At 40.2% G+C, this 72,089-nt stretch overlaps 1 protein-coding gene across 3 annotated transcripts; it reads right to left on the minus strand.

The window, feature by feature from the left end:
- Window positions 1-7,307: 7,307 nt before the first annotated feature.
- LOC148036013 (kinesin-like protein KIN-14I) lies at window positions 7,308-60,443 on the minus strand. Of its 3 annotated transcripts, XM_087678014.1 has the most exons (24): window positions 60,007-60,443; window positions 59,629-59,918; window positions 59,459-59,531; window positions 54,103-54,234; window positions 53,732-53,967; window positions 50,295-50,622; window positions 39,165-39,264; window positions 38,879-39,060; window positions 38,603-38,718; window positions 38,358-38,460; window positions 37,835-37,987; window positions 37,605-37,751; window positions 37,275-37,484; window positions 36,806-36,970; window positions 18,218-18,358; window positions 17,478-17,615; window positions 17,199-17,393; window positions 16,970-17,096; window positions 16,640-16,842; window positions 16,364-16,546; window positions 16,190-16,285; window positions 8,624-8,821; window positions 8,272-8,543; window positions 7,308-8,162 (listed from the first exon to the last, which is right to left on the minus strand). In XM_087678014.1, exons 2-24 carry the CDS (start codon window positions 59,763-59,765, stop codon window positions 7,988-7,990), a joined length of 3,810 nt encoding a protein of 1,269 aa, XP_087534140.1. In that variant the 5' UTR covers window positions 59,766-59,918; window positions 60,007-60,443; the 3' UTR covers window positions 7,308-7,987. The 3 variants fall into 3 exon arrangements, with proteins under 3 accessions (XP_087534140.1, XP_087534139.1, XP_087534142.1); XM_087678013.1 differs by having other exon boundaries at window positions 59,629-60,443; XM_087678016.1 differs by having other exon boundaries at window positions 18,236-18,358; window positions 59,629-60,442.
- Window positions 60,444-72,089: the final 11,646 nt, after the last annotated feature.

The following is a 72,089-nucleotide window of genomic DNA, read 5'->3' on the forward strand; positions in this document are numbered from 1 at the left end:
CCCTATGGCACCTCTCATATAATGGAGTTTAATTTGAAAGTAACATAATCAAAGGAATAATAATAATTAAGTAACAAGGATAACTATTGTCTATCCCCTAGATTTAGAGTTGTAAACCATAGAAGATCTTTAAATATATAAACAAAAAAACTCTTAAGACGTTTAAACAATGTTGCTTAATTAATACTTTAAAATACATGTTTGAATTATTATACTTTGTCTTAATTGGATTTTAGTAATCCTTAATTGTCTCACTAACATAAGGTAGTTAAGTGTAAGAATTGCTAGGATCATAGAACTGTATTTGAGGAATGACTTTAAGCTGGAATGAAATGAAGCATCTATAGACTTTGCGCAAACCAAGCACTCTTGTAGAGTGGTCATACTAGTGCATATATGAGATTGGAATATTGTTAAGGAAGCCACATCCATAATGCACGATGATATAGCTACAATTGCCTGTAGCACCATAAACTCCAATTTTTCTTTCTCTCAATGTAATTAATGTCTCTTTTAAGAAAATCATTTGAGCATGATAGATGCAACAATTATAATGATCCCATAGGTTGCAAACAAAGTAGGGATTTAATCCCTCAAATCACCAAAAAGAAATGCTAACTTCCCAATTCTCTTTACGAAACCTCTTGTACTACCTACAAATAAGTTGGACAATATTTTTCCATATGAGTAACTAATATTCTAAACAAAATAATTAGGTATAAATTTCAAGAATTTTTCAAACTACCTTATTTAAGTATCTACATTTCCCTAAAGCAAATAAGGTGGCTTTCAAAGAACCTTGGGCACAAAAAAGTACAAAGGGTATCTTTTTCTTAGAACTACCTATAAAGCTCAAATGTATCTTAAAGAATAAGTGCCTCAACAAAAGTAACTTTCTTTCTATAAAGTACCTAAACTAGCTTATAAAGTAACATATAGATACTTCAAAAAATCCTAACAAATATAGGTGCCTAACAAAAAAGCCTAGCAATTGATAGGTTCTTTTTAAGGTACTTGACCAATTAAATATTGTGATAGATATATGGAAAGCACCTATGATAGATCTTTGTGAACATAGATGCATTTGTAAATATGACAAGTTCCTTGTAAGCTATTTGAATAGTGAAATATTGTGATATATACATGAAAAGCACCTTTAACAAAAACTTTGTGAATGTAGGCACTTCTACAAATATGATTGGTTCTCTTTTAGCTATTTCACTAATTAAATATTGTGATGGATGCATGAAAATCACATTTTATGAGCATAGATACTTTCGTAAATATAATAGCTGCATATGACTAGCTGAATACTCGAGCCTATAGATGCCAAAAAAATGTAACAAAACATGGTGCTAAAACTTCCCCAAGAGTATGTTTGTTGCTCATTAAGAAGGTGAATGGGGTGCTTTGGGTAAATTTTTCTTGCCCAAGCATTTTGACACATATTTCTTATTTGGAGAGACCCTAATCTCATTTCACTAAAACTTAAAAGACCAAATCTTTAATCTCTACTATAATAATGCCACTTTGAGGTTGTTGATAATGGCATAATTACAAGGCTAATGCTCCATTCTTACCCTATCATAGAGTAAATTTGTAGCTTCAAAATTTTGGTGATTGCAAGCCAAATTTGGGCTTCCAAAGCTTTGTGCACACCCCTACATATTTTATAATGGGATAAGGACTAATTTTTGGCAATTCTCATTCTACTTTGATATTCTCATTATATATTGTCTTGTGTGAAGCTACATTCTTTCTTGCAATTTTCTTGCGAGAGAGATGGATGGATGAATAGATAAAAATATATACATTGAAACCCAAAAATCAAATGGTAGTGTGCCCTAATAGTATATATTAAACTTGCAATTGGCATAAAGAAAAATTGTACTTTTCACATTGGCACCTTAAAACTTTTGTGCATACATATTACTTGTGTTATAACATGCATTGATGCCCTAAATTTGGTGGTGTATACTAACATGTAGCAAACTTGCAAGGACGTTGCATGTTACATTTTACATCACAAGCAATTATCATAAAAGTAAAGTTACAATTACCATGAAGTAAAGTTGCAATTAGCTTAAAGTAAACTTGTAAATTTGTGGTTGGCACCCCATAATTTAGCAACAAACAATAAACTTGCTATTAGCATCATGCATTTTACATCTAACATCATATGCAATTAGCATAAAGTAAACTTGCTACTGGCACAATGTACGCTCTAGCCTCCACCCAAAACAAATAAAAAATAAACAATAATGGTAATATAAGTGCATTTATTTTCCTTTGTAAAAGCAAGGTAGGTCAGTGTCTACATCTACATATAAATTCCATCAAAAGGTTAAAACTCACAAAATGAACCGGAAAGACATTGTTAAAATTTTGAACTTCTAGCATCCCATCAAAGAAAACAACACTTAATATCTCGAGATAATTCAAATAATGACAATGCTTTACTAATAAAACAAGGAAACATGAAGCATAAAAAATGAGATCTATGATTATCATTTGCAACATCCTCAAGAATCAAGAATAATGCGAGAACCAATAGCCAAGAGCAAACCTTAAAATAGCAATTTTTGTGAAAAAATTCCCCATGTTACTAATGTAAATTTTCCATGCAAATTCATGATTGTTTTATACATTGCTCATGATCATCTTAGTAATTATATGATTTTGGCAATGTGTATAGTAACCAAATGGAAGATGACACCAAAGTGGTAGCCAAGGGAGGAAATCCAACTCTCTGAGCAAGGCCTAATAGAGTTTCTGATAAAGATCAAGATCTTGTCAAAGCTTTAGCATCATCATCTTGCCTCTTTGATAGGGTTTTGTGAGTAGCATTTAGAAATGATCCTTGTGTATGAGTACATGACCTATGGTCCATTGAGATGGCATTTATATAGTGTAAGCCTCCATTCTCTTGGAAGCAAATGCTTGACATATGCATCTGTATAATGTAGGTCTCCATTCTCTCTCTTGGAAGCAGAGGCTTGACATATGCATTGGTACTGCTGTGGGGCTTCACTATTTACACATAGGTGCTACTCATAGTGTCATCCATAGGTTATGTTGTAGAATGTAGAATGGTTGGTCTTATTGCTCGGCATGCAATTAGTGGTCATTTTTTAGATGTGTTTAGGCATCAATTTTGAGATGGTTGAGATTGGGCTTCATTTGAATCTTTGTACCCACTCAATCCAAGGTAATTATTGCATTCACATATAAAACTTATAATTGAAGGCTCGTATATTTAGAATGGTTATCATTACTTTTACATGTAGGGCTTATCATTGAATGCTTTTACATGTAGAGATGAAAGCTTTCCTTATTATACTCCTTATTATCTCAAATTTTTTCACTATAATTTCTACTTTTCCTTCCCCCACATCTTACTTTTTACTTATTATATTTGAAGGGCCATAATCCTTGTTTACGTTATATTTATGTATTTCTATAGCCAATCCTTGGCTCTTACTCTATTTTGGTACATGGTTCACATTTTCTCCTTTATTGAGAAGTTTTCTGTTTGCAACATGGAATGTGGTGACATGCATATGTGATATGCTAAGTCACTTTATGTAAGCCCAAGTTTGATAGCAACGATGAGATCAAGTTGATACCTAAAAGTGTTCAAAGGAGGAATGTTGGTCATGGAGACCACTTCCATTGTTAGATGTTCAGTACAAAGCCATAAATAAAGCATTAACTTGCACATAAAATTCATCTTACAAAAAATTCATCGTGTTAGGCAATAAGGGTTTGTACAGGGTTGAAGAATTAATCATATTGAGCTTAATAATATACATGGATTGTGAATGCATGACAAGGAAGCATACTTGCTTATTGGTATGGTTCTTGATAAAGCTTATGATAAGTTAAGGTAGGAATTTATATTGTGTATAGTTCATAATTAGATTTTCAGCACACATGTTTTGTAGTATGGTCGGTGCCCTCTTCTCAAATGCAAATGGTATACACTATAGTATATATCTATTGCCATTTTTTTAAAGGATTTGAAACCATGAGATCTATATTGTGAAGCTGTCCATTAGCTCCACTAATCTTTGCAATTGTCATCAAACCACTCCCAAAGCTTATCAAGATTGAGTGAGGGAGCTATTGCAAGTGCATGAAGACTTTGTTAAGGTTTTTAGTCCTTGGATTAGTAAAGATAGGATCAAGCTCCTTGTGTTAAATTGGTATTATTTTCCTCCATGATGAGTAAATTGAAGGCATAATCAAGAAGGGTGAAGTATTTACGTAGATTGGATGATTGCTAGGAATTGGAATAACCATAAGACAACATTTTGGGGGAATGGAGAATAACATTAAGACAAGATTTAGGAATTGATGTTGGTTCCTCTTGGTTTTATAGCAAGAAAAACTCTTACTAAATCTGTATTAAGATCTTTCACTATGCTTGTGGGCTTCATTTTATGTTTCAATATTTATTGGTGGGCTAGATTGGAAAGCTTTATTAAGAATTTTCTTAGGTCTTATGTTAGCAAGAGAATCAGTTAAGAAATATTTTTGGTCTTACATTGGCAAGTGAATTGAAGAATATTATTCTTTCCACATTCAAAGATGAATTTTGGAAAGTTGTGACTATGTTTTGGGCCAAATCTTCTTGGAGAAAAGTGGAATATGATTAACTAGGAGGATGCCTATTAAGTGTTCTAATGTAGCTCCTAAATTGGTTGATGCTTGGAAGAGTGTCGTTTGAAATGTCTAATAAGAGATGCTTCTTTACTACAAGTAATCTAGCTACAAGGTAGGACTTTGAAGTTCGAGGTAACACCTACGTTCGATAAGATCCAAAGGTTGGAGGAAATTTAAGATGGTATTTCTTTGAGAACACATTTTGTTGCGGATCTTAAAGATACTTATGGTTTGGAAAAGGAGATAGATTGGTTGCAATATGTTCTTTGTATGAAGGAATACTACCAACTACCTTTGAAAAGTGTAGTTCACAATAGTTGAAGCATTGGGTTAGATTGCATGGAGACATGGAAGGACTTTGCCAAGCCTCATAAAGTACGAGTGTGGAAAACGAATGAGTATTGAAAAATGGAGGATCCTTGAGCTTCTGGGTCTAGTTTGTCTAAGAGGATCAAAAATATGGAAGGTAACACTATCTATAGAGATGGTCTTCAATCATAGAGAAGTGTTTGGCTATGAAACACAATCTATATCAATTTATGTATCCATTATGAAAAAGGCATAAAGAAAGTTCGGACATGTATTTTAGAATTTAGAAAGCTCCATTCTATCGGAACAAAATAAAGAAAGAACCTACATGAGTTGAAACTACCATCTAAAATCACCTCGAAGCAAGTTATTCTAGTAGATAAAGGTAGGTTAAATTATGAATCAAGGTAGCTTTGGAACATAATGAGACATTCTAGGATATAAAGGTCGGCTAAATGATGAATCAAGGAAGCTTTTGAACATAATGAGACATTTCACTAAAGAGCTATTTGGACCTTCAAGAATGAAGTCTTTCAAGTGTATTCTGGATGAATACCCTAAAGGTTTTGGTAATATTATGTTGCTTTGGAAAGCACTTCCGTACAATGCACTCTTGTTCCGATTTCCAACAAATCAAGGAGAGGTATTGTTTCAATTGTTGAAACTTACCACGCTCTATTTTTTAGCCTACTTTCTTTTTCCAATTTGGCTAGTGGTTATCTATAAGTTAGTTGAATAAATCATTTTGAAATCATTTACTATATTCTGATAGCTAGGTACTTAGGTTGCTAAAGTCATTACATCTCTTTCTTTCTTTGAACTTTTTATTCCTAAAGCTTTCATTTTGAAACTCATAATAATATGGAAAACTACCTATCAAAGCTTGTGATGAATACAATATATTACCTCAAACACAACCAAAATTTAATGATTGTAGCTCTCCTCTAAGGTCAATAAAGTTGGCTATGTATAGTTCTACATATTGATAACACGAATAGAAATGTTCACAACAATTGTCCACCAAACATTTAACCATAAGATAATAAATTTGAACTATGTTGATTTAGTATTCAATTACAAGTCCCTCTAATTCAACTTTGACTTTTTGGATTCACTTAATATTGGGAAAAAAGCCATTGTCCTTAAAAGGTCATGTTATAAGGATCTTTAAGAAAATCTATGCACTTAAACTGTCTAGGTGGGCAATTTTTCATTTGAATGTTGAGACACATTTGCAATTTGGCTCCATAAAAAATTTTTGATTCATGCAACCCTCTACAATGTGATAACATTAGCTCCTCTGCCCTAGACATCTATATTACTAGTTTGACAAGGCCAACATATGGCTTTCATCTATTGTGCCCCCATAAAATATTGCATACTAAAAAGTTTTTTTAAATAATGCACATATCGCACCTAAGAGGTCAATCAAAAGTAATGAATCAAGGTAAAAGTTGCAACAACAAAATTGTATGCTACAAATTGCAACAATGGCTTCATGAGATGTGTGTTACGAACGTGTATTCATGCTCTTATCTTGCCTTCAATTGGCTTTATAAAAGAGTACAATGGTAATAGAATGAACCTTGAGAAAATTCCTTGCCCTGTAAATTGTAAGGTGTTCATTCCTTTGTTGCTTTCCCCAAATCTATGAGCTTCCATATGTACCATATATCTCAATGTTTTGTAAAAACCCTTCTTGATCATTTGATCATCCTTACACCTTATGGTTGTTGATTAATGAGTAGCTTAACACCTAATATTGTTTCCACATGGATAAGCTATCCACTGATTAAACAACTTAGAGCCTCTGAATTGATTTAAAATTAAAAATTGGAGAGAATGTAAATTGCATTGTCTTCAGCATGGCATCTTACCTTAAGAGTTCTTAGTAACCTAATCACACTATCTGCCAACCGATGCTATTTGTGTTAAGTTACTATTTCTATAGGCTACATTTTCCTCATCTTATTTAAATGTTAACATAGGAAAGCACATGGTCGGTTTTAAAATTCAATCTCACCCATTTTGTAACTTTTCAAGGTGCTCGTCCAGTCCTGTGCTTTAGGGACTCGTATTGACTTTGAAGCTTAAAGCTTAGATCTAAGGGCTATCTGGTATGGAGGTGAGCTTACGTACTGTGTTTTTGGTAGGCTAATGGGAAGAGGGAGTAGGCTGAAGAAGCTAACTTCCAAACTACTCCTTCAGGTAGCAAGGGTTGCTTCATCACAATAGCCTCGCCTCCTAACTCGAGAAACCCTTAAGTCTATTTTGAATAACGATCCATCGTGCCACCGCGCCATTGTAAAAGCATATGCTCTAACAGACAATGCTAATAAAGAAAGTGTTACACTATCTTCATGGTCATAAGCTTACAAAGGTGATGTAACGAGTGCAAAATCAAGATTATTGTCAGCAATGACATACATGCAAGAATTGGAATCCGATCTCACAAACATGGAACGGTGACACTTGCTGAGGCTTGCTGCAACACTAGGTGAACCATTACATGATGGGGTGTTGACACCCTTTAGGCCCCAATTGACCTCAGGGAAATGTCAGTGTTGGGCTCCTCTTGGCGTCTCAATTAACAACCCATTAGGCCCCGATTGACCTCAGGACAATAATCAATGTTGGGATCTCCTTTTAGCAACCCATTAGGCCCCAATTGACCTCAAGGCAACAAAAAATGTTGGGTCCGAATTGAGCTCAGGATGATATTCAATGGTGGGATCTCCTTTTAGCAACCCGTTAGGCTCCAATTGACCCAAGACAACAAGCAAAGTTGGGCTGTTGTTTGCATCTGCCTCCCAGATCTGCCCCAAAGATTACAAAGTTACAAAAACTGAACTGGCTCCTCCACCTAAGCACACAGGAGATCACCCATTAAAGGAATCATCGATCTCATCCCCATCAATGATAGGGCCAGTCCTTTGTTGACATCTCTCAAAGATTCCTTGTGATACAAGGAATCATCTTTATATCATTCTATAATTCCTGTGATTGCAGCCACTCATTTTTGCTCTTTTGTCTGTCTTTGCTCAGTGATATCCTCCAAATCCTCGTCCTCTGCTCTTTTCCCAGCTTGCTCCTTCCAGTAACTAACCAACTTTTTCAAGCGGACCACCTCCTTTGAAGATGTGTTCTTTGTAGCCTCATTCACAATTGAACGGACTCTTGTTGCATAGCTACATTTTTCAAAGGACAACAAGCCAAGTTCAATGACTATATGCATCTGACATGTATACATATCTACATGAGAGAACGTACACACAACATGCCAGTATAAAGTATTACCAGAGTGAGTTGTGGGTCTCATCAAGGTTCAAATCTGCTGGAGATATGTTGACAAACATGAGTGTCTTTGCATTACCGCCAAGAGAGTCACTCATAAGCATCGTCAACTTATGATTCCGATATGGAATATGCTGTGTTTCAGTGGACAAAGCACTTATCACGTCTCCAAGAGCAGATAGGGACTTGTTAATGCTCTGTGCTTCTTTGAGTTGCTCACCAGCAGAACCAGACTTCTTTATCCTCTCAGATCCAGCCAAATCAACAAAGCTTAGCTGCAATCAGAAACAGATATCAGACTTATGAAAGCGGACTTCAAGTGAAAACGTAACTTATAGCCAGGTAACATACGTACCTTCCCTTTTACTTGGATTTGTGTTTGAAGATTGGTGCTCTCCACCACCACTGAAAGAATCAGGTGCGAACGTGAACTCTCTGCATTCATTTGAGTCCCAGACGTATGGCGCTGCTCCAAACCCTTGGCCACAACAGCTTCCAGTTCTTCTTTTGAGGAGATAGTTAAAATGGTGGCATTTTCCACAACCACGAGGCCCTGGAAGATTCGGCATACTAGTTAGCTTCTTGATCAAGTTTGTATGAGCAAGAAAACTAATAGCATGTTTGCAGTTTTATCTGCTCCTAGCATCAAGTAGGCAATGGAACCTACAAACACCAATCAAGGTCGGCTATGATCATGCAGTCGTCTTTTCTAGGTATGAATCTTGGATGGGACAACCAGAAAAGAAAACGCAGGACAATGCAGGTATTGTGGAGTGTGTGCACGTGCAGGTGCACACACATGCAGGTGTGTGTGTGGGGTGGTGTGCAGGTATGTGCATGCACATGCATGTGTGTGTGCACACGTGTATGTGTGCGTATTGTGGAGCATGTGCCTGCATGCATGTGCACACGCTGGTGCATGGCTGTACAGGGGTCTCCATGCACAGACGTGCACACATGCATGTGTGTGTGCACACGTGTATGTGTGCGTATTGTGGAGCATGTGCCTGCATGCATGTGCACACGCTGGTGCATGGCTGTACAGGGGTCTCCATGCACAGACGTGCACACATGCATGTCTGTGCATGCGCACATGTGTATGTGCCCACGCATACACACAAACCAAGTACGGTCCTGTTGACTGTCAAGTGCCAAGTTAGCACAACTCGTCTCAAGTCTGGAACTCATAAACGTGAAAATTTATGCAGTTTCATCCACTTCTTCAGGACTACTCCATGAGCAAAACATCAATCATGTCGAGACTATCTGTATCTAATCTTTCATGTTGACAGCTGCTCTCGTGTGCTGCACAATTAACTGATGATCACCAATAAATGGCCATTATACCTTTGTGAAGTCTGCTAGGTACTTAAACAGCATTAAACATTTTATTGATCAAGTAGTGTAACTATCTGATCCCTAAGGTTGACAGGGATGGTTGGATGTTGGAATTTATTACAGAGCTGTCCAATTGTTGTTCAGACATTTAATGTAAATGGTTTGCCCTGCTTCACTAGCACAGACTTACAGCGTACATGTTTTGGTGAATATTAGAGAGAGAGAGAGAGAGAGAGAGAGAGAGAGAGAGAGAGAGAGAGAGAGATCATGCCATTCCTAATCATAACGCATCATGCCATTTCTGGTATCGATTGCAGCAGTTTAAAATTTGAACATTCTAAAGTTAAGATGCCAACCTGCAGCCAATGCAAATGTTTCCAATGCTCTCGTAACTTCTTCATTTTTAGGCCAAGAAAAGAGTTATCAGTATAAACTTGGGCCAGAAGGGTGGATCCATCTGAAAGCTGAAGATCATGCGATTCCCTAGAGGTTGTAAGATAGTCAAAATAACATAGCATAGGATACGTCTGCAGAGAGTCATGAGCTGTGAGGGCATCCTTGCTTTACATGTTTGCCTAGCCTCAAAGATTCTGAAAAGTCAATGCCTAAAATGCACGGTGCTTTCCTGTCCTTATAAAACCAGTAAATGCCATGTGCAATTTTGCACTGAATGCCAACTTTGCCATTATGAGCAATGAGTCGAAGGCCTTAACATCAATTTGCAGCAAGAGCACACATCTTGACATGTATGCTTCTCATATTCTATGGCTAAATTTGCATTGGCTTAGTTGTTAGTATTATCTGTTCTAGGCATGAATCCGTATTGCACTCGTGAGTTATACTGATTGAATTGGTGTACTTATGCCAAAGAGAGCATGGACTCTCCAGAGCTTTCATGGTTTCTGGAAAGAGGTTGGAACCCCTATGCAGAAAGCTTTTGAGCAAACTTAAGATATGGGATGCTAAAGAAGCTCACAATTGGGTTGATTCACCTGTAGTAGACAGTTGCTTGGTCATCTTGATAACACAACCTATAGGTCCTCACGGATTATGTTGGGAATAAAGGCTCACCGTGCCTTTTACGGTGTTCGGGTGTGCACGAACCCTTACACTTGTACTTTATATATATTATCAAAACCTAAAGTGGTACATCTCGTTATTGTACCAAAAACTTTGAGTATCGTGCTCTCTCTCTCTCTACTCGCTCTATACTCTGAACTCTGCACTCAATCTGGTCTGCACTCTGTCTTGATCCTTGCACATCTGCCATCAAACTGGTATCAGAGCAAGCAAGAGGCAGCTCAGGAGTGCACGTGTCTCAAGACATTGACAGGTATCCGCAGGCTCAGCAGGTGCAGGTCAGAGTCAACAATCAACTGCCTGACAGAAGCAATCAGACCAGCAGGCACGGATTCTGCTGTTGACAGGTGCAGCGAGCAGGGGCCAGGCAGTATGTGACAAGGTAGAAAACCAGAAGGTGGTGCAGTCAGGCACGACAGGACCGCCCAGGTGACAGGCTGCAACAACCAAGCTGCAATGGGCTGCAACTGACACAACAGGTCAACCGTGACCAGCAGACAGGCCATGGGTCACGAATCTACAGTCATTTCTCTCCCATTTTTATTATTATTTCAAATTTGTTCCTCTCCCCCTATCGGGTGTTCGCGTGCACAAGCATAGTGTGCAATCTTGGGCCGAAAATTTGGGGCTTTTCCCGGATTTGGGGACTGTGATGCAAAACTCGACAATCTGACTCAAAAATTGCAAAATCGCTGCACATTTGCCCAATAAATTTTGAGCCTTCTCACATTTAGTGAAATTTTTTCAATTTCACTGAAATTAGTGCACACAAAACCCAAGAAAATTGGGGGTTTTGCATAATTTCATTAATTTGTGCAACAATGGCCTGGTATAGACACTTGGGTACATGTGTTGATGCAATCTGGATGGATTTCCTTTTGAAAATTTCAGCCTTTTGACCGAAATTGTCAAATTTGTGTCCATGAATGTTTTTGGAGCAGAAATTGCAGTCAAATTTCAGGGATTTCACATGTAATTGGTGCCTTGGCCTCTAAATGTGGCTGTAATTGCTTGTGGAGTGCAGTAGCAGACACTCTAATTCTGAAAATCAATTTGCAGATCTGAAATTTCTACAATTTTTTTTATTTTCACTGTTGGTTGATACTTACAGTGTACTGTGGTCACTTGTGTGACATTTGGGCTTGCATTTGGTGACTTTTAAGTCAATTTAGTGCTGCAAATCATGGCTGGAAACAATGACAGCAGCAATCTTTTGCACATTAAGAAGTTTGAAGGTCCACATAATTTTGCAATATGGCAAAAATAGTGCTACAATGTCTTGGTGCAAAAGAAACAGGTGAAGCCCATCAAAGCGAAGGGAATAAAACCAACAGGTATGGAACAAGAAGAGTGGGATGATTTGAATGAGCTTGCATGCTCTACCATTGAGCTCTCACTATCAGACAACTTGCTCTTTAACATTGAAAAGTTGCATCCAACATATGCAATGTGGCAAAGACTTGAAGAATTATATGCTAAAAAAAGTGCAGCCAGCAACATTTATTGGCTGAAAAAGTTAATGGACTTCGCATGAAGGAAGGTACAATAATGTCTGTACATTTGAACGAGTTCAACTCAATTTTCAGCCAGCTGATTGCTTTGGATTTCCATATTGATTATGAGTTCAAGGCTACCTTCTTGCTATACACTTTGCCTGAAAATTGGGATACTTTTAGGACAGCCTTGAGTAACTCAAATGCTCAACTGTTATATTTTGATGTGAAGAGTTCTTTGCTAATGGAAGAACTCAATAGGCAAAACTATTCAGCAAACAAGTCTTCTAATGCATGGCACACTAGGGGCAGATTTCAGCAAAAGGGCAATTCCGAAAACAGAGCACGTAGCAAGTCTCATGGCAAAAATGTGGAGTGTCATCATTGTGGCAAGAAAGGGCACTACAAACAGGACTGTTTTCAATTGAAGAAAGAGAGAGACAAAAACAAAAACACTGAAGACAATAAGGCTAAGAAAAAGGACAACCAACCTGCAAAGAAGAGTTGTGTGAAGATAGAAGAGGTAAATGTAGTCACTCATAAGAATGAAAATAACAGTGATGTACTTTGAGTGCACATGTATTAAATGCAGATTCTAAGGATAACATGCACACTTGGATACCTAATTCAGGTGTATCTTTTCATGTTACACCACATCATGAGTGGTTTTCTGACTACAATGGCGGTCCACGTGGTGTTGTCCACTTAGGGGATAACTATGCATGTAAAATTGCAAGCATTGGTAGTGTGAAATTGAAATTTCAGGATGGCTCCATATTTGTTTTGCATAATGTGAGGCATGTATCTCGGCTTAAGAAGAGCTTGATAAGCACAGGACAGCTAGATGACGAAGACTATCATACCACCTTTGGGAACATCAAATGGAAAATTTATAAGGGCTCTCACATTGTTGCCAAGGGCTCCATAAGTGATACTTTATATCCTTTGCATATATCTAGCGTGCATAACCATGTAGTCACCATAACCAAGCAGTCAAGTGTTTCTTTGTGACATAGCCGATTGGGGATGAGTCAAAAACTCGAATGAAAGTGCTTTCTTGCTTGGGGTTTTTGCCATCTTTGAGGTATGCTGATTTTGAACAATGTGATCATTGTATTTATGGTAAGCATACTCAAACGTCACATAAAAAATCTCTTTTTCTAAAGTCTTCACCCTTAGAGTTGGTACATTCAGATATATATCAGATGCCAAGATTATCTCTAGATGGAAAGAAATATTTCATTACTTTTGTTAATGATGCCACACACAAAGTATGGGTTTATCCAATTTGTCGTAAAAACAAGGCCTTGGATAAATTTAAAAATTTTCTGACACTTGCTAAGAATCAGACTAGCAAAACATTAAAGTGTCTTTGCTCTGACAATAGTGGAAAGTACGTATCCAAAGCCTTTCAAGACTTTTATGACAGCAAAGGGATTAAAAGGGAGCTTACTACCCCTCACAATCCACCCCAAAATGTTGTTGCAAAGTGTATGAACATGACCATTCAAGACACATGCAATGCTATCACATGCTGCTTTACCTCATGGATTTTGAGCAAACGTTGTTATGACATCCGTACACTTAATTAATTGATCGCCAAACATATCTTTTTTTTTTTTTTTAAAGGAGAGGAAAGAGAATCTCTCAAGAAGTGCAGTCAAGCAAGCCACCTTCATAAGCTCACTTGAGAGTGTTTGGCTATGAGACATTTGTGCACATTCGCAAGGAAAAACGCAGCAAACTTGAGCCAAAGTCCCGTAAATGTATTTTCCTAGAATATGGTGATGAAGGTGAAATGGGACATCGATTATGGAATCCCAAGAAAATAAAAGTAATACGTAGCAATGATGTTATCTTCCGAGAAGATCACATGCACAAACAACCCCAAAAAGACAGAGGTCAAAAGGGTTGTATTTCAAGAGGATGTATTGATAGGACAGCAAAGAATGCTTGTTAGACAGCAACAAATACCTGCTGTAAATGTCCCTAAAAATGCAGGGAATAATACTGAAAATAATCAACAAGATATTGCCCATGATGTACCACAAATTTAGTAAGATTAGATACCTTTGGAACAACTAGAACCAACTGTACAGCATGATGAACCTGCAGAACATCAAGCTGTTATTGCAGATTTGCAGACTGAACAACTAGCAAATCTTGATCATTGGGTCCATAGGTCAACTAGAGTCCAAAGACAACCAAATGGGTTTGTTCCTGGTGTTAATTATGTGGCTGATTATGTCATATTGACAAATTCTAATGAGCCATCATGCTTCCAAGAAGCAATATACAGAAAAGACAACAAGAAATAGCATAAGGCTATGCTGTCAAAGATGGAATTTCTCATGAAAAATGGCACTTGGGATTTGGTGCATTTGTCTAAAGGGCAAAAAGTGCTATCATGCAAATGGGTTTACAAAATGAAAGTCACTTCTGGTTCTTTGCCAAAGTACAAGGTAAAGGATACATGCAAGAACATGGAATTGATTTTAATGAAACCTTTTCTCCTGTAGTCAAAATGACTACTTTGCGAATCACCTTGGGCTTAGTTGCATCTGAAGATATAGAACCCATACAGTTGGATGTTAAGACAACCTTCTTACATGGTGATCTACATGAGATCTATATGCAGTAGCCTGAGCATTCTGTTGCAAAGGGGAAAGAGCACGTGGTATGTAAACTTAACAAGAGTTTGTATGGGTTGAAACAAGCACCATGAGAATGGCATCATAAATTTGATACATTTATGCAATCTCAGGGATTTCATCACTCTCAAGTTGATCATTGCTTATACACCAAGAGAGCAACAAATGGCAGCCTTATTCTCTTGGTTTTATCTGTGGATGACGTGTTGATTGCAAGCAAGGATGTTCATGTCTTGGACTCCTTGAAGCAGAGCTTATACAACAGCTTTGATATGAAGGATCTTGGTGAGGCCAATCACATTCTTGGCATGTGTATCCTCAAGGACAAATCGAAGGGTCTTCTCTATCTGTCATAGTAAGAATATGTTTCTAAGGTTTTGCAGTGTTTCAATATGGAGAGGGGAAAGCCATTGATGTACCATTGTCTCCATATGTGAAACTTAGTGCAGATGACAGCCCTACATCTCATGATGGAAAGGCTGAAATGGCCAAGATTCCTTATGCTTCAGCTGTTGGTAGCTTGATGTATGCTATAGTTGCTACACGTCCTGACATTGCATTTGCGGTGGGAGTGATTAGCAATTACATGGCATATCCTAGCAAAAAGCATTGGGAAGCAGTGAAGGGTATCATGAGATACCTTAAGAACACAAAGGATTTGTGTATCTACTTTGGAAAGATGAAGTCATATGTTGTTGGCTTCACGGATGCAGACTATGTTGGTCATCCTAATTGCAGGAAGTCTACTTCAGGATATGTATTCACGTTCATAGGGGGAGCAATCTCTTGGATATCCAGGCTGCAAAAGTGTATTGCGTTGTCTACTACAGAGGCAGAGTATGTGGCTGCCATTGAGGCATGCAAAGAGGCTTTATGGCTTTCACGTCTGGTGAGAGAGCTTGGCATTACAGAGGTTCCTATCCTCCACTATGATAGTCAGAGAGCTATCATGCTTTGCAACAACTTGCACAAATCAGTTTGCATCCTGCACAGATCGAGACTCTTTTAAAGTGGGACATATATCTTGGCTTTAAATGAATCCATAGGGACCAGACTCTCAGTATTTAGACAGAGTGCTTTTCAGGCATTGAAGGATCCACGACCCAAAGAGCCTAGAATAACGAGTGGAAAGAGCATGAAACATAGAAACTGCTTTGCTCTCTCCACACACAAGCATGTGCAAAGTTATCTTCGACCTAAAAAACAAACTTGACACGTGAAAAAGACAGTGCAGTGAAAGACATAACCAGGGATAACAATCTGGCTTGAACAGCAGTATTTCAAATTCTCTCTTTCAACAAAGATTGTGACAGTGTGTCAAGCACTAGCATAGAAATTTTCATTCATGATGGCACATACCTTTGAGTCTTTCTTTATTTCTAGCTTTTGCCTCTTTCCATGTTTGGGCAATAACAAATCGACAAGAGTATCCTGGTAGAGTTCCACCATGTATGCCTGTGTCACGTCAAGGTCCATTAATCAGAATTCAATGTTCCCCAGAAGAAATTGATTTTCTTAAAGTTCCAGACAAACCTTCAGTGAAAATGAGAATTTCTTTCTGTCTCTGTGTAATATTTTGAAAAGTTCCTCGGCTGCTCTAGGTGTAAGACCAGGGTTATCCCCTGAACCATATATCGTAAATGTTTTGCCAGATCCTGTCTGACCATAAGCAAATATACAGACATTGTACCCATCAACCGCTGACTGTATCAGAAACTGCAGCAATGACAAGCTCATAATTAGCCTCTTAAAGAACTATTCACAACAAAAGAGGTTTGGTTAATGTCTGCCTTTGAAGTTGAAGGTAACCTTTGTGTTTTCAAAGATTTCATCCTGGCTTGAGCTGCCATCAAAAACATGATCAAATTGATGGTGCTTCATTTTATCATCTCTCCAAGGGTGCTCAATGGTAAACTCATCCGGTGAAGCCAGTACCATCTTTTGTCCCTCTGTCAATTCTTTCTCACTTAATGGTCTCCAACGAGCGTAAACTCTGATTTTCCCTTTCATATCTGCAAACAAAGTTTTAAGGAAACCATTTTAAATATATTCCAGTTCCTAGGCACAGGTACCAGCTTCAAACATGTTTTGCAGGGTGATGTGTGTCAGAAAGGAAACAATCAAACATATCTTGCCCACCTTCCATCATATTAAAATAACGCTTTCGAAGAACCTGCTCTTCTTTGTACAAAGTTTCAAGCTCAACTAACTGGTCTGCTTGCTTCTTCAAGATTGAAGCAGTTTGAGCATTTTTTCTATCGATATCCTGTCCCAATAAAAACCATCTTTACTTCAAAAACTTCTTCTTAACAAATGGCAAAGAAATCATCAGTTAAATGAAATGTGTCAACAACACATTGTCATTCACCTCTTTCATCTCTCTAAGTTCCTCCAGCTCCTTTAAGCTTCCTTGTAATGCTTCCAATTCAGAAGTGCGAAGACCAAGCATAGACTCAGATACACTCAACTCTTGTGTCTGCTCCATCAACTTCCTCTCCAGCTCTGTTACCCTTGTCCTAAGAGCTTCACGTTCTTGAGAGAACTTCTTTTCTGACTTCTGCACCTGATACAACATTTGGCACATTCAAAACACAGTGCATTTTATGTTTTTCATCAATTCACACTGATAAAAGAATAGAACAAAGACCTCATTGAGCTGCTTCCTTTCCACTCGTGTCAACTTTTGTTGAAGTAGTTCCTTCTCATTCGCAAGTTTTTGGGCCCTTTCTTGCACCAAGCATAACTCATCAACCTTCGTTCTCAGTTCATTTCGCAGATCATTGATCTACAATAGGAAATGTCCAGTTTATTCGAATTAATATTTCTGATTATTAGAATCAGGAGAGAACTGATGGATGTTCCAACATTGGCAGCAGGCAGACAGGCACTCACACATCTAAGAGAAACAGTTAAGTTTTGCTCAATGTATTTATGTGATATCACATTATAATATTATAATGATTTTAATTGTATTTTTCTCTTCTCACAAATACAAGTCTCTCCCTCTCCACATTTTTAAAACAAAACTTCCCCCCCTCCCAAACAAAAAAAACAAAAACAAAAACAAAACAAAACGAAACAAAAAACTCATCAACCTTTGTTCTCAGTTAATTTCACAGATCATTGTTCTACAAGAGGAAGTATTCAATTCAATCCAATTAATGATGATTAGAATTGGGAAGAAACCATTTAGCAGCAGGCAGACAGGCACCCACACATCCAAGAGAAATGGTTCATTTTTGCTCAATGTGTTAATGTGATATCACATCACAGTATGATACATTCCATTTCAATGAAAGTTTGCCCTTCTTTAAAAAATAAGTCTCTCCCTCTCCATCTTATTCAACAAAACTGCCCCACCCCCAGGGCACAACATGTGGATCAAACCTGGATTGCTCCTTCTACCTGTGCATCACATCCCTCATGCGAAGAAGCTTTAACTTCATCCGGAGAATGAATGTCTGAAACACTTTCTGCTCGCTGCTTTTCTAGTAATCCTTCAACTGCAACTTTCTCACTCAATGCAGCCTGCCAGTAAAGAAGAATTTACAAGCTAGTCACTAACTGCACAAAGTTGAGCATCACTTTTCAACATACTGGGAAACAACACACCTCTCTCTCTCTCTCTCTCTCTCTCTCTCTCTCTCTCTCTCTCTCTACACACACACAGCAGATTTAACCTTCGATTAAACTAGATAATTGAAACAGACAATGAATGTGTTATTGTAATCAATACTTGCCAATTCATTGGTAATATGAGATCACACGAGTGAAAGTATGGATGGATTGAAGATGCAACACATCAGAAATGTGTTTCGTAAGTTTCTTTTAAGAGGGGGTAAAATAAGAAACACGGGTTTTTTTATATAGGGATTTTTAATAGTTTTGACTAGGGAAAGAGGTTCTAAACCTCTGTGGAACTCTCTCTTAAACAAAGAATGGCCAATTGAGCTTGAGTGATAATAGAGTCAATTGAGAATAATACGTTACATATCCATGATCCATTATTAACTTGTCACTTATGTCAAGATTAGTCTTTGGGCAAGCTATACTATGGTTTAGAACTCAAACATTATGATTCATACATATCATACAAAGAAAATTGAAATTAACATGTAACAATATGGACTAAGTCAAGTTGCAACATCATGATTCTCATTTCAAAAGAAACTGACAAAATGTCAAAATTGAGAATGAATCATAATATATCATAAATGAGACTAAAGTTGTATGATATTCAACTCTCAAGACAAGAATAGATACTAGATTGACAAAGTTCAATAACTAAACAAAATCACAAAAAGATCAGTCTCTTGTCCAAAATCTTAAGCCACCACGAGTCATTACACATCATCATCATCACGTCTAACATTGCCAAACAGTTTTTGTCAAAAAAACCATGTTTTGGGTTCCAACTCACCAAAAAAAAAGGGGAAGGGGGGGGGGGGGGGGGGGGGAGGGGAAATGCCCACGTTTTTTACTCTTAGAGATGTTTTGTACTTTAAGAAACGTTTCATAAGTTTCAAATTCAAAGAAACGCATTTCTTAGCAACTATGCTTTCAAACCCCAACAAAGCTCTACCAGAGACGCATACATGATAGACACACCCCACAAGCATCACAAGATGCTCCAAGGTTGCAAAAATATTGAAGACAACATGCAAGGGGGTTCTTGATCACACATGAAATCTCCCATAAGAGCTGAGATTTAAAAAATGTATGCATTAATACATGATAAACGACTGCTAGAGATAAAAACACACATGAAACCATTCATTACTAAGTGGGAAAATGAAAAATATACTGAAATCAAGGCTGAATTACAGGCTGAAACAATAGACAACATGGGGAAATTGGATACAGCTTGGAAAAATGAAATGGAAACTAAACTTTAAAAAAGTATGCCAATACAAGTATAGCAACCAAAGACCAAGAGATTGCTAAGCTAAAATCTCACTTAGATACTGTTAGCTTGCCTGCTTTAGTCATGTCAATCTGTCATCTCCTAGTTGTGAGCTCCTGTCAGAGTCTGACAAAGACATGGGAGCTCTGGCAGTTTAGTGTGCATTTCTCCCATTTTAGGCATATTTCTTGTGCATTTCCCTAGTCTATTAGGAGGTTTCCACCTCTGCTCAATGTTAGACTGCTCCATGACTGCCGGTTACTTTTGTCATTATTTTTCCCACTTTTTACAGCAGTCGGACTGCATTAAATGCAGTCATTTTTGGGCATTTATTGCAGTCAGCCAGATTTAGGGCCTCCTGCAGCAATCGGTCGGATTTGTATGGTGTTGGCTATTTATAGCCACCTCATTGATCACTCACTTCTTTTGAAGGTTATCTTCAGCACACTCCTCTCCAACACTCTCCGTCATTGGTGCTGCCCTCATCATCTCAGCCTGATCTAGTGCCTCACTGACGCTCCGAGCTACGTGCAAGGACTGACAGTCCTCATCATTGTATTCAACATTCCTCTTCTGTCAATGCAGTATTTCTTCCTTCATCTTCTCTCTCTCTCTCTCTCTTTGCTCCTGTTTCTTCTTCCGTCATGCACTCTCACATGGTATTAGAGCCTAGCCAAGAGCAGGGAGGTGAGATCCTTTGCAAAGGAGGACCCTCAACCATCAAATGCAGTTTTTAACCCTTGTATTTGCTGCAATTGCAGCATTCAGTGGAGAAGGCGTCAATTTTTTGGTGTCAAAATTTGTGTTTTGCTGCAAATGCAGCCGTACAGGAGGAGGCAACAGCCCTACAAGAGGAGGGACATCATTTGGTGAGGTGGCGGTAGCTTTTCCTCTCTCTTCTCCACGCGATAGTCTGTGTGTGCAACCAACGCATTCTGTTACCTGTCTTCTATTGCAACTTTCACGATGGTTGCAAATTTGGAAGATGTCTTATCAGTTTCAAGGCTTTGATAACTCAAACAAGGAGCTTATCTTACATACGTGACGGGAGTTTCGTGATTATTAACAACGGGAGAAGTCTCCTTGAACCCGTCCTTCTGCTCATCTATCACAACGGGCCCTACCTAAAGTGAAGGCCCCATCTGAAGTGAAGATGCCTCCTTTGAACAGCTCGCTTACAAGCCCAACGGGATAGTTCCCTCTATGTGAACTATGCTCCTATGTCACACATTCTTCAGGATAGAGAGCCTACTACAATCAATGAGGCTCTTGCACAAGATGTTTGGTGGCACGCTATGCAAGCTAAGCTCGATTCTATAGAACTCAGCTTGCATAGGGAGTTTGGCGGCAAGCTATGCAGGGCTGACCTCGATTCAGCGCAATTAGACTAGGGAGTTGGTTCCACGTCCTCGAAAGCAAAAGGTGATTGGTGTGAAGTGGATCCTTAAGACCAAATATCTTGCAAATGGTTCCTTGGACAAGCACAAAGCCAAGCTTGTTGCCAAAGCCCATAATCATTGGCTTATTTACCAGATGGATATCAAGTCCGCTTTCTTGAATGGCATCTTCAAGGAGGAGATTTATGTCTCCCAGCCTCCAGGTTTTCTTGTGCAGGGAAGGAGAACCATGTCTACAAGTTGCCGAAGGCCCTTTATGGCCTGAAGCAAGCTCCTAGGGCTTGGTGCCAAAGGATTGATTGATTCTTTTTATAGAGTGACTTCCATCGATCAGTACACGACCCCAACCTTTATTACAAGGTTGCAGGTGGCAGCCATGTTCTAATTGTTTTATATGTGGATGATCTTATCATTATTGGGAGCTCTACACTATAGGTTGATCGGACTTGAGAGATTTTGAGACAGGAGTTTGACATGACGGATCTTGGGATCCTTCACTTTTTCCTTGAATTGAAGATCTATCAAATGGCATAGGGCATTTTTATTTCCCAACACAAGTACATCTTCGAGCTTCTTTCAAAGTTTGATTTTGCCTAGTGTCGGCCTCTTTCTTGCCACATGGACCGTAAGTCCAAGCTTGTGGTAGCAAGAGATCCCCTTACTCATGCTACCCATTACAAGTGCCTTGTAAGCTCTTTGATCTGGTTTATTCATACTCGGCCGAACATCTCTTTTGTGGTAGCTTTGCTATCTTCTTTTATGAAGACTCCTACCCAAGATCATTGGAGAGCGGCTTTGCGCGTTCTTCGATATTTATAGGAAACTCGGTCCTACGGGCTCATATATGAAGAGGGGGTTACTCTTTATGGATGGAGTGACTCTAATTGGGCAGGTGATGTGGATTCAAGACAGTCCACTACAAGTTATGCTTTCTCCCATGGATCGGAAGCTATCTCTTGGAGCAGTAAGAAGCAGCCTACTGTGGCTCTTTCTTCTACAGAGGCTGAGTATCGTGCCCTTTGTTCTACCACCATGGTGGTAGTTTAGCTCCGTCATATAATGGCAGAGATGTCTTTCCTTAGACGGGACCTACGGAGCTGGCGTGGACAACTAGAGTACCCTTGCTCTGGCAAACAACCCAATGTTTCATGCTCGCACGAAGCACATTGAGGTTCAGCATCATTATGTTTGCGAGCGGATAGTGGATTCCAAGTTAGCAGTGGCCTACTGTCCCACAGAGGACAATGCAACAAACCTCTTCACGAAGCCTCTACCTCAAGCTTCTACGCTTCATCACATGAGGTCTTCAGACACTCCCAGGATCTAAGAGGGGGTGTTAGTTTGCTTGCTTTAGTCATGTTAGTCTGTCATCTCCTAGTTGTGAGTTCCTATTAGAGTTTAACGGAGACATGGGAGCTCTGACTGTTCAACGTGCATTTCTCCCATTTTAGACATATTTCTTGTGCCTTTCCCTAGTCTCTTAGGAGGTTTCCACCTTTGGTCAATGTCAGACTGCTCCACGACTGCTGGTTATTTTATCATTATTTTTCCCATTTTTTACAGTAGTCGAACTGCATTAAATTCAGTCATTTTTGGGCATTTATTGCAGTCGGCCAGATTTAGGGCCTCCTGCAGCAATCAGCCAGATTTGGAGGGTGTTGGCTATTTATAGCCACCTCATTGATCACTCTCTTTCTTCTTCTACAAGTTATCTTTAGCACATTCCTCTCCGACACTCTCCGTCATTGGTGTTGCCCTCATCATCTCAGCCTCATCTGGTGCCTCATTGATGCTCTGGGCTGCTTGCAAGGACTGATCAGTCCTCATCATTGTATTCAGCATTCCTCTTCTGTCAGTGCAGTATTTCTTCCTTCATCTTCTATCTGCCACGGCCTTGAGGGAAAAAATGGAAGTGAAAGAGTTCTCCATTCTAGATGCATGGCAAGTGGAATTTTCAATGGAGAAGAGAGGATGTATCCTCATGTTGAAGCTTGAAAATATAGATTGAATAAAGGCTTTCCTCACAAAACATGAGGCCCAAGGGGGAAAAGATATACCTCGATGAGGACTTGATATTTGCTCAATTAGAACATAGTAAAGCCAACATACCCAAGATATTCAAGGCACATATGGGAAGTATGAAATGTATAGAGATGATAGGGTGGTGATTGTAAAATGTCAATCACAACGATGGTGCGCAGTCTATGAGACACTTAGGATGTCAATATCAAACTACAATGGAGTGATACATATAGTTGGATATTTTGAGGATACTTTTTGAAATTCAAATATAGCCATGTACACAAAAATGCACCAATGCAAAGAAAGCCCACTTCTAGATATACAAGGATACATTGGAAAAGTGCATTTTGCCCACAAGCTAGAAAGTATGGTGGCACTTGTTGAGCTAAAACACACTTTACAGCTGATTAGCATTTTTGAACAGCCCCAAAACATGTTTAATTAATGAAAAACACATATGTGGTGCGCGGTTCGAGAGAGTTTCAATGATCCCCCAAATTTCAAAACCCTAATTTTTTGGGACACCCTTCAACATCTATAAATAGATAGGTTGCCCAGCATTCAACCTTATCCTTTGTGCAAGTTTCTCACTCTACTATGCAGATTTTGGCCATCAATCACCTACCATCTATTGTCCAACCATCACCATTGCTTTGTTGTTTGGAAGTCTCCATTTCTTGCATCATCATAGCACCTAATCAACCTGCGTTTTCAACATTTGGTGCCAAGCAATAGGCTGCTACCATCTCTCCCACTAGACGACTACTACAGTACCTACGTTTTTGCTATCCAATAGGCCGTCTACATCAACAAACACCTCTTCTATTGTCGCTTGGCAATTCTCTACCTCGAGTAATTAGTTTTCAGCCTTCCTCTCATGGTACACTGTTGCATTTACTAGATTTCAGCCTCCAACTCTTGTGTTTTGGTGACCAGCAGCCTACTGCCCTTCATTATTCAGCACACTCTCATCTCCAACTGATGATTACAGCACTCATGATCTGTCTTCAATGGATGTCACTCTCCAACACTGCATTGCTCTACCCTTGGGCATTTTGTACTCTCTTACATTTATTTACAGCATTCATTCACTTTAGATTTTCTTCCCTCTGTGTTTGAGTTTTTGAGTTTTTGCGTTTTACGTTTAGGGTTTGATTTTTTCTCATCTCTGTCTGAGTTTTTGTGTTTCAATCTTGGTCGTACATGATGTGTTTCCTCGATGCAAACCCTAGTATATCTTCATAGCACTAAGGGCTTCGGAGGTGAGTGTTTGAGGGAAGTGAGGGGGGTACCCATCACCACTATCCCATGGTAAACAGATATGCTCACTTGTGGGTGTAGGTAAGGCACAATGTTAAAGGGTGGCATTCTCCCTGACTATGTACGAAGGTGAAAGTGGCATTCACTTGAGGATAGTGACATAGGGCGTAGAGAAAGAGAAGGAACTAGAAGCAGAGATGAAAGACCCAACTCCCAATGTACTTGATGCAAAAGTAGAGTGCAATTCTAGATTACCAAATGCAAAAGAAAGAGATTTGGGAGATATGGTGGGGACAAGAGGTAAGTATGATAGATAAGTATCGACTCCATGCTCAGAAGAAATCAAATATACAAGGTTAGACGAACTTGACACTAGGCTTGGCTAAGATGAAGAAGATTGCTAACCAATCATCCCAAATGCCATGTTTTCTCCTTAATCAAAGAGGTAACCAATCTCACCAACCTGTCCGAACGTAGTAGAACACTTGGTAGGAGGAATATAAGTTGGACCATACTTGTTGTCCATGAATTCTTCAAACTCCTCATCTATCATGAAGCCAAGAAAAGTAGAAGAAAGTAAAGGTGAGAGTAAAGTGTTGTCTTCCTCATGGAGTCCAGAATGCCTCTCAGGGCCTCCAATGATGGAGAAGCCTCATAAGACATAGTAGGATTCCAAGAAGGAGTCTAAGACATTGTAAAATGGTTACATATCGTCCGCATATCTTGCACAAAACCAAGTCTCCACAATACCACAAGATACTCTTTAAAAGAGCACTGGCTCTAATACCATGTAAAGATAAGCGAGAGTTTGCACAAAGAAAACACAAAATGTACTAACACGACTAAAACACATTAACTTGGACATTAACGCAATAAACACAAACCCAAAATGCAAAATGCAAACTCAAAACTCAAAACACAAAACACACAAACACAAACAAAAAGAGAAAAGAACTCTAAAGTGCATGAATCAATGCAATAAATGAATCTAAGAGTGTACAAATGCTAAAGGGCAAAGTAGTGAATGATCAAAGGGTGATGTCCACCGGAGACAAATCCCAACTGCTATAACCACCAATCATACTTGAGAGAGTGCTAAATAATGAAGGGCGATAGCCGATCACCAAAACGCGACAGTCTGGAGGTTGCAAATTGGTAAACTCAGTAATGTACCACCGAACGAAGGCTGGAAATTGTGCATGTTGTAGATAGCAGGGCAACATCTCTAGGAGAGGTGTCAAAGGCTGTACACGCACGCAATGCTAAAAACGCACACAGGCTGATGCAATTGATGTGGTTGATCAGCAAGGCTGCAAGCTAGGACAACAACATAGCAGTCGCTAGCGACAGCTGAAAGCTGTCTAAGAGTTGTTGCCAACAGTAAGGATAGGCTGATGATGATGCTGTTGGGTTTGGCTCATGCCTACACTCACAAAGGAGTGTCGGTGATCCTCGGTAGGACACTAGGGCACTTTTTACTCTCCTTATGAGAGGTTTTTTCCCCCAATTATTTTCTCTTTTATTTTATGTGCTTATGTTACATAGTTCGGGCACTTATTGTGTTTTACACCTTTCGGGTATGAATGCACATTAACAACCCTAATGTTTAAGGGTTGTACTTTGTACTTGCGCTACACTCTCTTCACTGTCAACTAGTACACTCAGCTGAGCTTCAATCTTCCCCATCTATCACATTTGATATCAGAACTCACATTCAACTTAGCCTCTCGCATTGTCCAATCTTGTACCAACAGCAACCAGATTTGCAAAACTCTTGGTCAACTCCAACTTCGTCAACAGTTGCCATCATGGTCACCTACCTGCAGCGCCCACCTTGCAAGTCCGCTACTGTATAGAGCTGCCTGCAGTGCAATAGGCTGGGTCTCCCGCTCCAGTCAGCAGCACCCGAGCAGATCCGCTACAGGCCTACCACTTGCAGCACCACCAGTTGCCCTCTGCGCCTACAACTAGTACTACGCCATGGTTCAACACCGCCGCCGCCAGCCTTAGCTCACATGTCTAGTCCACCTGCCAGCACCGCCTATTCCTGCTCTAGCTCCGTCATTGTCTCCACCTACAGCTCACTTCCTTAATAGCATCCTCGACTCAAGAAGAAGGTAAAATAGAGATTTTTTTTTAAATTCAAAATTTTGAATTTCAAAAAGGGGCTTTTACACAAGCAGTCCATTTCTGCTCTTGGACGTCTCTTGGACACATTTATTGCAGAAATTTCTTGAGATTCGGACCAGAAATTAGGTTTTCTTTTTTAGTGCAGGCACTGGCACATGTGGTACAAGTTCAGTTTGAGATAGACTGCAATTGTGCATTTTGGACAACAAATTTTTTTTGGGGCTTTTGCAATTTTTGTATTGCTAAGCATTGTTTGTGCATTGAACATTGCGTACATTGGACAATTTTGACAGAGTGTGATCAGATTTGTTAATTACACCATGGTGCTTGCTGTAATTTTTGGAAATTTTCAAATTTCCAGGTTGCTCCAATTTTAGCTCTTGCTCGTGTTCTTTGAAACAATGACATTTACCATTGGCAATTAGGGGCAAAGTGATGCATTCACATATGTATCGAAGGAGGATAGATTGGATGGCAACAACTATTCTCTATGGTCTTTCATGACGAAGATTATGCTAATTGCAAAAAATCTTTGGGATTATATTAGTAGTGAAGAAGTTCATCTTGGAGTTGTGGCTCCTGCAATACCTCCTACAAGAGGACACGTCAAAGGCTCACTCCAGCTCAGCCACTTCCCCAGAGATCATTAGCACAAAAGACTTGGAACACACGTGATGCTCAAACATTGTCACTCATTGCATTGGCAATTCAGCGGTCTATAGTCCAACACATACGGTATGTGGCTTCTTCACGAGAAGCATGGCTTACACTTGAGCAGATGTTTGCTGGAAAAAATGAGACACGCATCTCTTTCTTAAAGAAAGAGCTTGAGAATGTGAAGATGGATGAAGGTGACCCATGCAAGATCATCTTAATAAACTTCAAGACTTGCGTGAGCAACTAATGAATGTAGATGAGTATAATTCGGATCCACAGTTGATCTCTACTACTCTAAATTCCTTGCCGCCCTCTTATTTGGCATTTCGTACAACATTAAATCTCACTATGTGAATTTCTATGCAACCACTTACTTTCTTCCATTTGGTTAGTTTGCTCCTAAAGAAGAGCGAACAAGAAAGAACAATGGGGTGGATGTAATAGCCTCTCAACACGCTTTTATGGCGAGGCAGAAGGGCAAGGGTAGCCAATCTAAAAATGCTCCGTAGAGTTCTAGAAGTTCAGGTACTTCACAGAGCATCAAGAAATAGAAGGACACACAACCCAAGAAGGGCAAGTGCCACTATTGCAAGAAGCCAAGTCATTGCAAGTACTTCACAAAGCAGCAAGAAACAAGGGGGCACGCAAGCCAAGAAGAGCAAGTGCCACTATTACAAGAAACTAGGTCATTACAATACAAAATGTAAGAAGCGCATAGCCAAGGAGGAGTCCGGGATGTCTGTTTCTGATGCACCTTCTACTGCTACTGAATTCGTGTTTTTTGTTGTAGATTATGACTATTGTTTCTACACTTGTAGTTATGACTCTTCTTGGGCTGATAGAGTATTTAGCTCTACTGAAGATGCTAGTACTTGGTTCTTTGACAGTGGTGTTTCTAAGCACATTACATCCCGCAAGGATTTTTTTTCCTCTATTATTGCAGCTCCTGTTAGCAAGTCTGTGCAGTGTGCTAACAATGCATCTTACCCTGTTAGAGGTATTGGGGAGATTGTCTTAATAACCATTGATGGCTCTACTCTCCGTTCACAGGATGCATTATATGTGCTAGGCATAAAGAAGAATTTTTTGTCAATTTCTTCTTTGGCCAAGTGTGCTATGCGTGTCATATTTGATGATGACAAATGTATGGTCAAGGATAAAGAATTCTTAACTTTGGTTTTGACTGGCACATTATGTCATGGACTCTGTGAGTTAGATACCGATTCAATTGATCAATCAGTCTATTTAGCAACTACTCTTACTCTTGCTATGTCACAAGCAGAGTTATGGCATGCTAGCATGGGGCATGTCAACTATGGCAGTTTGATACTTATGTAGCATGCACAGATGCTAGATGACTTACCTCTCTTAGAGAGACCTCCTGACATATATGTGAGGGATGCATTTTGGAAAAAATGCATTAATTCTCGTTTTCTTGTAATGTTGCTTTTAAGGAAACTGCCAAATTACAAATTGTGCATTCGGATGTATATGGCCCTATATAGACAAAGTCATTGGGTGGATGTTATTATTTCGTCACCTTCATTCATGACTTTACTTATTTTTGTTGGGTCTACTCATTGGTGAAAAAGTCAGAGGTGTATGATGCATTTTTGGCTTTTGTTGTACTTGTTGAAAATCAATCTGGTTGCAGGATTAAGACTCTCCATTCAGACTGAGGAGGGAAATATATGTCTTCCATGTTGAATAATTTTTTGAAGCAAAAAGACATTGTCCATCAATGTACTACTACATATACTCCATAGCAGAAGGGGTTTGCAAAGAGGAAGAATCGGTCACTCATGGAGTGCCACGTGGTTTTGGATGGAAGCAGTTATGTGTACTTGCGATGTTTCGAACAGGTGCCCTACCAAGGCATTAAAGAAAGTTACGCCTTTTGAGACTTGGAACAGCCAGAAACCTTCATTTGGCCATTTTTCTAGTTTTGGGTGTCTTGCGTATGCTCATATTCTCAAGATATTAAGAAAGAAGTTGGACAACAAGACTATTGAATGCATTTTTTTAGGGTACAGCAGTGAGAGCAAGGGATAAAGATTGTACAATCCTATTTCCAAGAAAGTATTTGTCAATTAGGAATGTGGTTTTTGATAAAAAATCACAATTATCCCTCACTCATTTTGATAGGGCTGCAAATGATGTATTTGAAGGGCTACTACCCATTTCTTTTGGTGATACACCTAGAGCTTTGGTAAATGAACATAATGTTCAACCAACTGCTCCATTGAGCAATGCAGAAATTCAGCCTATGGCTGATCTGAATATTCAGCAAGATGTTGAATTTGAGATTTAACAAGAGCTTGTACATAATCAAGAAACTATGCAGATGCCTAGATGGTACTTGCAGACTATGAAAGATAGTCATTTGGATGCTCCTACTGCTAATCGTACTAGAAAACAAGCTCGTCTGCATGATCATGCTAATACAATGGAGTTAGTTATGGCAGCACATACACTTGATGATGAGAAGCTTGAATGTTTTGAGAATGCACAACAAAGTGTGCATTGGATGGCACCAATGCAAGCTGAATTTGATTCTATCATAAAGAATCAAACATGGGATTTAGTGACATTGCCTGTTGGGAAGAAAGCAATTGGTACAAAGTGGGTCTATAAGCTAAAAAGAAATGCAGATGGATCCATTGACAAGTACAAAGCCAAGCTTGTGGCCAAAGGCTACGCCCAAAAGAAGGGCATTGACTGAGGAGACATTTGCTCCTACATCCCATATGACTACTATTCAGTCTATGGTTGCTTTGGCTGCCCATCATGGTTGGACTAAGCACCAGCTTGATATTAAGACTGCATTTTTACATGGGGAACTTCAAGAAGAAGTGTATGTATAACAGCCCATTGGTTTTGCAATTGAGGGATCTGAACACTTGGTATGTAAGCTGAAAAAGGCTTTGTATGGTTTAAAGCAAGCTCCACGAGCTTGGTATGCAAAAAATGATGCCTTTTTACTCAACCAAGGGTTCATTAATAGCTCATCGGAGTCTATTCTTTATGTATGTAAAGAGGGGGGATCCTTGCTAGTCATGTCTTTATGTAGATGATCTTCTGCTCATAGGGACACATGCTGATCGAATTTCAGCATTTAAACAAAGTTTGCAGCAAACTTTTGAGATGTCAAACTTAGGGCCTTTGCACTACTATTTAGGCATTCAGTTCATTCATGATGCTAGAGGCATTGGATTGACATAGTCCAGTTATATTGGTAGACTTCTTGAGAGGTTTGACTTATAGGATTGCAAGCCAGTTTACACACCAATGGCTTATAGAATTGCAATCCTATACACGTGGAAACCCTAAAACGGGGAGCAATTCAAGAGAGTTCAATGGAAACCATAATTTGGGAGGCTCCAATCCACATCTATAAATAGAAAGGCTGCCCATCATTCAGCCATCATCCTAGTTTGCAAGTTACACCAGTCCACACATCCTATGCTGCTGTTGGCACCTAGTTTCCAGCCTACAGCCCACCTCCATCTAGCCATCATCGACTGCAGCCACATTATCCTCAGCCTGTCCATTGTTGTAAGCGACAGCTCTCAGCTGCTAGCGACTACTCCAAACTAACCCAAACTGCTGTTCAACCTGTCGTCCATCATCGCTAGGGTCAGCCAGCCAGCCTGCGTTTATAGCATTGTAGGTCCTGACACTCTTCAACACACCTTCTCCAGTTGTCACCCTGCTGTTTACAAGGCCTGTGCACAATTTCCAGCCTCCGATCAATGGTACACTACTACGTTTACCAGTTTCCAGCCTCCAGACTGCTGCGTTTTGGTGACCAGCTTGTTGCCGTTCACTATTCAGCACTCCTACACTCTAACTGGTGGTCACAGACTTGAGATTCATCTCCGGTGGACGTCACACTCCAACATTGCTCTACCCTTGAGCTCACTATACACTCTTACATTCATTTACAACATTCATTCACTTCAGAGTTGTGTTCTCTCTCTCCCTTCTTCTGTATGTGCTTGAGTTTCTATCTTTGAGTTTTGAGTTTTGCTTTTGAGGTTTGAGTTTTGAGTTTTGCGTTGTGTTTCTGTCGTGGTCGTACACTCTATGTGCCCTCAGTGCAAAACCTAGCAATTTTCTTCACATGGTATCAGAGCCGGTGCTTTTGTAAAGAGTATCCTGCGGACATTGTGAAGAGCTAGTCTTTGTGTGAGGCACACAATACGACCCGTAAGCAAATCACAATGACCCAGATACCTTCTCCAGTTCCTATGATGTCTTATCAAGCTTCTCCATCATTTGAGACCCTAAGACAGCATTATGGACTCGGTGAGGAGAACGACACTCCGCTTTCACCTTCACCTTCTTCTACTCCTATTCCAAATTTCACAAACATGACAAAGGAGGACTTTGAGAAGTACTATCGCAACAAGTACAGTGATGTTTACACCCCTCCTACTAGTTTTGCTACCATATTCGGACTCGTTGGTGAGGCTGGCCACCTCTCCGATCCTAGAGGACATACGGCATTCGGAACGTCTGGCGATCCATCTTCATCATCTTAGCCAGGTCCAATGTCAAGTTTGTACAATTCTTTTGTGTTGCATGAATCAAAACCCTCGCCTATTTCTTCTTTTGAGGTACAGGATCCAGATGGCTTTGCGTATGTGAACTTCAATAGAAGGGACTCACGAAGCAGACGGAATTCAAATACATCTACAGCTTCTTATTCATTTGAGTATATCACACACACTTCTCACTTCCCTCCCATCCCATCCTCTTCTATATCACACCTTGATCACATCTCATCATCTTTCCAAAACCTTGGATTGCACTCCATATCTGCATCACACACCCTAGGGGTTGGATCTTCCATCTCCGCTCCTAGTACCTTTTCTTTCTCCACCCCATTCTCTACCTCTTTGCACCATGGTACTTCGTTAGGGGGAATGCCACCCTTTAACACAGTGTCTCTCACCTTTCAGCAAAGAAGCACACCCATAACTCTTGGATCGACTATGATAGGCATCCCCCTCACTATCCCCAGCTTCACATCTCACATGACCACTCAAACGCAGGGGTTTCCATCCTCAGCTTATGGTGCGTCTTCACACTCTCCTTGGGTTACACCTACACACGGATTCCCATCTTCTACTCCCCGTGTTCCCATCCCACCTCCTTGGGTTCCTCATGTGGCTACCATGCCCATGCCTAGTCAGTCCATCCCTACCTATGGATCCACCTTGCACACTACCCGCATGCCTGGTGGGCACTCTGGGGCCCATTCCTAAGTGTATTCCACTCCCCCATCCTACCCCCACTACAAAGGGTCAAATTTCACCACTTGGTCTAATTTCATGCAACAAGTACTTGAGTCTCAAGGTCTTTGGGACCTTGTCATTGATCTAGAGCCGATGCCGGACTCTCGACTAGCTCATCCTGACTACATCTGTCAATGGAGAGCCCGCAATGCCACACCCAATATTGAGCTTATGCAAGGATTGCTTCCTAAGTTTCACTCTCAGTTACAGTACTTCCCACTAGTGTCAGAGCGTTGGAGACATCTTCTCGACCGCTATGCGGCTCATGATCGTACTCAACATATCAATCTCGACTTTGAGCTTCAAGATTTCTCTATTAAGAAAGGGGATGATCTGAAAGTCAAGCTAGCTGAATATAGGTGGTTACTTGCCAAGTTCGTCACTATTGGCTCTCCAAAGTCAGATGATGATCAAGTTACATTCTTCTTGAATAAGTTGCCCGAAAAATACTTCAATTTCATTCAACACATCATCTCCCAACATTGATTGCCAACCTTCTACAAGTTTGAGTGCCAGTTCTTGCATTATGCAAAGCTGCATGATCAAGTCCACAAGAAATCCTCATCACAGCCTTATTCAGAGCAAAGGGGGTTGGTTGCCTCTTCTTTGGGAGGAAAAACCACCAATGGCAAGAACTCACAAGATGCGAAGGTAAGCCAATCAAAGGGTGACTTCTCTTCCTTAGATGGAATCAAAGAATCTAGACCTATCTGGCAGCAACTCCCTAAGAAAAACTGATTTTTCACACATTGCCAGAGAGCAAGCCATATGGACGAGGAGTATCGCTCCAAGGCCCAAGGTCTTCCATCTAAAAAGCCTCTATAGACCGCTGCAACTGCACAGTCCAGTGGGGCTACACCTTCCACTCCTGCTTCATCTGCTCCTTCAGTACCCACCGTTGCTGCTGGACATGTGGCTTGAGTACAGCTAATTGGTTTGCAGGTTCCGATCCCGTTGCACTTCATGCATCTATCTCACCTTCCTCCCCGCCTCGTTAGGAGTTCCCTTTGCAAAGCCCTACTACTGGACATACGCGATGGTGGCCACCTTCTTAGACTAGCACATCTCTAGGTCCTTTCGGATACCCTAGGTCAGTCTAGCATTCATTTTTCGCACTCTTAGAGTCGAGCCCATAGGATTCATTGTCCTTAGCTTTTCCATTCTTTTATCTTCCGCTGCATATACTCACACACATACACATTCATTGCATTTATTTTGAGTTAGATTTTCTTTCTGTTCTGTTTTGCTTTGGAGCATCTCAATACTAATCTCTATGTTTGCAAATTCTCATCTCTTTTGCAAGGTTTTGTCTTTTAGTGTAGGGCTAACTTGCAGATTGCTTTGGTCCTACCTGGGTTAGAGACGTGGGGATGTGCACCGTTCCTTTCATGGTTTCATCATCCTAGAAGTGCTTGCTCTTCTTCCAGCATGGCGGTTTCCCCTCCCAAGGTGGATCATACAACATCTATCTTGATGCTATCATGGCAATGACTTCTACCTTGCTCTTCTAGCAGGGTGCTTCATCCACTTTATCCACTTCCTCTTCTTTCATTCCTTATGGATCTCGGCACCATGCGAAGACCAACATCAAGCTCCTCTTCCTTCTTCAACATCTACATCCAGGTTGAGAGGGGGTTCCTACCCCTCTTGGTATTCTACAGGCTTCAACACTTTGTCTTTGATATCGACTTCTTCCCCATATTGTACCTTACCCTTTGCATTGCATGATTTCATCATCTTTGTACTAGGACACTTAGGCAAGTGAACATTTTTCCCATGAGGGACACTGTCCAAGTGGCACCTGCTACATGAGCATTCTTCAGCATGTAGCATACTTTGTATCTCATTGTGCAGAGCACCACTTGATCGGATCCTAAGCTGTTTCCACCGGCGACTGTTGTTACCACACCACCATCTTCCATCACATGGATACCTCATCACCTATTTTTCCTCGTCATCGACACCTTGAGTGGTTGGGTTAGCTTGTTCTGTTTTGTGATGTGTTGCGTGTACACTTCCTACTCCCATCTTCTGGGTCACTATTACTCAATCAGCCGCATCCCATAAAATTTAACTCCCTTATTCAAAAAAAAAAAGTTCAATGTGGTTCCATCTGCCTTTGTAGAGCTTGGTAGGCCACTGGGCAGCTCATGTGTACCCTTTGTCCGATGCCCTGTCCTCTCTGAGGTGACTACTTGGATTCCCGTAGTAAGATAATCATCGCCTCTTTAGTCTTAGTAAGCCACTGGGCAACCGACGTGCACCCTTTGTCCGATTCCCTGGTTGCTTTGGGGTGGGACACCTTGGGGTTAATAAATATCATAGTAGTTGGCCTAACCTTTCGGCTCAGTTTTGGATCTAAGAGGGGGTGTTGAGCTAAAATATGCATTACTTGTTGATTAGCCTCTTAAACAGCTTCAAAACACACTAAAAAATGCTCTTTTAGAGTAAAGACCCTAAAACAGGGAGCTGTTCGAGAGAGTTCAATGGAAACCATAATTTGGGAGGCTCCAATCCACACCTATAAATAGATAGGCTGCCCACCATTCAACCATCATCCTTGTTTGCAGAGGTTACACCAGCCCACACACCCTCTGCTACTATTGGCACCTAGTTTCCAACCTACAGCCTGCCTCCATCTGATGTCCAGCCATCATCAATTACAGCCACATTATCCTCAGCCTGTCCACTGCTGTAGACAACAGCTCTCAGCTGCTAGGGACTGCTCCAAACTGTCCCAAACTGCTGTTCAGACTGGGACAGTTTGGACAGCAGTTTTCTTCACAACTGCGAAGCGTGTTTTTCGTTACTTGCAGGGGAATAGGACTCTTTGATTGCTTTATACCAAGGGGGGATCACTGCAACTACATGCTTACAGTGATTCGGATTGGGCTGGTGATTTTGATTCACATCACTCTACGAGTAAAAATTGTTTCTTTCTTGGCTCATCTTGCATCTCTTGGCTTAGCAAGAAACAATCCATTGTTGCCACATCATCTTTTGAAGCTGAATACAAGGCAGCTTTCAGTACCACAGTTGAATGTGTATGGCAGAGGTGTTTGTTGGCTGATCTCGATGTATCAGTCATGGAGCCTACTCCTTTGTTTACTGACAATCAAAGTGCCATTGCAGTGGCACAGAATCCAATGTTTCATGCACGTATGAAACAAATAGAGATCCTCTATCACTTTGTCACAGAGAGGCTACCTGCAGGAGATATCAGCCTTGTCTACTATCCTACCACCAGTAATGTGGTAGATATCTTCACCAAAGCTCTTCCTTGTAACAAATTTGAAGCATTTCGCAATGCTTTAAATTTGATCTCCTTTGGTAGATGATCCTTGTATGTTGATCACTCTTCACTCCAAGGGGGTTTGTTGGATTTGACTCACACCTATGCTCATAGAGGAGTGTCGGTGATCCTTGGTAGGACATTGGGGCACTTTTTACTCTCCTTATGAAAGGTTTTCTCCCCCAATTTTATTCTCCTTTATTTTATGTGCTTATGTTACACACTTAAAGTACTTATCGTGTTTTACACCCTTCGGGTGTGAACACACATTAACAAACCTAAGGTTTAAGGGTTGTACCTTGTAGTTGCACATTACTCTTTGATTATTGCATTGGGAGTGGAGTCTTCACTCTTACGCTCTCTTCAATGTCAACTCTGTACTCTCAGTTGAGCTTCAATCTGTCCCCTCTCTCACAATATACAAATTTCCTAGATCACATAGTGTCATGTAAAGTCTTGCGAACACTCTGACTGTAAATCATAAGTTAATCACAAATCTTTGTGACTAAGTCAGTCCCATTAGTCAGACAGGCATAGTGATGTCCCATTAGTCAGTCCCATTAGTCAAGTCCCATTAGTCAGACAGGCATAGTGATATAGCAAGCCAATAAAACCCAGAATGAGGGGAGAGAGTATGGAAGTGATACTTGGGGAAAGGGAGGGTCTAGAGCATCTAAAAGCCACTGTTGCAGGTATTACCAACTTGAAAACTTGAACCTAGTTTTAATATCCAATGAGGCAGAGCAACTCAACATAAAGTTATTTCCTAGCCCACCAATTTCATGTGCATCATGACTATGTTTGCCTCCAGTACCATTGTTATTCATTTTCGTAGGCCATCCTCTAATCCAGGCTGCACCTAGCTATTTGGGACATCTGAATGCATGCTATCCCTTGCCCTTGGATAGTCTCCCATTCTAAACTTACATAAAGAAGCATGTGAAAAAGTACTAGCCAACCAGTACAGATACACAATGAGAGAAAGGGAGGAGAGCGACAGAAAGATTTACCTACCTGAAGTGAAAAATCTTTTTCTTCCAATATCCTTGATAACTTTTGTTTTTCATCAATAGTTTCGGAAAGATTCCGTTGCATTGCATGTAAAGAATCCTTGTGACCTTCCAGTTCCTCCTGCAGTTCTGCCTCCCTCTTGTCCCGTTGCCTGACCTCTTCACAAAGCTGCATACAATAGATTATGTTAAAGACAAAGCCATTCAAGAAAGTAAAACTAATCAAACTTGCCACACACTAAGAAGCACGGAGGGAGCATTCAGAGCCAACAAATAAAAGTGTACATTCTCCTTATAATGTGCAATTAGTTGTGCGATTGAATAAGAATCAGCTACATAACATATTTATATATAAGTAGGTCTTGAATGAATAGAACCAAATGATAATTAGAGCTTATATTTTGGAATGTTTGACAATCATAATCCTCCAAAATTTGAATATTGGACATGTCCAAAGGCAAATATATTTATACCTGGTCCATCTTCCTCTGAGCTTCTTCAAGGAGTTTTGCCATCTCTTGTACACGTTTTTCATATAGTTCTATGCCAGGAGCCTTCACATTGGATGGTATTGAATCACCGCTACTTTGTACAGCACCATTTGTCACCAAACGTGTTCTCGAATATCGCCTTAGCATCACATCATTTATATGAGTCTGGAGAGCAACACATATTTCCTCTCCCTACAAACATGATTGAGTGATATTGTTTAAGAAAAGTTTGCAATTTGCTGATCAAATTCTAAAAAATCGGGTACAGAATCTGGCAAACCAGAAAATGGTATGGACATGAAAACCAATTACCTGCTTAGTTTCAAATTGAAAAATGTGCAAAACACCTGCAACACGCATTTTAAAGAAGACAGCAGTGTTGCTACTACCGAATTGCATGATATCACGCAATTCTGCAGAATGTAAATACTCTTTGGGAACTGGCCGGAAAAAGTGTACCTAGGTATCCGTAAGAAATCATTTAGACTACGAGCAGTATGTATATAGTTTACACATTCACTGTTTACAAGCATGGTACTTACTCCACGTTTGTTGATTCCCAATATGATCCGCCCAGGCAAAAGACCGATCGGATCCTCAATTTTACGTGCACTGAAAAACACTGAGTTCCCATAAGGAAGCAATCTTAACACACGCAAAAACTGCTGTCGTGCTTCTTCCCTGGACAGATGTTCCTGATAAAAGGAATAGGAAATCGTCTTTTATTTCTATGTGAGAAAGGAATAACAATGCTTTGTCATGCAAAACTTTTTGCCCTTAATGAACATGGTCACTCAGGCATGTGAAAAGAGATAACAAAGCATTCAAACATGAGCAACTTCATTGAATCATTCAGTACTGCCTATTCTCCACCCAGTAAGATAGACCAGAAAGTGAGGAAAGGAATAACATTGCTTTGTCATGGAAACTTTTGCCCTGAATGAATGCAAATGGTCACTCAGGCATATGAAAAGAGATAGCAAACCAGTCAAACATGAACAACTTCATTGAATCATGTAGTACTCCTATTCTCAATCCAGTAAGATACACCAGAAAGTGATATACCAAAGAGTGATATCGCATTAAGATCTCACTTTCCCAATCCCGTCTTGCTCGTGTTACTGCTACTTGCTTTGGCAGATATCGCTCCAGCAAAGCAGGCCACTCACTGCAAAACGTGAGGCCACATAGCAGGTAATGTCCAAAAATTTGACTTGGAAGATGCTTGGACAACTACTTAGGCCTCAAAGATGACATCTAAGCTTCAAACTGCAAAAATATATGCTTGCGTTGGCAAAAAGTTGTCCCACCTGGTACTCTCAGGGTTGCTCACAAAGCCTATTTCAGCAAAGATTTGCACAGCCGCTAATTGTGCAGCATCATCCCTGCCAACTGGGTAATTCCCGAGCAGATAATCATGTTGTAGCTGCAGTCAATTTATAGCAATAACATTGAACAAACAGTTATTCTAAGAAGAGTTGACAGCACACTTCTTGATTCTAAAAACTTCAAGAAGCGTTACAAGCCTGCAATTTATTTAACACCAGCTAATTACCAAGATTAATCTTTTTGGCTGTTTTCCTAACCTGGACATATGAAAGTTGTACAAACATTGGCTCTGCTATAGCTTCATCTGATTCCCGGAAAAGGCGCTTCTTGAAAATCAGCTTGCACTGAAGTATTTCACCTTTGCTACGATCTTTTGCAGCTTTGAAATCAATGAGTAAATCTCCAATATATTGGTGGTCATCCAAACCGATGTATTCCTCTACAGAAGTAATACAGACAAAGAAAAAAGCAATCAGATCAGCAGTAAAATGTAAATGGAGAACACATAGCTGTATAACAATAACAATAGAGACCAAGACTAACCATTTCCTGTATCTAATGCCTTTGAGCCAGTAAGTACCTTCCTACATTCAAAGAGGCTAAATGTGTTGAACATGGAGAGTTTGATAATTGATGCAAGTTCCTGCAAAATACCCATATGCTCTCTCTCTCTCTCTCTCTCTCTCTCTCTCTCTCTCTCTCTCTCTCTCTCTCTCTCTCTCTCATTATAAAACCCGCTTTCTCTATGACGGACGAGATTGACGCAAGGATACATAGCATTCGGTGGTTTAGAGAGGATGTGCTCACAAATACAATTCCACAAGCCCTGCACTAAGCCTAGTTATTTGATACATTGGTCACATCCACACTATTATATGGAGTACATATATGGAGACCTAGCCTTAATCATTGCAATGTACCTATGATGTATGGAGATCAATAGAGAGGCCCTTGGTGTCCATGATTTGTAGGATGGTCAAATGAAGGCTTTGGTTCCACATAGAATCGTCAAAGCTGAGTTAGCAGCTCCTTCAATTTTGATGGAGGCTCTTACTAGATTCATATCATTCAGACAAGCTACCCAAACACACACACACACCATCAGCCTAGAGACCTAACACCAGCTTGCTGCAAAGGGAGATATTTCATGTTGGTATACCCAAATGTTGTCATGGTTGAGTTACACGGCTTTAGCATGGACAAGCTACCACCCTCCAATACTCTCTTCATGCAACTCTCTCACTTTGAGCCACTCAAAGATTGGTAGGATCAACGGTATCTTATTCAGCTAGAGACTAGGACATAGCTGACACCAGTACATGAGTTGGGGACAAAGATGGCTTTTCACCGAGAGCATCTTCCCACACTCAAATGGCAGCTTTATTGTTTGCCCAAGATACATTGATGCTCACCTATTTCATGGGATTAGATGTGCCATTGGTTGAATTGCACAATTCTTCACACCAACTAGAGATAGAGATTGGCAAATGTATATCCACACCGAGATTGGCAAATGTATATCCACACCTCCCACAGAGAGCATATTGCCAAGTTTTCCTATCACTCCAAGATTGGCATGATCGTCAAATAGGATCTTATTTAGATGGAGACTAGATGGACATGGTCAATACCAACACATGAGTTGGAACATGGTTGTCATGTCCGATCGCGTCTTAATTAATGTTGTCTAATACTAGTATGGCAATAATCAAACTAATAAAGCTTGGACGTACATTCAATGCTATGTTTGATGGAAAACAATTGTATATATAATATTAAGCTTGCCCTATACTTGATGTTGGGACTTAAAACAATACACTCCAAATGTTTAGAGTCTCTACACTAGAAGTTAACTTGGACATACATTCAATTCTACATCTAATGCAAAAAAAAAAAAAACACATAATCTTAAGGCCTGTACTTAATGTTGGGACTTAAAATAATACACTTCACATGTTAGAGTCTCTACACTAGGAGTTTACATTGGAGAGCTTGAGGATAGAAAGGATGAAGAGCTTGAGAGCTTGAGTGTAGAGAGGATAGAGGAGGAGAAGAAATGCTCTAAATGCAAAAAACACAAAACCAATCGTATGACAAAGCACAAACTAATAAACACAGAATGCAATTAGGGTTAGGTAACTCAGAGACAATGAACACAATGAATAATGAAGTGAATGACTATTGAATCTACAGAACTCATGCAGCAAACACACTATGCAGTGAATACTGAACTTCGAACTCCCATATCTCTGGGATCAAGGCAAAGGTTATGAGCTTGAGAGTGTGTTGTACTCTCAAACGGACCCCAAAACGGAGCAAGGCAACCTTCGTGTGTCAAACAGCAGCAAACGCAACCAGAGAGGCTACATCTAATGTAAACATCGCAACTAAGAAACATGTTTCTTTGAATTTGAAACTTATGAAACGTTTCTTAAAGTACGAAACATTTCTGAGAGTATAAAACGTGGGCGTTTTTAACTTCTTCTTTTTTTAGTTGGAATCCAAAACATGGTTTTTTTGACAAAAACTAATGGGCAACGTCAAACGTGATGATGATGATGATGTGTAATGACTCGTGAGGGCTCAAGATTTTGGATGAGAGAGAGATTTTTTTGTGATTTTGTTTAGTTATTAAACTTTGTCAATCTAGTATCTATTCTTGTCTTAAGATTTGAATATTATACGACTTTAGTCTCATTTATGAGTTATTTATGATATATTACAATTCATTCTTAATTTTGACATTTTATCAATTTGCTTTGAAATGAGAATCATGATGTTGCAACTTAACTCGATCCATATTATAGATAGGCTATTTACATGTTAATTTCATTTTTCTTTATACGATATATATGAATCATAATTTTTTAGTTCTAAACCATAATATAGCTTGTCCAAAGACTAACTTTGACATAAGTGACAAGTTAATAATGGATCATAAATATGTAACGTATAATGTATTATTCTCAATTGACTCTATTATTACTCAAGCTCAATTAGCCATTCTTTGTTTAAGAGAGAGTTCCATAGAGATTTTAAACCTCTTTCCCCAATCAAAACTATTAAAAATCCATATTAAAAAAAACCTGTGTTTCTTATTTTACCCCCTCTTGAAAGAAACTTACGAAACACGTTTCTGACGTTTCGTTTCTAAATGTTTCTGACATTTCTAGCTGCTATGGATGCAAACAAGGAATGATGAAACCAACCTTCCTCCTCGGATAGGGTGGTAAATAACTTGAGAGATGGCTTGGGGATAAGATAACTCGAGAGATGGCTCGCGGATGAGATAACTTGAGAGATGGCTCGAGGATGAGAGAGAATGTTGTAAAGGGAAGAATTTTAGAGTTTTATCTCGCAATAAACGCTAAAAAGCTACTGCTTTTCTTCTCAAACAGCTATGCAAGTTGTCACCTACAACTTAGGATCACTAGAAAGATTGTTACTCCCTCCTATATGCTATCATTTGCACCAGAAGGACCTTGGGTTGTTATCACCTACTCTTGGAGGGCTACAAACTACTGTCACATCTTGTAGAACTGATCCTTGGTAGTTGCAAATCACATTACCAACCTCTCCTTACTCTGTAATAGCCTCCTCCTCTCACACAATGGCTAGAATAGACTCCACCAGTCCCTAAAAACGTTTTTTCCACTTGCATAGGGAAGTTTTACAGAGTGGCATCCTTCTAATCTCATTTTTCAACATTATTCAACTTATTAAATTAATTTTTAAAATAATAATTTTAAAAAATTGATTTAATAGTTATTCTAGTGTTCAAAAAATTAATTTCAATTTGTCTTTCAAGTATCCCTAAGCAATTATTAGCCCTTAGATCAACATTAATTAATTCATTAATGCCTAGTCTCTAATGTCACCACAGACATTAGCGTGGCCAATAAATTGGTCTAGGCCAAAATTTAACACTGAGTACCATCTAGTACCTATCAAACATAACTTATTACAACTTTTGTCTTTGGCACCCAACTGATATCTCAAGATTCTAAGTCCCATACTGTGAAATAATTTACTTGCACCTCACATATGTAAGTCACATTAGTACATTTGATTAACTTTTAATCAAATGCTAAGCAAAGCAATAAAATTTCACGTCCTCATGACAAACACGGTGCAAGTCACATTAGCACATTTGATAAAATTTTAATCAAATGCTAAGCGAAGCAATAAAATTTCACGTCCTTATGACAAGTAAAAAGAGAGAAAGGCCAAATTTACAGATACCGAAGAAGAGAGAACAACTGGGCAACAATTGAAAACAATAAATACGCAAGAAATGTAAGCGATAGCTGGAGGAGAAAGAAACTTAACAAATACAAATTTTGAATGATGGCGATAGTGTCAAACTGATGGCGACAACTCCAAATGTTGATGTTAGCAGCAAACACAGGTAGTAGATTGCAAGTAGCAACTCGAGGGTACTAAGCAATAACTCCTAGATGCAAGCGACAACTCCAAGATGCACGCAACAGCTCATGGGTGGAAACAAAGGCTAGAATCGGCACTAGATGATAGTAAACAGCAATGGAAAGCTCGAACTGTGATGTCCTCCGCATACGAGGTGTAAGCAGCAAAGATACAACTCTTGAAACCTGTAAAAACGAGATTGATGGAGAGTGGTGGGCTGCTATTTATAGAAAGTTTCAGACATCCAAATTAGGGTTATGCATATGGAACACATCAACTCTCTAGGATCACGTTTCTTTTTAAAATAAGAAAATTTCTTCATTAATTAAGCGTGTTTTTGGGTTATTTAAGTCAGGGTAATGTATTTTTAGCTAAGCACCCCCTCTTAGGCCCAAAACTAAGCCATGAGAAATAAGCCCTTGCATTTAGTTTCTCTTCCTCCAAGGCGTTCCACCTCAAAGCAGCCAAGACATCGGGCAAAGGATACATGTCGTTTGCCTAATGACCTACCAAAACTACAAAGGCAATGGTTATCTTACCAAGGAAGCCCAAGTGATCACCCTAGAGAGGCCAAGGTATCAAACCAAGGATGCTCGTCGGCTGCCAAGGGACCTACCAAGTCTTGCAAAGACGGATGGAATTAACAATTGACTCTTTTTTTTTGGCTTTTTTTAGGGCTTTATTTTAAACGGTCACAAGATTTAGCATTAAGTGAGGGTTTCAAATCAATGTTCATCCCATTGAGTCATTGTGCCTTGAAGTACGAAAAATAAGGATGGAAAGCTCCACTACCTTCAAAAAACAAGCAAAACAATCCCACACACTACTAGGATAAGTGCCTAAGGATTACCTAAGGTTATGTGTGTGTACCAATCATATGGAAAATATGTGGAGCAAATAAGCAAGATGATGTAGAAGCAAGCAAGATAAGCAAAGCCAACATACAAGCATAGACTGCCATGTGCAATGCCACGAGTATGGTGAATCTGGAGTCAACCACTCCAAGGATGACCGAAAAATGAATAAATGCGTACACATGCATGTTTACATGAACAAAATGCCAATGCATGGGATATTGCAATGGAAGATGTAAGATTGCATACTTATGCAAAATGTGATGCAACAGTATCACTTGGACAGTGTCCTCGCAAGAAAATTGTACACTTGCCCAAGCATCCTTTAATAATCATGTCATCCTAACAGTGAGGATAAACGTGCAAATGTAACACAAAATGTTTGAAACAAAATCTAGAAGCATCATCAGTATCACTATCAAGAGAAAAAGCTGCCCCTTCACAAAGTGGAAGGGAAAACTGTAAACTACTCCTCCTCACCATCGAATAGTTGAAGAAGTAAGCACCCACTCTCTCCCCAAAATGTCAATGTTGATGGAAAAAAGGAATGGCATGTAAAGAAGAAAAGTGAGATACATGTCTAGCTAAGAACCTGTGAAATGAATAGCCTCCAAGGTGCCTCCAAAGAGGCAATGACGAATCGTGGAAAAGAAGCACCACCAAAAGATACAACCATGGAAAGGAGTACCAAACTATCCAAGGCTTTGTTAGGTGGTAGATCTTGTAGAAGCAAATGGCAACCTATAAAAGGATGCAAAAGCAACTACGTAAGATCCTAAAACATGCAAACCTCGACTTCAATATTAAGTGCATGTGAGTATAATGGACAAATATGAATGGACTCCCACTACCAAAAGGTAGACACGAGGAATGTAAGAAAGTAAAATGAAAAATGTGCAATGGAAAAGAAAAAGACAAACTAGAGCACTACAAGGATTAATAGATATATAGGTGGGAATTGGAAAATAATCATGACCAGTATTACGGAGATTTGAACCAGAGGAAGACTCCGTGATCTGTTGGGCTAAATGGTCTCTAGAGAAAGTGGACTCAAGTGCTTCTGGCTACAAACTCGAAGGAAAGAGCAACTCAAAGCAAGCAAGGAAGTCATCAAGTTAGTCCTTAAGAGAGGCAACACATGCCCAAGGGTAGCTAAAGTTTACAACAATAGGATGGGCAGACATTTCTGATAACTCCTCCAGTGAAGAGGGAGTAGAAGAACTAGCTATCATGTGAGCAATGGGCCTACCCTGTTGTCTCAGCTGTGGAGAGGGGAACAAGAGTGTCCGCACCAAATGGGCTCAAGACAGAAGTCTTTGGCAGACTGCCCTTAGCCTTTAAACGACACTCGTCGTCAAAGTGACTAGTCTTTTGACAATAGTAGCAATACCGATTTTTCTTTGGTACATTCTGCTACTTAGATTAGGGAAGTTCTTGACTCACTAGCTTAGTTTGGATTTGAAAGTTGATTGGAAGGTTAAGTTTGCTTGCCCTTCCCTTGTGAACCCTTTTGAGAAGATGCAACAAAGGCCCCCTTTGTGGAGGATGTTCCATGAAACTAATCGAATAGCCGAGCATAACGCAATAGCTAATACTCAAATTCATAGAAGATGGGCATCTGAGGCTGTGAGATCACCTGCTACACAAAATAAAAATATTTTATTGGCAAGTTGTTAAGAAACAAAGTAACCTAATCGTCAGGGGATTTAGGGACCCCAATGGTTGAGAACTTAGCGAGTAAACGCTGATACTCAACCAGCTTGACTTTCAAGTCATCCTTATCAATGATGGTGAAATTTTGAAACTCATGATTTAAGTTAATGCAACAAGTCCAATCCTACACCAAATAGAGATCAACGAGATGGGCCCAATGCTCAAAGGCAAGGTCAAAGTGTTGGAGCTATGAATGAAATTCAAGAAGGAGACCTTGTATCAACTCGACAATGGCTAAGGCATTTTTGCTTTTCCAAGAGCGATAAACCTCATATGGATACCAGCGAGGGGCTAAGGTTCTTATTTAAGGACAAGTCTCCACAATCCTTGGGAATCCAATATATGCCTCATCAAATTGGACGAAGGGCTAAAATTCAACCCGTTAAAACAAGTCTTGTCTGAAAAAGTATGCTTGGCAGATGAGGATGAATGGAAAGCTGTGTGTGTGGGGGGGGAGGGATAGGATACCATGTGAAGAAATGCTCTAAATACAAAAAACACAATACTAATCATATGACAAAGCACAAATTAATAAACACCGATAGGGTTAGGGTAACTTAGAGACAGTAAACATAATGAATAATGAAGTGAGTGCTCATGTAGCGAACACACTATGCAGTGAATACTAAACCTCAAACCATAATACTCTTGATCTTCAAGACATAATCGTTAATGGATAGATTTCCTCTTTTCACTTGGTTTAGCTATAACTTGAGTTGCAACTTTTTGGTCTTTGTATTTACTTTGAGCAGCCTTACCAAATTTTTTCATGTAATAATGGGGGTTTCATATTCTTACAAATAGCCTATCATACTATCCATGACACTGACAAATAGCCAATACCTGGGTTTACTTTTTGTTTACTTCCAATCTTTCTTAGCCTTTACCAATTCTGTAGTAGCATTTCGTACAAGAACTTCCGGTGCTACTGTCATGTCTCCTTCAATGTAATTCCAAACACCTTTGCCCTTTAAGAAAATTGTCATCTTAAACTTCCATGAAGGATAATTGTTCTTATCAAGCTCCTCGCTAACAATTTGGTTGAAATTGTCAAATATTTTGACAAAATAAAAAACCTTACAAAAATTTACAATTTGTAAGCAAGCTAATACCAGGTGCACCATAACTAAATATGCAGCCTTTTACACTTGTATCTTTGGGATCAAGGCAAAGATTAGGAGCTCGAGAGTGTCGTACTTTAAAACAAATCCCGAAACGCAACAAGGTAGCCTCCATGCATCGAACAATAGCGAACATAACCAAAGAGACTGGATCTAAGCAAACAAGTAGTAAAGAGAGAGAAAGACCAAAAACGCAGGTACCTAAGAAGAGAGAAAAGTTGAACAACAGCTAGAAATAGTAGATGATTGTACATGAAGTGTAGGTGGTAACTGGAGGAGAGAGAAACTCAGCAAATGTAGATTTTGAATGATGGCGACATCAACAAACGCAAGGTACAAATTGCACGTGATAGCTCCCGGATGTAGGCAACAGCTCGCATTGTAAGCAAGCTAATACCAGGTACACCATAACTACACATGCAGCCTTTTACACTTGTATCTCTAGGATCAAGGCAAAGATTAGGAGCTCGAGAGTGTCGTACTTTAAAACAAATCCCGAAACGCAACAAGGTAGCCTTCATGCATCGAACAATAGCGAACATAACCAAAGAGGCTGGATCTAAGCAGACAAGTAGTAAAGAGAGAGAAAGACCAAAAACACAGGTACCTAAGAAGAGAGAAAAGCTGGACAACAGCTAGAAATAGTAGATGATTGTACATGAAGTGTAGGTGGTAGCTGAAGGAGAGAGAAACTCAGCAAACGCAGATTTTGAATGATGGCGACATCAACAAACGCAAGGTGCAAATTGCACGTGATAGCTCCCGGATGTAGGCAATAGCTTGCAGGAGGAGAGGAAGACTGGAATCAAGTACCACACAATAGCAGACATCAATGGGAAGCTCTGACCGCGATATTCTTCACGAAGAGATGTCAACAACTAAGATATGGCTCCTAAAACCTACAAAAATAAGATTAAGGGAGAGTGCTGGGCTGCATACCTATTTATAGAAAGTTTGGGCCACAAAAATTAGGGTTTTGCATGTGGGACACAATAACTCTCTAGGATCGTGTTTTTTTTTTAAATAAAATGCTTTCTTCATGAGCTTAGGGCGACAACGAATTTATGGTAGAGATGGAAACCATTGGAAAAATCACGCATCATAACCCGGTGCCTCTGTTGGGTTATTGCATAACAGGAAAGTAAGGGTTGCTAGTATATGAGTATGTGGAAGGCAATAGCTTAGATAAGAGTGACGCTTTGGTGTTATCTTGCTCGAGCTCTTCTCTTGGGGCAGTGAAGAAGAGAGAGAGAGAGAGAGAGAGAGAGAGCATAGTATATTAGGAATGCATGCACACGTGTTATGGGACAAAAAGCTTGAATAACACCTACAACAATCCCAAATGGTCACAAGCATGCACTTTAAAGCAATCAATGGTTTGGATTGGATTGAACACCATATGGCAACAAATAGGTCACATTGAACAAGACAAATCAAACTAGTCCATCCATCTATTCGACATGCATTGTAAGCAAAAAGAACACGAGAATGACAATACTTTGAACTTAACCAACTCAATCAATTATCACCATGAAAGTTAGAAGATAGAGAGTCAAAGTGAAAAAGAAAACAATCAACATTGCGATGAGAGGAGAACCAACCCCTCCCTCTTTTCAAGAATTTATTGAAACAAAACCATGGGTGCCAAGTGCTTGAACCATATATAAAAGAGCTAATTTTGCTACAATTCTAAAAATTACAGTTTTAAAACCCTAATATTTGCAAACTCTAGACAACAAGTTGATTTTCTTCTTTAGTGCTTGGATTAGATCAAGCTAAGTAAAAAGTGTTTCTTGAATGAGAAATAGATAGAAGAGTACAAAGCGTGAGCCTAAAATTTCAACATGAGAGCTTGTTTCAAATAAAGAGAGAGACCTCCAATATATAGGTGTAGGGCTTGGATCCTCAAAAGTGAAAAGTAGAGGTTACAAATGACAAGTGTAAGGACACTTGTCTCTTGTCTCTTCAAAATGACACATGTCCTTTTTTAGATGCCACGCGTCTATTTTTTAGAGAAAGAAGTTTTCAAACCTTCTACTCTAAAAATCCCTCAAATGGTTAAGAATTTGAGATAGCTATTGAGACAAAATTGTTCATTGCGAAATTCCGAAGCCTTTGACATAAACAAAAATTTCATTTGAGCAACTTTCAAAAATAGTAATCTCCTAAATTTTAAGAGTCGCCAAATTTAGCTTCTAGAGAGATTCATTATATAGGTCCGCCGGTTCATGGTTTGTTTCTTCAATCATGAGCAGCTAGCTTCACTTTTTGAAACCACTCATTTTATGGACTTCTAGTCAATGTGACTATCTAAGTGTAAAAGTCTTAGTCATCTAAGCTTTCTAGTCAATCTAACCGCCCAACTAAATCTTCAATTTCTCTTGGGTATCTCATCAATGACGACCCAAGTATAATTATAGGGCTTTCTGACCATGGACCACCCTCAAATAGAAAGATGAACATTTAATCATATTTTGAAATACTCAAATAACTCTAGGTAAAAGGTAAAAAGTGCTCATGTTGAATAAGGGAGTGTTCACACCAAAACTACAAAGGAACACAATAAGTGTAACAGAGAGACACTAAGTGAACACAAAGAGAGAAGGAACAATCTGTACTCATCACTATAAGATGTTGAATACAAGGCTGCTACAGTCAGTGACACAGCAACAAATAGACAGCCATAGGCAAACTGGCCGACCTGCCTCATAAAGTGGTGAAATCCTGGAAATAGTCCGACCAGGCATAAAATAATCATAAATGCTGTCCAACCTGCAATAAAAGGTGTGATAAATGCTGCCACCCAGGACGGCCACATGGCACTATTATAATGCACCTGAAACTGGACCAGCTAGACCACAAAATGCTGCCAATGCACCACCAAAGTCAGCTGGGACTGACCATGTGAACAGACTCAAGTAAATTGGTGCAAATGGACTCTAATCCCCACCTAATTGTCCATAATGAACAGGATTGACACAAGTCCACTTCTGATTCAGATTGAGGCTCACAAGCAGGAGATGTACACAAAAAAAGACAATGTAGAACACGTCTCCTAACAAAAACTCCCTCTTAAATATCAATGTTCCTATTGAGATGCTTGGTTGGTACTCCACCCCCCGCCCCCCAGATAAAGTCCTTCTGAAAAGTTTGGCATGAACTTTTGCTTATTTCGGATCATCCCTACAACTTTGAGGCAATTCTCAGTTTTGGGCACTGTGGACCATACACAAATCTCGTAATCAATTTTTTGTTGATTCCACTTTTAAATCTTAGACTTTCTTCATAAGATTGTGAATCCTTCCAACAATCGCTTTAGGACTACTATAGATATCGTGATATTGACCAGGACCAGTTATCTTTATTTCCAATATTTTAGACTGCAGCTGTGTTCACATATTAGCATTGCCATCTTTGTAGACTAATATATTTGTTCTCATAGTTTAACCGAAAAAAGTGTGTACAAACAGCTCAGTCAAAGCTCTTGCTGTGTACAGGAGATGGAATTTCATGTGACTCTGTACTAAACAAAAGAAAAACAAAATAATGAACAGTCGTACCTCCACTGCCTCTGCAACCGTAGTCGAGATGTCATAAGTGACTTCCTCAAATGTTTCATCAAGGAAAAAGGCTACTGTTGTAAGTTTCCGGTTTTCTAGAAGTGCTTCTATTTCATCTTGTGAAGGCACTGTGCGTCTAGGCCCTGCCTTGATAGTACGTTTTAGTGCATTCCAGGTCTTAAGAGCCAAAGATTGTATCTCAGAGTCTACATCTTGTGCATGCCCAACATCATGAGTGTATTCCGAAAGATAAGCTGCAACATCTTTTCCGGGTGGCATTGCAGAAGCACAAAGATACAAAAGCTCCCAAGCTTTCACTAGCGAAGTCCTGCACAAGCAAGAACAATCAAGATCATGCACTTCTCTATAACTTGGATGTAACATTCTAGAATGTCACAAACATAGAAAGTTTTGACAAAATAAAATCTGACCTCAGCTTACTAAATAAACAAGAAATAGTCAACTTCAGAAATGCATAGCACCAGCAGTCTTATTCATTACCATTACCAAGAGATAACTATCCACTCAAAGTGATGAAATCAATATGTAATTTATCACATCTTAGATGTAACTAATTACATACCCACCTTTTGTGTGAAATCACTCTCAATGTGCAAAATGGACAGTCCTGGAGGAAAAACATCAGAAACAGTGGTAGAAGCGAGACCTTGCAGGAAACATCCACATTACCAGCTCTAGGGAGTGTCTAAAGGAATTGTAGGCTTCCAAAGGACTGGACTCCAAGAAACACGTGATTTCTTTCCACACAGTTCAAAATGCCCAGTAATCCAACTCTGAAACTGCAAGAATTGTGCAAATATCAAGAAGTACCTACCTGTGCAGGAAATCTAGCATGCAACTGGCCGGACAGTCTGTCTAAAGGTACTTGGCTAGCTGGAGCCTGGGCATCTCTAAAACGAATGAGGTGCAACCTCTGCAATATAGTAAATTACACACAAACCGACTAGTAAAAGGCACTCATATAACATCAGTTTATAAGTTGAAACCTTTCGCCAACTTCAACCTTCAGTAAAATCTGGCAATACAGCAGTTATAAACTGGCCATCAAAAATTCATTCACTTCTAACACTAACATTAACCAAAGCTAATCTAAATGAGTTTGACATGTAGACACACAAAGATTTCTAAATAAACATGGAAATAAGCAAATACTCATGGCAAAGATGATCAGAGAGAGCGCATTGAGAGAATATGTTCCCAATCAACTGTTCTAGCACAGGAATAGCACCAAGATTTTTCCCACTTTTTCTGTCATTGTAATAAAAACTCATTTTGGACCTATGACCATGGTGTATCCCACTGAATCCTTGGAGTGAAAGCATATGCACTTTCCACCACTTATGCACATTTGCAGCTTACCTTCCAGTTTCACTCACAAGTCCTCAAGAAAGATAAGTGCACCAACAAGAAGTGCCTGTGCCAATGCATGATCCAGCCCAAGAAGTACAGGAACAATGGCCAACAATATAAGATGAAGAATATCTGAACAAATCTGTGAGAGGTGTGAGCCACAAAGAGTGTCTTAAAGGATAGACTCAAACAAGAACATAGCTAGAGCCTCATGGACCTCCCTCTCCATGACCAAAATTCTGCCATAGCTCAAACATCTTGAGGCTCAAGCTGTGTGCTTGAAATCATACTTGGGACATTTTCATACGCAAGCCAAGAGATCAATGTGAAATTGCAAGGAAGGTAGTGTTTTCCAAGAGGTATATCAATAGACATGCAGAATAAGAGTGCCAAAGGCTGATGAAAAGCCAATCACTCTCAATAGAAAAGAAATCACTCAAAACTCAAATCAATGCAAAACTATGCTCAATTACTAATAGTGCCTTTTACTAACGTTAAAGAATCTTAAAGATTGTGCTTTGTTTGTTTGTTTTTAATAAGGATTTAAAACTTTTGCTTGACTGCTAAGAGGTCAAAGGCCGTTGGATGATGATGAGTGTGGCAACACAACTTTGTGCAATGGTAATGGATAACATAAATTGCATTTGCATGCCATCCAACTAATTGACCGGGCTGTCCTCATCATGGATGTCAACATGTCCCCACTACATATTGCCACCATTGCCAGCTTGTGGTGAAAAGCGTTGGATGCATGCTTGAACACCGAGACAAAAAGCACAAAACAGCAATGCACAATGCACAAATATACACATGCTTGTTCACACAGCTCTGATTTGGGCTACATGAATTGCCAATGATGCATCTAGTGCTTACCAAGGGCAAGTTCATTGATCTGAAAACCTGTATTGGGACTCAATGAGGATTCAAGTAATGCAAGAACTAGGGCATTGAAACACAAAAGCAAGCACAATCAGAACCTAAGTATATAGGCAAACTAGGGCCACAATTGGTAATAAAGTGGCTAGACCCAAAAAGAAATCCATTAATGTGCACTCCATCTAAAGTGCCCAAAACAGCCTACAATGCCCAAAAAGAAATCCATTAATGTGCACTCCATGTCCTCGTCCACGCAAGAGATGACAATACAAGACACACACCCCTTTCAGATCCTAGATGTGGCAAAAGGCCAAAGAGGATGCGGATCCATGGGTGGCAAGAAGAATGCCAATGCCGATGAAGTTTGTCGATGAAGAATGCCAACCAAGGAGCAAGACTCCCTCTCTAGATAAAAATCCAATCCAACGGAAAGCCAACACAAGCCAAGGGATACAGAGAAGCCTCAAACAGATGTTTAAGGTGGAAAGAATGGACATGCACCAAATGCAAGCACTAAAGCCTGCAAACTAAGACACCCACATACCAGCTTAAATATTTAAGTCGTTAGGAATGTGCACAACAAGATGTTATGTTACAAATAATAGAGCACCATGCAACGTAGGCATATGTCTCATCATAATCAATGCCTTATTTTTGCAGATGGCCATTGCCAAAAGACAAGGCTTATACTTTCCCATTGCTCCATCAGAATGATTCTGAAACACTCATTTAAAGAAACACCAACTACTTTACGTTCCACAGGCTTCCCAACAAGCTCCTCCATATGTCCTCCCAAGTTCATTCCAACCCACATGGTCACTTTCACCTCTGAGCCTTCTCTGCAGGGAAAGGCTCAGTAAATCTCAAGATAGAACAGAATCTTTGATTGCAGACAGAGAAAATGAGGTCTTTTCAGATACTTGTACAGCTGACGACCCTTCAGGATTAAAATATTAAAGCAAAATTAATTGCAGCAGAAAAAATTAGGGCTTGAACATGAAATGATCTTCAAGGGCCATCATAATTCATGCCCTGTAAGTGGCCAGTGCAGTGTGAAGTGCCTACTAAATCAGCAAGATGAGTGTCAGAATTTCCCAACCCACAAACAAGATCACATAACCTCCCTCCCTGTCATCCCAAGGTTGGAGCAATCCAGCACATATTAGAACTAAACCTTTCAAGATTGTTACCTATCAGGATTGTTGCGTGTTTGCTTTGACACTTGGGCAAACAGCTCATCCCGAAGTTCAGCTCGTTTCAAAGTATGTTTGTAAAGCTTCATAACCAATTCCACTTGTTCTTGTGGACTATGTGGTGCACCAGATGATCCATCCACACCCATGTATCTTAGCACCAATTGAAACAACTTTACTGCCCGGCTAACAAGGTCGCTGTTTATTCGCATCAGAGATGTTGGAATTGGATCCTGCATACATAGCATATAAGTATGAGCAAAGGCTGCTTGCCAAGCTTCCACCTTTGGACGTTAAATATTTGCTATAAGCAATATGACCTATAAAGCAGGAATATAGATTATGACTTATAAAGCAGAAGTAAAAACCTTTTGAAAGCACAGCATATCCTCTATTGTATATTTGTCTTTGCCTTGGGGAGCCACTGATCTTTTAGAGAAAAAACCACGTTTCCCACCAGACTGCAGCTGCTTTTGCATCAATCGTATAAATCCATCAACCTGTTAAAAGCATCAATTAAGTGCATGATTAGCCTTTTCAGCTCTCATTGCTGCGTTTAGGTGTGCATGCTCTTCTACAAAAACAAACATTGAAAATTAAAAATCAAACAAAGCACGCAAATTTAGTAAATACACATGAATGCCTATAAACCCTAATTTATAGCAGAAATTAGGGGGGGGTTTGATAGCCACCTTGAGATGCATGCTGACAATTAAGGACCTAGGACTTGAATTCTAACACCTGAAATTAAGGAATTTCAAGGAGATTCAAAAAGCCAACCAACCAATATTACATTTGGGACTGAATTTGTCTTTCAAGGAGCAAGGTGAAGGCCAATGCCCAAGTAAACCCAGGGGCAAATTGGTTTGCAGACTTGTTCGTGGTCAATTTTGACAGCAAGAGGCACTTGGATTAGCAGAGGAGATCAGAGGATCTCAAATGTACTCCTTCCATTTGCAATATAAGATAAAGAAGTACCGAAAGGGGTGTACAAGATTAAAGAGATAAAGTGTGCATTTCACTTTATGTTTATTTACCGATTATTGTAATTAAGTGCTTGATCAAGGAATTACCATCCTATCTGAGAAGAAAGGTTGGTTTCAATTGCCATCAAGTAAACCCTCAGTCCCAATGGATGTGACTTATAGTCCACTACCAACAGGTGTTCAAATTTCAAGATTTCCACATTTGTGTCAAGGCCTAACTACTATGCGAAGGGAATCCAAGAGTTTTATGATAGGGATTCATTTGAACCAAAGTCCATACATGCCTATGGGCACACTGAAAGTTATGGACTCTCAATTCCTATACCTAGCGCATTGCCAATCTTGCAAATGGTTAGTCAACTCAAATTCCTATCTTGCCATCTAGTAAACGTCTATGCCTCTAGGCCCCTTCCTCAACCTATGTACTAGCACCCCCAAGAATAGTAGGCTCAAGGGCGCTTTCCTACTAGATTCAATATTTTCTACTCTCAAGGACGCTTTCCCCCTCCGTTATGCTTTGAGACTCCCAGGACCTTTAAGTTCTATTTTCTCTCATCCTTTGGGTCTCTTAGGACCATCTGGTTCCAATTATCCACCCATTTCAATCCTACTAGTGCCAATATCTCTACTTATTTGGGTTTCGTTGGAGCTTCTAGTTCCAATATCTCCCTTCAAGATCCCACCAAGAGTTTCAAACCAACCTTTCTTTTCCTTTGGAGCTCATAGGCATTCTTCTTGTCATTGAGTACGCATACTCTAGTTGTTACTATTAAATATGCTTTCACAAACACGAGGAGGTTCAATTGATCAAATTACACCACTTGGTCCAACCTCATGCAACATGTGCTTGAGAGTTAAGGACTTGGGGACTTAGTTCAAGAATTTGAGCCTTGTCCTCCCAATTATCCTAACTTAGTCCACTTATGGAAAGCTTGCAATGCTACGGCAATTGTCAAGCTTATGAAAGGTTAAAGCCAAAGTTTCACTTATAGCTCCAACACTCTAGTTTTACATCAAACCTTTGGACTCACCTTATTGAGCACTATGCAACTCACAATGGGATACGCAAGATTAACAATGATCATGAGCTACAACAATTTTTCATCATGGAGGGGGATGACTTGAGAGCCGAGTTGGCTGAGTGTTAGTGGTTGCTTGCTGAATTCTCCACCACTAGCACAACAAAGCTAGAAGATGATCAAGTTTCTCTATTTTTTTAAAAGCTACCACCAAAGTATTGCACTTTCTTTCAGCAAATTATTTCCTTGCCCTACATGCTCTCCTTTTACAACTTTGAATGCCAGCTCCTACACTTTGTAAGGCTGCATGATCAGGTCTAAATGCACTTTCTCCAATAGGTGCCATGGTTTCTACCTCTTAGAAGAGAGAATCAAGTAATGGAACTAAGTCTAAAGGAAAAGGTGATACTCCACAAAATAATTCCCCTCAAGTGGATGCCAAGAAGTGGTTGTGCGATGTGCCACAGCGCTTCTATACCCATTGCCAAAAGGCATGCCATGTGGACAAGGAGTGTCATGCCAAAGCCAAAGGGATCGCCCCTAGCACTTCTAGTTAGACTTCTACTCCGCAAGGGCAAAGAGGGGAAAATGTCATACCTCAAAACAAAATCAAGGTTCTCATAGCAACCACTAGCAGAATGTTGGCCCTACTAGTAATGCAACTCAAGGCAATCCCTCTCAATCCTCACCCTTTAAAACTCCTAAGGACATGTCTATCTGGTCAACTAGACCTTGAATGAAACTTAGTCCTCAAGCCCATCCAACCTTTGTTGAGAGTGTTCTAGTTTGGTCCAAATTACTGAACTGCCTCAACAACCAACTGAGGCCCACCCAACTCTCTCCTATAGCCATCCAATCCAATGGATTGTTGATAGTGGTGCTACTCACCATATGACCCCATTTGCAACATCTTCATCTCACAAAAACCCTCAAGTGGATCTGTTTGGTGCAAAGATAACACTAAGGCTAAAATTCACCTGGTCAATTCAATTCTTTTTTATACCAACCAAGACTTAAATCAACCCACGATCAACAATGTTTACTTTGTCCTGAAAGTTAGGATCAATCTACTCTTAGCTAGTCGGCTTTGCCAACTAGGACGAGCCACCTTTTTTTAATAAAGACACCATTGAGCTCATTGATAAGTCAACGGGTTTGATTGTGACTTATGGCACTACTCATTGGATGGCCTCTATTATATACTGAGCTCTTGTCCACGCCCACTTTAGAGAAACTCTAAGTCCAATCAAGTGCACACACTCATGACTTGGGCCCTAATTATTTGGAGTATTTACGGTACTATCATCTCGAACACATCTCATATGGTACTCTTAATGAGCTATCGTGAGATAAGCTTCTTGATAGCATTTCATTGCTTGAAATTAGCTAAGAATGTCTACAAACTGCATAAATTGAGCAAGTAACATCAAATGCCATTCCTACAAAAAGCCCGACATTACGCTTAAGGCATACTTCAGTTGGTACATACTAACCTCAGTGGCCAATCACCCACACCACCTTTGACTTGTGCACAATAGTATATGTTTGTTGTGAATGATTTTTCATGATATAAGTGGGTCTAGTGGAGATGAGTTTGTTTCAAACAAATTTACTTAGTCTGTATAGCAACATGATATCCAATTATAGTTGTCTTCTACCCACTCCTCACAAAATGGTGTGGTGGATGTGGCTCGTTCTATGTTGTCTACTATACAAAGCTTCCAAAATAACTTTGGTCTGAGGTAATTAACACTTTGGTGTATTTCCTCAACTGTAGCCTCACAACAGCAGTGCCTCATCAATCCCTTTGGAGCTTTCTATAGTGAACAGCTCTCTCTTGTCCAACTATGTGTCTTTCGGTGTCGTGCTTACACACACACTCCAGAGGACATGTGGCCAAACCTAGAGCAAAGGTGCTCATTTTTGTTGGTTTTTCAACAGAGGCAAAGGCTTACCAGGTGTTTTGATCCCCACACAAACAAGATGTATACTCAGCAAGATATCACCTTTGATGAGACTAATGGGTTTTCATTCTCTTTCATCTACGGATAACACACCCTCTCCTATGTCTAGTGAGCCTAGATCACTTCTCACTCCCGATCCTGTCATAGAGCCATCTACTTCTAGATAATAATCTCTGATGGACCCATTGCCTCATTGGTACCAATAAACCATGCAAGACTCAAGTATACTTCTAACACTCCCTTGGATGGTTGTAGATGCTCCACAAAACTTGCTCCAGTGCATTTTAATCAATCATTCTTCACAGTTGATTATCTCATGCATAATGAGCCTAAGATGTGGAAGGAAGCTCTCAGAGATCCTAACTGGTGTCCAGCCATGGCATAGGAGCTAGAATATCAACTGAAATGGGGACTCCTGTTGACTATCCTTGTCACAAGAAGGTGATTGCCACAAAGTAAATTTACTGTTTTAAGTACAAGGCACTTTGGACAGATGCAAGCCTCGGTTGGTGGTGTAAGCTTTCCGTCAAAAAGAAGATATTGACTTCGAGGACACTTTTGCACCTACAAGCTGCCAAACGTCCATTCATCTCCAAGGTTGGCTGCCCATCATAAGTGGCCAATGTATCAGATGGATGTAAAAAGCACCTTTCTGAATGGTATTCTGGAAGAGGAGGTCTATGTGGCTCAGCCACCTGGCTTCCTATTCTTGGCCACGAGGATAAGATATTTTGCTTGCAGAAAGCCCTCTATGGGCTGAAACAAGCTCCACAGGCCTGGTATCATTGGATTGATCTATTCCTTTAAGGACTGGTCTTTCCAGCCCTCTCCTTATGATCCAATTTTGCACATATTTAAGGATTTGGAGGGGGTTTGCTACATTGTGCTTTATTACGGAGGATTTGATCCTTATAGGTTCACATACTCTTAACATTCAATCCATCCGGACACAGCTGTCTTCTACTTCTGAGATGACTGACCTCGTCAGTTGTCCTACTTTTTGGGCATGGAGGTTGTCCCACCTTCAGACTATTTTTGTGTCATAGCAAAAGCATGCCTTGCAGTTGGTTAACGGGTACTTTCCTGATGGTGTCACTTCAATGGCCACCCCATTTGATCCAACATTTAAACTAAGCAAGGATCTGGATGCTACACCCCATGATGAGACTTCTTATGAACAAATAGTCGGCAGGCTGCTTTAGCTCATAAATTCCTGACCTGACCTGGCATATTGCAAATCCATTGCTTTGACTCTATTTCACTGCACCTTGTGCACCTCACTGGAGTAGTGCTTTGCATGTCTTGAGCGCCCCTTGGTTAGCATAAGGACCCAGTGAACCAAGTTCAATGCTAATAAACTTAGTTCAGCTCCACTCTACTGGGATAACCATCTGCTTCGTCATCTTTGTACTACAACCAAACCAATAGTGAGAAATGGATAAATGGAGGTACGGGGCACGAAACTTGGGGAGCCACTATGTTGAAGACACAAGTATCCAATGCACTTTGTTGAGACTCAAAACCGCACTCAAAAGCCGGTTACAAGTGCAACCAGGCAAATCCAGTTTGGGCTTCTGCTAACTGGGAAGATATATACAGGCACTTGTTGAGATGAAAATACACAAAAACTTTGACAGATGCATTGCGCACTTAAGAATAGAATTAGAATTACTGTTTGTGAAGGCAGATAAATTGCACTACTACAAGGAGCCTACGTTGCAGTTGCAACTTGCTGCCATAAATACTGTGATTCACCTGAAACCGCTCCAGCAATGGGATGGCACCAGCCAACTCGGGAAGAAGTGACATCGAGAGTGTCCTTGGCGTCCTGCATTATTGGGGATCAAGAGTTCAGCAAATGAAATTAAGGCAATTGGACTGAATAGAAAACATCAAAGCAGCAGCGGTAATGTTGGATGTCCTACTGCGAACAGTCTGTACAGTCGCTGTCATAATCTTCGCCGTTCACCGTCTGGGCCTTCGGATGAAGGGGAGTGCCATCATTGGAACTGAAGGAGGATCGCTTAATGGAGGCCGCCGGCTGAAGGCTGAGGGCAGACATTGTGTCTGGGCGCACTAATCAAGCAGCTGCCGCAGCCAGAAGAAGGACGGATTTCTGCAAATTGAGCCTACATGCTAAAACGGGGGATCTCGTGCTTCGACGTGAGGGGGGCGTGCTACAGAACTTGCAACGTATTGTACCAAAATGCAGGGCCTGAAAGGGCAACACAATGTGGATCTGAAAGAGGCGAATTGGCTCGAGCAGGGAGGGACAAAAGCCTTCGTATAACAAGACGGAAAACCTGTCAAAGCTCGACCGACCAAGAGATGATGATGAGACCGTATTGTGATGCGTGCCGGCCGGCTGAGAGAGAGAGAGAGAGAGAGAGAGAGAGAGAGAGAGAGGATCCTGTTTTGACCAAATTACGATACTTCCTCCTCGTCTAATGTCAAATTTTAAAAGCAAAACCCAGAGAGTGGCGGATCAAAAACAGCAAGCACGCATAGCACGCACACAGAAGAGACGCGATACACAGAGAGAGAGAGAGAGAGAGAGAGAGAGAGAGAAGGGTGGCGATGGTGAGCCTGTGTAATTTCTAACGTTTTTTCCAATTATTCTTTTCATGTACTCCATCCCATAGAGAGAAAGAGAGAGAGAGAGAGCGCACCACCCCTGACCCCTCTCACATGCATCTCGGCATCCTCATCATCAGATTTCAAGAGAGGGAAAAGGGAGGGGGGCAAAAAAGGGCCGCTTCAATCTGACCGCCCTGCCTCATGTGATCCCCCCAGGACATTTTTAAAGTTTCAGCAGGCTTCGAAATTGACTAACTGGGGGCCCATCACATACTCATATAACGAACTTCGCTGCCCCAATAGAGAAATGGTTGCAACACCACCACCTACGAGCCATTCGCATCTAACATCGCATCCGTCGTCCACCCAGAGTAATGTAGCATCGATACTCTTGAGATTATAGCAATTTCAGTGTCCTCTGCTAGGTAAGCACAAGAGGGCTAGTTGTAGAACACATATGAGAATGCCCATCAATCTCTTACCACATGTAGGAACTTGCATAACTACAAACTCAATGCCATGGAGTGCATCAAGCCTTCACCTCAAGCCACCAAAATAAACAATGATTCTTTTTTCTTTAGTCTCACACATCTTAACACCCACCAAGGGTGGGTCTCCCCTCTAAATAGTAGCCATGAAATAATGTAGATATCTCCTATGGACACCAAGGAAAATCTATGAGCCAAGCAAATAGTGAAGCTTGATTCCTTTGCTTGGCTTTTGCAACTCGAATCCTCCTTAGGGGGTCTCTCCTCCAAATATTACCCATGAAACAACATAATTATCTCCTATGGACACCAAGGAAAATCCATGAGCTAAGCACAGAACAAAGCTCAATCACAACTAGGAAAGCAAATGACAAAGCTCAATCACAACTAGGATACTCCTCCTCATGCCACCCATCAAGGAGGGTTCACTTGAGTGTTCAATGGACAAAAGTCCCCACCACACAAACAATACATGTGAACATAAGTGTCCCTACTCTATGATGCACCTTGTGGGGATTGTACCCATAGCCTCTAGTTTATGAAGCACAAACCTTACCACTAGGTCATCACTTTGGGGATAGTAAACATGGTTTCTTGCAATACCAGATTCTAATAGGCAGAGCACATGCCAAATTTCACGTTGGATAAAATGAGTCATCTATTTCAATTCATTGGAGAGTGTGAAAAATAGGCATTGCATCATCACTTTGGGGATAGTAAACATGGTTTCTTGCAATGCCAGATTCTAATGATCAAAGCACGTGCCAAATTTCATGTTGGAAAAAATGAGTCATCTATTTCAATTCATTGGAGAGTGTGAAAAATAGGCATTGCATCACAATTACAAAAACTAATTCAAACTTGTGTCTAATGCAATATCAAAGCAACATGCAAACCATTTGGATACCTTGACGAGTTATGAAGTAACTTTGGATGTCTCTTTATTGGCCATCACTAGTGCTCAGAAAGTGTATTATCACTAGGCTCTGTTATATAGTTAGCCCTCTCACCCTAGTTCAAACTACAACAAGAGGGTATAATATGCAGGTGATTTGTTGCATGCCTACCCTTTGCGACATCCTAAATGTGTGGCAAAATCCATGTAGTTAGAAGTGTGACATGACAAGACATAAGTGTCACTAGAACTACAAGGATGCCCGTGTCTATTTCATGACCTTTGAATTTTAAATAGTTTGAGTATAATTTAAAAGAGTTGAGAGAATAACATATAAGTTTGTGTGTGCATGTCTTAATAGTGTGCTTGCGGTTTTCATTAAACAAAGTCGCACAAGCAAAGCTAAAGGATTGTATGACATCGTGTGTGTGACAAAGTGTGTTTGTGATGTTCTTCACTAGTCCTCAACATAATCCTATAGTGAACTTAAAACTCTTCCAAGGGTTTTGAATATACCAATCTATTGGTTAATAGGGCCATGGACAAGACTTACAACTTGTGGCTTTAGGAAATGTGTCAGTAGGTTTAATGGTCTATTACAACGATTGAATCATCACATCTCAAGCATTCTTAGTTATAATGCTCACAACATTACGCTTGTCTCTTGCCCTTTTTGATTTATTTATATGATTGATTGGGGGGGAGCATGATGTGAACATATTTACTAGTTGCACATTTCCAAATCCAAAGGTATCTCCTTGCATATTCTTTGTATTGTTTTTATTTGTTGAGAGATAATTTTGATGCTAACAATTTTGTTATTTGAAAAAGATAGAGAAAAAGAACGCAAAAAGTTGGGAGTGAAGGAAAAAGTGATAGATATGAATATATATTCAAAGAAGGGGGGGGGGAGGGGACATAGGAATAGATGGGGTAGAGAATGTGTATGTTTCTCAAGGGTACAAATAAACAGGGTAGAGAAAGACATAGGAATAGATGGGGTAGAGAATGTGTATGTTTCTCAAGGGTACAAATAAATAGGGTAGAGAAAGTCTATGTTTCTCAAGGGTATAAATAGATGGGGTAGAGAATGTGTCTTTTTCTCAAGGGTACAAATAAACAGGGTAGAATGAAAGGATATGAATAATAGGGCAAAGAGAGGGTAGGAATAGGTGGATTCTCTCTCTCTCTCTCTCTCTCTCTCTCTCTCTCTCTCTCTCTCTCTCTCTCTCTCTCTCTCTCTCTCTCTCTCTCTCTCTCTCTCTCTCTCTCTCTCTCTCTCTCTCTCTCTCTCTCTCTCTCTCTCTCTCTCTCTCTCTCTCTCTCTCTCTCTCTCTCTCTCTCTCTCTCTCTCTCTCTCTCTCTCTCTCTACATCAAACACACATCCAAAAATAGGAGTGGAATGGGTGGTGAAAAAGGGAAAACAACAAGTAAACTATACTTCCACCACTACCATCATAATGATAGTTCGAAAGAAGAATAGTCCAAGAAAACACTGAATAGTTGGGTTAAAGTTCATAACATGATAGAAGAAGAAATTAAGGAGATGCATGGGCATTGAGGAAACATGCATTAGCTTGGAGGCTACGTAACCAAACAAGTAAAATGAAAATTTAGATAAAAACTCAATAAACCCAGCTCTCGTCATGTATTTTCCCACATTAGAGGCTAAGAATGACTTCTTAGCACAACACATGGCATTAAAAGAAACATGCATGTTCTTGAAAGACAACCTTACCCCTACCCAGCTAGCCCGTATGAGATAGTTTATGCTTAGAATTTGGGTAACTAGGGAGGAAGGTAAGTTTTCCTTCTATAAGGGAGGAAGAGTGGTGATGTTAGAGAAATACACCAAACAAAGGTAGATGACCTATGAGACCAACCTAAAACTAGTAGTAACGAACTCCAATGGATCATTACAACTAGACATATGTGCATTTTAGGGGAGCTTTAGAGATTGTGATATCATCTTCTACTCAAAGATACACTAGCAACCACATAGCATCTTCCATGTGTCATTGGATATAGGTGGAGTTAGTGCATAGCATGGAGACACATACCATGCATAGCATTTGAGGCTCAGGTGGGGTAGCAATGTTGTTTAGAGAGGAACTTTACCCAATGGATCTAGGTAGTTCATCGAGATGAGCCAACTAGATATATACATGTGAGGGCAGGAGGTGAGGAATGCACTTCAAACATTGCCATTGCTACTTCCCTCCCATGACATCCAGATATGCCGCTTCTAAATATAATATTGTGCAAGGACATTTGGGAGTTCTTAAAAGAGGGTGATGTTTAGAACATTTACTAAACATCCTCCCACTTATGCCAGTTTCCTCTCCTAGTAGATTTGGCCCCATCCCTCCAAAATGCTCTCTAGTGATTATCTCAAATTTTGGTAGTCATCCATGCTACCTAAATACCTCACCCTTCTTGATTATATTGCTATTCAATTCACTCATCATGGAGGAAGATAGTCCAAATCTAACACAAAGAAGCTTGATCCTATCTTTACTAATCCATGAACTAAAAACCTTAACAATGTCTTCAAACACTTGCAATAGCTTCCTTCTTACTTCTCTTTAATGCTTTCCCTTTGAAGCTTCATATCAATATTCTTTAGAAGGGGTTCAATTAGAATGACAAAGAGTGGTTGAGCTTATGGAAAGCCTTCCCATATAGACCACTTGGCATCAAATCCTTTAGTGGGATAGCCATTGATATATTCTTAATTTATAGCATTGGCATGTGGGAAGAGGAGATTGACCATACTATAAAACATGTGCCCAAAATCTAATAGGGAAAGTGTACACAACATAAATTTCCAACTTAACTTGTCATAAGATTTTTTGAGATCCATATTAATCACATTGCCTAGCATGATAAACTTTTTGCAATATGAATTTTATGTGCAACCTAATGCTTAGACATCACTTTGTAGGGGCCATCAAACATGCGAAGTGGCCTTCATGATCAACCTTCCTCCTTTGAAGAGCATTGGGTGTCAACTTGATCACACTCTCATAAGCAAGCAATACCTAAAGTGATTCAACATATTAGATATGTATGTGTTCACAATACACCTCCCATGTTGCAAACAAAACAAGCTTCTTAATAAAGGAGAAAACTTAAACCATGTATCAAATAGAGTAAGAGCCAAGGATTGGTTGTGGTTCTCCCTTGTGTATATATTGAGAAATACAAAATAGCATGAATCATGTGAGCAAGCATTACAACCCTTCAAAGACAAGAAGTAAAAGTATGATGTGAGGGAAGGAAATTTAGTAAAAAAAGCTGAATGAAAAAGGACAATAAAAAGACAATTATTGTCATTAAATTGATTGCTTATTACTCATTCTCTATCTAGTAAATTTATGTCGATAAATTAATGACTCACTTTTCTTTAAGTGTTGATGATGATCTAGCATGGCCATGAGATTATTTAGAGACCATTATTCCTAGTGCATCACTTAATGGGGTGATCAAAGCACTGTGACGGGGATACCTGGTACAGGCAGTACAAGTTATGAAGGGGAAAGGAAGTGTCTACCAAGTGTAAGAGTGTACACAAGAACCAAGGAGTTACACATAAATGAAGATGGATTGAGTTCTAAGAAGAGGAAATGCATTAGCATTGTGTATATGTATTTATATGTGCATCTGAGGACGTCTCAGAACGTCTACTTGTGTGTAATTAGCATTGCATTCATTTGGGGTCATCCTCTCCCTTACAAGTCAAGGTTTAAGGTATTTTCTCTCTTAATGAATTAAGGAGAGAAGTAATTCTTTCACTAAGAAATACGAGAGAGGTAATTCTCTCACTAAGAAAGACGAGAGACGTGATCCTTTGGAAGTGAGGAGAGAAGTGATTTTCTCTTTCTAAGGTCTACAATGACACAAGATTTTGTGTGGAAGTCAATCTTAAGGTTGAGGCCAAAGGCAATCTAATAAACTCTCCTAAACTATGGTTCCAGGTGGTTGCATGGACCATAAGTTAAGAATAGAGTTTAAAAAGCTACTTTTCTTAAAATAGACATGGTGACTCCATTTTCAAAATATATCGCGATAGAAAGCCGATCTCTAAAAGCAGCCTATGTGAGTTATGAGAAACGGCGAGATTACAACTATCGTATTGGACATCTTTCCATTCAAGCAACGCACAAAGAGATATTCCAAAATTGGTGATGCAAAGTAGGTCATGGAACAGCCACATCTTACATAAAGATCAACATTTCCAATCTTGGCACTCAAGTCTCTCTCCAAGAAAAGAAGCTCTTGGAGCCTATAAAAGCGGAGGCTCTCCTTGGGTGTGAGGGAGGTGAATAAAGCATCACTTTGCATTCATGCAAGAGGAGGAGAGAAGGCGGTTCGAGTTTCACAAAGTGCTATGGAAGCTCTGTTGAAATCATGCACCCAGAAGAGAGCCCTACACATATTGTGTAGGTGAAAAGAAGAGAAATCAAGAAGATCAAAGGAGCCAACTTTTGAGTTGTGCAAGTGCTCACTAGTTGTATACTGTGCAAGGATCTGTGTAAGTTCAAGCTCGAGCCAACCCTCGAGTTGTGCAAGTGTTGCGGAAGCTCTGTTGAAAATCAAGCTTCAAGAGGAGATCCCTACACATATTGTGTAGGAGAGAAGGGGAAACTCAAGAAGGATCAAAAGGTACCAACTTCCAAGTTATGCAAGTGTTAGTTGGTTGTATACCATGCAAAGAACCGTGATCTTGTTCCCAATATCTACAAGTTAAGAACTGGTTTATGTGTAATAGAGGAGCTTGCTCCTTGTTAATAATATAACTCCACAAGGGGGGGGGAGACTGGCCCATCTTCTAGTCCCTAGTGTGTTGTCAATCTCTCTATCTCTCTCTCTTTCTCTCTACATCTTTCTTTTCTCTCATCTATTCTCTCTCTATGCCAACATAATATTCACCATATATCTTTTAAGTATGTAAGAAGGTCGAGCGTGTATCTCGGATCTTGTAACAATTATCGCTTCTACAAGTGAGAACATTCAAATATAAGCCTTACATATAAGAGTAGTGATTACCATTTTACATTAAAAAACATTCAATGGTAACCCTTACATATAAGAGCTTTCAATGGTAAGACTTATAAGTAAGAGTAGCAACTACCCTCTCATTATATATGTATGAAATAATTTTGAAATTGTTATAAGATCCGAGATACACACTTGACTTTCTTATATACTTAAAATATATATGGCGAATATTATGCTAGCATAGAGGGAGAATAGCTGAGAGAAAAAAAGATGTAGAGAGAGAGAGAGAGAGAGAGAGAGAGAGAGAGAGAGAGAGAGAGAGAGAGAGAGAGAGAGAAATTGGCAACACACTAGGGACTGGAAGATGTCCCCTCCCCCCCCCCCCCCCCCCTTGTGGAGTTATATTATTGACAAGGAGCAAGCTCCTTCGTTATACATAAGCCAGTTCTTACTTGTAGATCTTAGAAATAAGATCACGGTTCCTTGCACGGTATACAACTGGCTAACACTTGCAAACTTGGAAGTTGGTACCTTTTGATCCTTCTTGAGTTTCCTTCTCTCCTACACAATATGTGTAGGGCTCTCCTCTTGGCGCTTGATTTCAGCAGAGCTTCCGCAGCACTTGCACCTTCTCTTCTCCTCTTGGAACTTGATTTCAGCAGAGCTTCCAAAGCACTTGCACCTTCTCTTCTTCTATTGGATGCATGCAAAGTGATGCTTCCTTTACCTCCTCCCACTCAAGGGGAGCCTCCTCTTTTATAGGCTTTCAAGAGCTTCTCTTCTTGGAGAGAGACTTGAGTTGATCTTCATGCAAGATGTGGTTGTTCCAGGACCTACTCTAGAGCACTAATTTTGAGATATCTCTCTGTGCATTGTTCGGATGAAAAAACATCCAACACGAAAGTTGTAGATCTCGCTGTTTTTGATAACCTCTGTGGCCCATTTTAAGAGATTGTCTTTCTATTGCGAGATATTTTAAAATTGGATTCACCATGTCTTTTTTAAAAAGAATAGCTTCTCAAACTGTACTCTTAACTTGTGGTCCATGCAACCACCTTAAGGAGGGTTCATTAAATTGCCTTGGGCCTCAATCTTAAGATTGACTTCCATACAAAAGCTTGTGTCTTTTTAGATCTTAGAAAGAGAAAATCACTTCTCTCCTCACTTCCAGAGGATCACGTTTCTTATCTTTCTTAGTGAGAGAATTACCTCTCTTGTCTTTCTTAATGAAAGAAAATACCTTAAACCTTGACTTGTAAGGGAGAGGATGACCCCCACGAATGCAATGCTCATTACACACAAGTGAACGTTCCCATGTGTCCCCGGATGCACACACAAATACATATACACAATGTTAATGCACTTCCTTTTCTTAGAACTTAATCCATCTTCATTTATGTGTAATTCCTTGGTTCTTGTGTACACTCTTACACTTGGCAGACACTTCTTTTCCCCTTCATAACTTGTATTGCATGTACCAGATATCCCCGTCACAGTGCTCTGATCACCCCATTAAGTGATGCACTAGGAATATTGGTCTCTAAATGGTCTCATGGCCATACTAGATCATCATCAATACTTAAAGAAAAGTGAGTCATTAGTTTATTGATATAAATTTACCAGATAGAGAATGAGTAATAAGCAATCAATTTAGTGATAGAAATTAAAAAAGAACCACAAATAAATGAAGAAAGTTAGTCTTAAAACTATTAAATGAAAAGATGATGAATAAAAAGACAATTTAAGGGCTCTACTTGTAAGAACATTAGATGGTAGAGCTTTACCTATAAGAGCAATCATTACCATTTGGATGAACATACAGTAAAATAATTGAAAAATTCAAATAAAGATTCATCAAAGGAGGACCCAAATTTTTTTAAAAATGGTAATATTTACCTTACCACCAATCGAATATCACTACATAAGAGTTTGAAGATTAATGTCTATTATTGTTCATGACTTTCACTCATTTAGAGGCATGTTGTACTTATGTCTAACCTTTTTGGCATGACCCAAAATAGCCACTTAAGAAACATAAGGGTTTATAGCCTCACCCTTCATTTTTCTTTCATCGCAAGTTGGAGCTTCTCCTTTGTTTACTGCAGCATAGAGGAGCGGGAAAATGGAAAAAGAAGATAACCGAAAGGGCACAGGACAAAGGAAGGAAAAGGCACCTCGGATGGAAGTCAGACCCTGAAAAATTTGAATGACAACCTCTTCAGAAGGCCTCAATGTCGCCTCGAGAAAAGAAAAGAGTAAAAGCCCACCATTAATTGTGAAAGCGCTCCCAAATCCTTGTAAAAGAGTGCCAGGCTCACTCCTGTGCAAATTGTATGCACTAGTTGGGAATGGGATAAGTTAGACTAGTTGGGAATGGGATAAGTTAGAATGGTGGGAAATAGGAAAAGAGGGCCTAGGCTAATGACTGGCCATGTAAAAAGTGGGGATGACTGCCCAAAAAGTAGGGCATGTATATAAAGTTCAAAAGTGAATGAGAAGATCATTCTTGTGTGTGGCCAAAGCTTCTTCTTCTTCTTCTCTTGTTTCTTGCCTTCTTGCTTGTGCTTTAGTGAGGGATTGAGAGAGTGTGACGGAGTGAGTCTGTGAGAGTGAGGGATTGTGGAGAAGAAGCTCCCCATCTTCTCTCTTCATCTTCTCTTCTTCTCTTCTCTTCGGGAAGATGGAGCTTGACGGAGAGGGATTGAGGTTTCTTGAGCTTGCTGCAAGGATCGTGGAGCTACCGGAGTGCAAGAGAGAGGAGGGAACTCGATCGAGCATCAAGGTAAGCTCACTACACCCATAAGGTAGGCATTGCGCATTGGCTATGTGAGAGGTAGCCAATGGCCGCTCGGCTCGAAATGCTTGATCAATAAATGGTCCATAGGTCTCGGGGTAGAGCTTCGTAGCTCCCCTTCATTTTGGTTCCGTTGCCAGGACCGATGGAATTGAGCCTCGAGTGCTATGCGCATCAAATCAAGCATAGAAGTAGGGTTTGCAGCCTGAACCGGTGCTTGAGATAGTTAGGAGATTTATGAGGTTTTAATCCTTGGAGCAAGTAAGTATTTTGATTTGTTGTTGAATATTAGAGTAGTATCATCCATCTCCATCTCTGTTTTTTATTTTTGTTACATTAGGTTAAGATTATGATAGGAAAAAGAAGGAAAACAGAAAGGGTTCTGCTGCTGCTGCTGGAAACAGGAAAATAGGGGCACAAATTCTAGAGTGCCGTTCGATTCGAGCACCACAATGATTCCAAGTATGTCATGCATTTCCTTGTAGAGTTTTGCACCTATCTAGAAGGCACTGGATGATTCCATGGAGTAGGCACTGAGCTTGAGTCATCGCGTGCAACCCGCAGGTTGTCGTCTGCGCAGTTGGACCAAGGTGTTTGGGTCCGATTCCCAGAATCGGACCACCCGATTTCTGGAGTTGGACTGTCCGACCGCAAGAATCGGACCGTCCCGTTTGACTGGGAGAATCGGAACGCCCCGTTTGACTAGGAGAATTAGACCACCCTCTCCGACTGCGAGAATTAGACAACCCTGTCCGATTCGATTCCAGCAGTCGGACCCAGTGCCAGAATCGGACCACGTGTCCTATCGCAGGAATCGAACCACCATGTTCGACTAGGAAAATCGCACCACCCTGTCCGAGTCTCACAATCGGACCACCGTGTCTCATTTCTAGAATCGGACGGTCTGATTCTGAGAATCGGATCACTTCACCAGAACTTAAAATAAAGGGTTTTTGAACCTACCTGACAGTCCTAGCCACCTTGTTCACATCTCCGACCCTCCCTGGAAATCCAATTTAGCCCTTAGAAGCTAGAGACCAGACAGGATAACTGAGGATTCACCCCAAACAGCTAGACGCTGAGTGGACTGATTTTAGAACTTGACTTGACTTTCGGTAACCAACCAACCAACCTTGAAGCAGAATAGAGAACGTAGCATGGACTTTCAGTAAGACCTTAGATCAGCTAGAACCTATGCTTAGAGCTATATCAGGCTACGAACGTGAGGGATTGAGGGAGTGTGAAGGAGTGAGTGTGTGAGAGTGAGGGATTGACGGAGTGTGAGAGAGTGAGTGTGTGAGAGTGAGGGATCGTGGAGAAGAAGCTCCCCATCTTCTCTCTTCATCTTCTCTTCTTCTCTTCTCTTCTCTTTTCTCGTGCGGCTATGGAAGATGGAGCTTGACGGAGAGGACTTGAGGTTGCTTGAGCTTGCTGCAAGGATCGTGGAGCTACCGGAGTGCAAGAGAGAGTAGGAAACTCAATCGAGCATCAAGGTAAGCTCACTACACCCATAAGGTAGGCATTGCACATTGGCTATGTGAGAGGTAGCCATGGCCGCTCGGCTCGAAACGCTTGATCAATAAGCGGTCCATAGGTCTCGGGGTAGAGCTCCGTAGCTCCCCTTCATTTTGGTTCCGTTGCCAGGACCGACGGAATCGAGCCTCAAGGGCCATGCGCATCGAATCGAGCATAGAAGTAGGGTTTGCAGCCCGAACCGGTGCTCGAGATAGTTAGGAGATTTAGGAGGTTTTAATCCTTGGAGCAAGTAAGTATTTTGATTTGTTGTTGAATATTAGAGTAGGACCATCCATCTCCATCTCAATTTTTTATTTTTATTGCATTAGGTTAAGATTAGGATAGGAAAAAGAAGGAAACCAGAAAGGGTTTTGCTGCTACTGGAAACATGGAAATAGAGGCACAAATTCTAGAGTATCGTTCGATTCGAGCACCACAGTGATTCCAAGTATGTCTGGCATTTCCTTGTAGAGTTTTGCACCTATCTAGAAGGCACTGGATGATTCCATGGAGTAGGCACTGAGCTTGAGTCATCGCGCACAACCCGTGGGTTGTCGTCTACACAATCAGACCAAGGTGTCTGGGTTCGATTTCCAGAATTGGACCACCCGATTTCTGGAGTTGGACCATCCAACTGCAAGAATCGGACTGCCCCGTTCGACTGGGAGAAACGGACCGCCCCGTCCGACAGCGAGAATCAGACCACCCCGTCCGACTACGAGAATCAAACCATCCTGTCCAATTCGATTTCAACAGTCGGACCCAATGCCAGAATTGGACCATGTGTCCTATCGCAGGAGTCGAACCACCCTGTTCGAGTCTCAAGGAACACTAGAAAGCATGAAGCACACTGAGCACTAGAAAGCATGAAGCACAACTTGTGAATAAGATTGACAACTGCTTTCAATAACAAGGAACTCGTCAGGAGATATAATAACATCAAGGAACCCACTATTAGGAGAAGATCCCAAAACATAGTTGGGTGCCTGAGAGCCCCATCAATAGGACCTTAAGAGGACACGAAGATCCAGAAGGCGACAACATAGAGGATCAGACGCTGCCGGAGCTACTAAAATTGATCGACGACCTTGTGGAGTTGGAAATGGGAGTAATGT

This window comes from Lygodium microphyllum, chromosome 5 (assembly GCF_053477565.2).
Source record: "Lygodium microphyllum isolate KBCC chromosome 5, Lygodium_microphyllum_v1.1.10, whole genome shotgun sequence".
In the NCBI taxonomy this organism is placed as follows: Eukaryota; Viridiplantae; Streptophyta; class Polypodiopsida; order Schizaeales; family Lygodiaceae; genus Lygodium; species Lygodium microphyllum.

Excerpts from the sequence above, each read along its gene's own strand:
- LOC148036013 (XM_087678014.1), bottom strand. The coding sequence starts at position 59,765 with ATGTCTGCCCTCAGCCTTCAGCCGGCGGCCTCCATTAAGCGATCCTCC. Across the intron at positions 59,532-59,628 it reads GACTGTACAGACTGTTCGCA|GACGCCAAGGACACTCTCGA; the intron begins GTAGGACATCCA and ends CCAATAATGCAG. Across the intron at positions 17,097-17,198 it reads AACTTAGAGAGATGAAAGAG|GATATCGATAGAAAAAATGC; the intron begins GTGAATGACAAT and ends TTATTGGGACAG.